At 34.5% G+C, this 57,781-nt stretch overlaps 2 protein-coding genes and 1 long non-coding RNA gene across 4 annotated transcripts in view; all 3 read left to right on the plus strand.

The window, feature by feature from the left end:
- The window catches only part of LOC113750876, an 11,504-nt gene extending 6,430 nt beyond the window's left edge, over window positions 1-5,074 (plus strand). For both annotated transcript variants that reach the window (XR_003464677.1, XR_003464676.1), the window contains exon 3: window positions 4,882-5,074. This is a non-coding gene — a long non-coding RNA (uncharacterized LOC113750876). The remainder of the gene's footprint in view (window positions 1-4,881) is intronic.
- A 12,041-nt stretch (window positions 5,075-17,115) lies between these two features.
- Window positions 17,116-19,144, plus strand: LOC113761739. Its single transcript, XM_027304853.1, has 2 exons — window positions 17,116-17,489; window positions 18,286-19,144. The coding sequence occupies exon 2, from the start codon at window positions 18,322-18,324 to the stop codon at window positions 18,727-18,729; it is 408 nt and encodes a 135-aa protein (XP_027160654.1). The 5' UTR covers window positions 17,116-17,489; window positions 18,286-18,321; the 3' UTR covers window positions 18,730-19,144.
- A 192-nt stretch (window positions 19,145-19,336) lies between these two features.
- LOC113767726 (beta-glucosidase 12-like) lies at window positions 19,337-47,982 on the plus strand. The gene is made up of 15 exons (XM_027311909.1): window positions 19,337-19,441; window positions 29,976-30,079; window positions 30,140-30,215; window positions 30,670-30,739; window positions 32,334-32,392; window positions 32,584-32,659; window positions 32,785-32,862; window positions 32,967-33,054; window positions 39,689-39,944; window positions 40,044-40,159; window positions 40,508-40,728; window positions 40,855-40,886; window positions 47,382-47,484; window positions 47,579-47,687; window positions 47,817-47,982. Exons 1-15 carry the CDS (start codon window positions 19,337-19,339, stop codon window positions 47,980-47,982), a joined length of 1,659 nt encoding a protein of 552 aa, XP_027167710.1.
- Window positions 47,983-57,781: the final 9,799 nt, after the last annotated feature.

Below are 57,781 nucleotides of genomic sequence, written 5' to 3' on the forward strand. Positions count from 1 at the left end.
TGGTTTTTTTTTTTTTTTTTTTTTTTTTTTTTTTCCGGCCTTGGCCGGATTTTCGGCCGGATTCTGTCCAGAATGCTCGAAAAAATTTTCTTTTCTCCCCTGACTATCCGGCCTTCAATCCGGCCAACATTTGGCCGGATTTATGGCCGGATTTGCTGCAGAAAAAGCTGTTTTCTGCAGTTTTTCCTCCAAATTTGCTTGGCCAACCTTCCACATTCAACCTACTTCATGTTCTTTGAATAAAATTCAAATTTAACATGATCATGCATGAATATAACTTAAACATGAAACACTTTAAATGCATGAAATGCAGCAATTGAACATGAAAACTCCCTTTTTGCCTTAATATAAACACCTTTGCAATTGAGATCATTTGCATGAACTCTTGCCATTGCCACCTACAAAACACACAAAAACATTAATCGAACAACTAAAACTTACTAAAAACAAGCCAACATGAAGAAAAGTGGAGTTGAAAAGTAATCCAAGCCTTCGTTTTTAAAAGGATCCGAGGTCGGATCATTGTGAGTGAGCTCGGATCAAGAAGTTCGAATTTTTTTCTGATTGCAGAAGTGGATCCGAGGCCTCGGATCCATTGAATCTGCACTTATTGCAGAATTTTTGCAATTTTCAGTTTGACCTCAATTCTTCAAAATACACCCTAGATCATTTCTATGTCAAAATAAACCATTCACGCACATGTAAAATGATCTAAACATGCATTCTAAACCTCTTTAATGCAACAAAAACCACAATTACTGAATTTGAGGTGTTGAGATCTTTGATCAAACTTCGCCTTTTTCACCTCATTTGGTCACTTTTGCATCTTTTTCCAAAACCTACAAATGAAAAATAACAAAATAACTCAAACTCATACTTTAAACATAAAATCACTCCAAAGTAACAGCAACTTAAACAAACATTGGGTTGCCTCCCAATAAGCGCTTCTTTAAAGTCAATAGCTTGACTTTTTCTCCTCCTTTTTTCAAGGAGGTTTAGTTAACGAATAATCCACCATTTTAGGTCGTGGTGGATCATTAAATGGTGACTTTATAGCCAAAGCCACATGATCTAATGATGTGAGAGATGGAAGTGACTTACATATTCCAAGTGTTCCATAGATATTACATTGAATATGCACCACTTGAGAACTTACCAAAGGACATGTCATAAGAGTATCTTGGGCAGGAATACCTTTAGAACCTATACTTTCACTGCACTCCTCAAGAGGGGTGAAAAATGAGTCATTAAAACTCACCTCTTGAGGCTCAAAGTTAGTTCCAAAGATATTATCATGTGAAATCGACATTTGCTCATTGAAACACAATTGAGATTCATCATTTTCATCAAAATGCAACCCATTTTCACATACAACATTCCCATCATTCATGCTAGGATCATTTTGCACATTATTAAAGGAAATAACTTCACACAATGCATTCAATTGCTCATGTATTCGACCAAAGTGAGAAGCTAATTCATCTATTCTTTCCTCAATCCTATCAAAACGATCGGAAGTTGCATTTACTAGCTTTTCTATTGCTAAATCAAATTGATTAGAAAAATTTTCTACAGCTAGCTCCCAAGATGCATTAGAATCATTAGCTAATGGTTCACTTTCTAACTCCCAAGGTAGAGGTGCATTAGCTAACTTCTCTATTGCCAACTCCCAAGATGGTTTTGATTCATATTGGACACTTTCAGGTTGGTAATCATAAAAATATGAATTATCACTATAAGTACATTGATTATTCCAACCATAAGCAGGAGAATTGCTCCAATTAGCACTATATTGATCAAAACAAGGATTGTAATGCTCTAATTCATCATAATAATCCACATTTTGTGCTTGCATACATGTATTAGTAGCATGATAATCTCCACACAAGTCACAAATCACATGATAAGAATTAAAAACATTAACATTCCTCCTCTGCTCAATTTCATGCATCATGGTGTCCATTTGAACTTGTAACTTAATTACATCAAATTTTGCCTTTAAGCACCTTAAACCATCTTCAAAAGACATACATTCAGTAAATTCTTGGTTACCTCTATTGAAGGAGCTTTGCACTTGGTAACCATCCATTGCCAATCTTCCACTTCTCAAGCATTGTCCTCCAAATTGACCTACCCTTCTCATTACCTAAAATTGCTTTTAAACAACCTCAAAAGCAAAATTAGTAAGAAAAATAGGTAATGAAACATACACACATAAAATACAAAAATAACAGAAAATAACATTCACATTATAACTAATATTATGTCTAAACTAATAAAGTTGCTCTTCACACCGATATTGCCAAATCTTCCCCGGCAACGGCGCCAAAAACTTGACGGGTATTTTACATACGTGCAAGCTAAAAAATACCGAATTACACCCGTTCACTGCAAGTATACAGATCAACTAGTAGTTTAGGGTATATATCGGGTCGATCCCACAAGGAAGAGTGAACAATTACCGGTATTACTAAAACTTCTCTATTATTTAGACTATCAATGAATTATAACAAATTTAACCTATTGAAATTATACAAAATGACAAATGAAAGCTCCTTAGGTTGTGGTATCCCTAACTACTCATGCAAGTGCTATATTTGGATCATTAATTACTACATCTAGGCTAGTTATGGTGTAATTTCCTTATGCATTTGAATCCTACTTTCGTAGTGAATCAATTATACTTATAACTAATCCATACCTATTCTCATGGTTATGAAATTAGCTACAAGTTCATTTCTTCAATGAAATTACATGAAATGAATCACTAAAAACCACATAGATGCACCTCTACTTTCGTGAGTGTACTCCCTATGTTTAGCACTTCTTGAACTAGTGTTAAATCTCAATTTCCATTGCAGAAACAACACCTTAGATAATCACAATTAATGGTACCAGATTAATCATGATTTAAAAAGCCAAAGTGCTAAATAACTTGCTCAAATCATAGCAATCAAATAACCAAACAATTAACACTAACAATCATAGAAAGTTCAACCAAACCCAAGGCTTAAACTTTAGAGACACATAATGAACACAAAATCCAGAACTTGTATATTAACTAAACTTGGAATCAAATACAAAAGATAAAGAGTTTGGAAGGAATACAACCCTTGTCACATGAGCTTTCTTCCTTGCCTTCTTCATCCTCCATCTTCATCCTAATCTAGATAATAAACAAGAATGGAAAGCTACACTACTCTATACTAAGCTAAACTAACACTAGAGAGATGAAAGAGCTACATTTCTGCAGCTTCAAGCTTTCTCCCGTAGCTCACTCTCTATTTTTCTGCTATGAACTCCAATCTCTTCTTCTTGCAATGAATTTGGCTCTTTAATGATGAAAGGTGGTCAAGAAATGAGGATTACATCTCCCTTTTACAGCTGGGAATGTTTCTCACATGTATAGCATCCAATGTGAGTTGGTGGGGGTGAAATTGAGTTTTACGCGTACAGAGCAGCCTTTTCTGACCACAATCCGGCCAGGAATCCGGCCACAAATCCGGCCAAATTCCGGCCGGATTGCTACAGTAAATCTGGGCTGCTACAGTGATCCGAGCTGCTACAGTACCTCGCATCCATACGGATCCGAGCTCGGTTCCACTTACCCAGAAACAACCGAGGGTTCGGATGAATAGTGGATCCGAGTGTGGATCACTTGCTCTGTTTTTTTGCCCAATTTCAACCGATCTTTTCTTGATGTTAGAGGCTGAACCAGCTCATGTCTAAAACACAAAAGTTGTAGCCTTTTGAGTTATCTTTCTAATGCATCAAGAATCACCTCATTTGGATCTGTGTAGGCTGAGATATGACTGAAATACCCTTGCCTGCTCCATGCCTTGTTCCAGTTTCGACCAATAGCAATTGACTCTGTACTTCGGCCTTTTGACCTGGAAAACCTTCAAACTGGATTTAGATGTTTTCACCAAAGTTGTAGATCTATCTCTTATCTTCAAATGGGTTCAAGAATCATCCCAATCCGATCATTGTAGCTCAAGTTATAGCCGAAATACGAAAATGTGTCAAAACTGTCAAAATACACAAAATCCAAGTAAAAAGTGATAAAAACCTCATTTAATCACTTAAAAACATTTATTCACCAATTATAGCCAAAATGATTCATTTTCTTCCAATAATATACCCAAAGTGACTAAAAATAATATAAAATATCATACAATTATTACGTAAATTAGTCACTTATCACTTAGCTTAACTGATTTTGACAAAATGGAGTCGAGTGTGTACTTGATCGCACTCGTTCTCATTTGAAACGAATGACTCATGCTTAACATGATTTGCTTGGTTTACATGACTTGAAATGTCTGCTTAAACCTATCAAATGCTTGAATACATGAAATGGTATGCTATGATTGCATACGTCGATGGAGTGAATCTCCTCGACATTTACATGACAAATGGGGGATGCCCAAACTCATAGGCCGACCTTGGAACTCGAGCCGGCATGGGCTTGGTCGGGAACCTCGGTGAGCCATGAGACTCAAATGATAAGCTTGATCTATTGAGAGATCTCGCTTGGCATACTCGTATAGTATCGCCTTATAAATGTAGTGCGGGCCCGAAGTGGTGTATGGTGGACGGATGAGAAGTAAGTGGTGAACTACGGATATGAAAATATCAACCCGGTTGACGGAGAGTCATCACGGGGAGATATACAAATGACATCGGCAAATGTGGAACTTAGCTCCTGAGAGCTTCCATATCCTTGAATTGTTTCTGGTTACATTTTGTTGGCCTTATTAATTACTTGCAAGTTATTACCTGAATTATTATTTGGGCTTGTTATCTGAACTATGTGTCTGCATGTGTGTTCTTGGCCTCACGAGCGTTTTGCTCACCCTGTAGATTTGTTTTCCTTAACAGGTTGAATTCGGAGGTAAAATGGAGCAGCCTCTTGATGTACTTTTGTTTTAGGGTTGCTAATACTTTTGTTTATGCCTTCGGCTTTGGATTGTACTTTTGGTATGGAAATGTAACCTTTGGACGAATTGTATTTTGTGTACTGACGTGTGGTTTGGAGAATGGTTGACTATTATTAAGTTTGAACGTTTCCTCATTTATTGTATCTAAGTTTCGGTTTGTATTGTGTGGTCCGGCTATAAGTTGAATGGAATTGCTTGAGTCCTGGCGAGAGCTAGGCAGGCGTTCCGCGGATACCCTTTGGTTCGCCTTAGGGAGAAGTGGGGGCGTTACATCATATATATGTCAACGATTGGGCATACGGCCACAATTGACCATCTATAATCGATTAAGCATTTTTCCTAATTTTTATTTGATCATCATAACATGATAGGATTATACCTCCTATCGTCTATTCCATAACCGTTCAGAAGTTTTTATAACTCAAATTGATTTCACACATCACGTGCATCTTTCTTTCATTTCATGATAACATACTACTCAATTCATATTTCATAGCATAGCAAAGTACTTCAAATAAGTATACACAATTCATTTTACATATAATAAAGTAAGATGTTCATGTGAGAAAATTCATATTTAGCATTTCGAAAAACATAGAAGGGTATGCATCAGCTACCTCAAATTGCTCGTTTGAAGAGGTTCTTAGCATGTCCTTTGACTTACTTTAAACCTATAACAAAAAACATATATACTTTAGAATAAATTTTATATACACTGTCAGTGTATACACTATTACGGTTGAATAGATAATACATGAACAAATTTTAAATTTTAAATTCAAATTTTGCACATTAAAATTCAAATTTTGCATATATGTTATATATCTAATGGTGATAGTCACTGACAGTGTATATAAGATTAATCCTATACTTTAATTAGTTCACTTATCCTTAAAGTCCCTAATCCTATCTTAAATAACCTTAAAAAAATATGTTTGGACATCCTTTTAAGTGTACTTGAATAGTTTTCCAAAATAGAAGATTTCATGTTTTGGAAAGTTTTCCCTTTTAGAAAGTGCCATAATTTGGTTACCCATGAAATAAGTATTATTTATTTATTCATTTGCTTTTGTAGAGATGGCCTATATTAATTTAGGTCAAATTTGAATTTGAGGTATGGATCTAGACTTAAGTCCATCATGAAATACAATTCTTTATATTCAAGTTTGGATTTAGAAACAATCTTGAACTTTTGATATTGTTATTAGGTTTATTTGTCAAAACATAGGTTATTATAATAAAATTTGGACTTTCAAACTTGCTCAAAGAATGTGTGTAAAAAATTGGGCCTAAGATCCCAGGATCGAGTGTGAGGCCCACATTAAAAATACTACACTTTTAATTTTTAAGGTCTGTGAAATAAGTCTACTACATTTATTTGGAAAAATTTAGTATGTACAATAAGTCATTCAGTTCAATTAAATTATCTAGCCCATTACTGGTTTTGTTCAAAGGAAGTGATAATAATTAAACCATAGCCCAAATTCCCTTCGGTCCACACGTTAAAATCAACTCTTAGCCCAATTAAATGACCGAACCTAAGACCACCTGGACCAACTCTTTTTACAACAATCTAACCCATTTAAGTTTGATCCACTTTCCCAAATTTGGCCCCTTTTTCACCTAATAACCCGACCCATTACCTAGGGAGTAAAAGATTATGCTGTTTCACAGCTAGTGTATTGAACATGCAATCACTTTTCATGAATGTTTGCCTGCTTCTGGCACAAGGAATTTCTTTGGTATTCAAGTATTTGTGTAGTTTTAGAAAATCTAAAATATGGTTGGAAATTAAAAGCTCATTTTGATTTATATTTTTTGAAGTTTTTGTAGAAAAATATACTGTAACAATTTGACATATATGAGATAAAAAGGTAATTGGAATATGTGTTCACGGAAAATGAATTTTTTTTTGAGAAAATGAAAAGTGACAATTCAAACAAGGTCTAAGATAATTGAAGGATAAGGAACTTTTATATATTTCCTTCGAAAAATTTCTAATGTTTTATCGAAAATTCCTTAAGTAAACTTTGTTTCTTTTTTTTTTTTCAATTTTTATTCCTTAAATGTAAAACTCAAACTAGTGATATACGCCAAATATTTGTGTAAGAATGGGTGTAAAGTATCATTCAGTAAATAATTAGACCAATTTGTATCAATACAGTATCATTGACATTTTCTTTGTTCAGTCGACAAAGTGTATATAAGATGCCAAAGTCAAATTGCAAGTCTACAGCTAAAGACTTTGTACCTTTTTCGATTCTCATACAAATTTGGGAAAATTAAGGTAGAAATATTTAGCACAAGAGAAGTTTATTAGTTCTAGTGAAATTTAAGGACTTTTAACTCGTATGAATTTGAGGAGTTACCCGGTTTATTGATAAAAAGAAAGAATAAATAAACCTAGGAAAAATAACATCGTCGACTCTATATTTTATGTTAATTACAAATCTTCCTATTATAATTGCTCCGCAGTATTATCATCCTCAAATGCATTCTCGCCCAAACTAGCAAAACAAAACCTGCTTGAAAAACCAATTCAGTTGAGTTTAATTAAATATCAAAGATGGCATTCTGATTTATTTTTTTTATATTTTGTCTCAAACCAACCTCTTTGAGACACTTGACTACTGTCTGTTTCAGGAAAAAAATTATAATCTATAAACTGTAAACATTAGACAAACTAGGTAGATAATACTTGGGAAAAAATGTTTGGCCTAGGAGTGACTAAGATGATCAGATTCTTTAATGTTCTAAACATGTCCATATAATTAATATAAGGTTTATTTTAAACTTTGGGATAGATCATAATTGGCCTTAGCTTTTAACCTAAGTGTATAGAATAGAAGAACCATTAATATAAAATGATGGATATGGTTGATCGACATATTTATTATTATACTTACTAAAGTTTGGATTACAAAATTTTATGCTGTCAAAGAAAAAAGGAAAAAAAAAAAAAAAAAAAAGCTGAAGTTTGGCATCATGATCTAATACAACGCGTACTAGGTAAAGTGGATTGTCAAGATACTACCATTATAGCCTACATCATGTAAGTTCCATGAAGAAAATGATTTTGATGTTTTACTCTGTACTCCAATTTGAAATTTAACTTGGCATCAAAATATAATTCCTCGAAAACATTCCTTTTACCTTAAATGTTAGATACTTGCATAGTCAGAATTTTTCCTTTAAAAAATTAAATACATCCATTCCCAGAAGTTAACATTTTTATTTTGCTGCAACTGCATCAATATTAAACTACTTTTGAAGAAAAACCCAACTGAGTTTTGGGTGAAGGGGTACAAGACAAATTATCTCCTAGTTTATATTTATTTATTTTTTGTGTTTAGATAGCAAAATAGATATTAAAATTTGACACTTACAAGTCGGAAGGTATGATTTGATCACTCTTAAATGATACCAATAAACTAATTCAGTACCACCTAAAAGTTTTCTATAATTGTGCTATGCTACAAAAACAGGTGTGTTAAAATTCCAACTTATGAGTCTATGTCACCATTTTTTTTTTCTGTGTGTTATTTTTGTTTTCCATTTTCCAAAGGGAAGATGCCACTCTTATTTCTTGTACTAGCTCCGTGAGATGAGACTCATTAAATAGTACAAAAGAGTCACACACACACACACATAGTCCTTATAAGCCACTCTTTTTTCTTTCCTTTTTTTTTTGTAATATGACATATGATTGATAAAAAGAGGATTGCAAATATAAAAAGGTGACTAGAAACGTATTTATGAAATTTGTAAACAATTTTTTCCCAAATAATAACATATGAAAACAAACAAGCACAAATTATAATGTTACAGCAATTTTTGGTAAAATGCCAACATTGTCCCTTGCAAACTTTTATATTGATGGTACTTTCTAGTTTGAGTAGGAGGGATGATATTGGCATTTTAATATATAACTTTTTAGCGTAAGGTGTGGTGTGTGGTTACATAATAGGGTTAATTTCACTTTCCGTCCCTTAACTATGTTTAGATTGTAGTTTGCATTATAAACTATTAATTTCAGCACTTAACTGCCTTTGACTTACTAATTTTTGCAATTTCCTACAATTGACCAAACTCCAGCAAATAAAAACAGAGTCGGCCGGCCATGGATTGATAGAAATACCCTTTTATTCCTTGCAATACTCTTTTCCTTCCACCAGAAACTCATCCAGCTCTTATACTTTCAAACTTTCTCAAACCAACAATAAGTACCAAATGCAAGTTATCTCTTTCCCATCACATTGACAATGGTTTCTAGTCATGGAACGATCACTTTGCCCTAACATCGCGCGTTAATTATTGCCATCACCACGGTCATATCCTCAATACCGACCACCCGAGCCACCACTTCTCCTGCGGTAGTAGTTGCATCATGCCATTAGATTATCAAAGAATCAATTACTCTCAACCCTAATCGAGCCAGATGCCTTGTACTCTATTAACCCTCCTCAGATATGGGGTTAAAAAGTCGCTATCACGTTCTTAATCCCCATTCAAATTATGAGTTTTTCTAGAATTAAGGATGGCAATTTCTAGGCCTTTTCTTGTTGCCAACCAGGTTGAACATAAAAAATTAGTGCCTAACGTTCCAATTGATTCCTTTTTTTTAAAAAAAAAAATTGTCTTTGACAGAAAATCTAACCTTTAAGAGAGATAGAGAAATAAGCTTTTGAGAGATGATGAGTTTTGCTAAAAAAACGAAAAGATTGGAAAAGTTGAGTTTTGTTGAGATACTGAATTACCGATAAAATAACGAAGAGACATGGTGGAGTGAAGAAGAATTATAGAGCGAGACTTACTTTTGCGGGGTATTTTAGGCAGTTAGCCAAGATTATTGAAGATATATGGATCGCATGATCATTCTTTTCCACTGGAGTTAGTTTCATTTAAAATTGTTTAATGAATTATACAAGTTAAAAATAGTTTTTTTTTGTTTAAAATATCATAATTCATTAAAATCTGCACTAATGGCAGAAATTACATCATCAAACATACATAGGTATCAAAGAATAGATTTGAAAAAATGATAGTCTAGATTTGAAGAATAATAAAAATTACATTATAAAGCTCCAAATTTGAAAAATGAGATAAAATAATTATAACTCCATGGACATCTATGCATGCTTCCAATTGGCAGATCTGCTAATTAACTACTTTAAGTCCAGATATTACAGTGAGATCTACCGAATAGATCCAAAAAATTCCAAACCTGATAATCAAAATCAGAAAAAACTCAGATCTAATAAAAGAAAAATGAAAAAAGTATCAAAAACTCTCGTTAGGAATTCCTAGAAGAGAATAAAACTCTCACTAAAAATTTAGTAAAGAAGAAAACTCTAAGGAGAAAAGAAACTCTCACTAGAAAATTTTAGGAAAGATTTTATTCACACAAATGAAAAAAAAAAAAAAACTATAGAGAAGGCTCCTCCCATGAGGAAAGATAATTTGATCTCTCTCCCATAGGAGAGTTGAAAGGAGTTTTAGTTAGAAAGTTTTTTCTAGAGAGAAGGAAGAGAGAAGGGGTTAATTCAAATGTTTCTCATGCGTCTAAAGATAGTTAAGTGCTGCAATTAACAGCTAAGGATGCAAAGTGCAATGTGAGAATTGTTCAAGAGTGCAAATGCAATTATCCCTTCATAATATTAATACGGTTTTTCTAACAAGTATTCCGGGACATTAATTAAAATGTTTACACCTAACTCATATACGGACTTGAATCCTCTCTAGTACACTTGCTCTAGAATTTCCCTGATGTATTTGGATAAGAGACGCGTATTAAATGATTATCAATGGTTGTGGTTGATATTTATGAACTATTCTTGTTTAACTTTAGTTGGGCAAGGTGTAGTTAAACATTAGCAACTAAAGTTAGAAACTTATAAAAACTTCCATACTTGTCTATCCCAATTTTGGTATTAATTGTCTTGATGATTGTTTGCCAAAAATTTGAGCATCTAGGGCATCCCTCTATTCTTTTTGTTGCTTCTATTTCAATAAGTAGATAAACACACTAACAAAGATAAAATAGTTTATGCTTATGCTTTCCCTATCTTATGTTAAATTAAGGGTTTTCCTAAAGGTGCTTATCAAGCACTCGTAAACGCACCTAAATTACATCTAACTTAGCAATATATATATACACACACACTAATAGCTATTACTCTTCCTTGCATTTATGCATTTTTTCTAATTAATTTTACATTTTCAAAAAATGAACGCCTAAAGTACATTTTAATGATTGCCCAATTGGTACTAGTTAAATAGAGTCAAAAATTAAAAATTTTCAGCAAAAGATTTTTTGTACTCCTAAAGTTGGTGATTTAATTAGACCAAAAAAAAAGGAATGTGTAATAAAACTTCCTACAAACAAGTCTTTTTATGCAATGTTTGGCTGAAATTGTGTCAGAATTAGTTTCATAATTAATTGTTGAATTTACAATTTTGGGTTTTTCATTTTCTTTTTGCTACAAATATCACTTTGTAATCCCAAATAGCATTAGCGACCATTGTTTAAACTGAAAAGGTTCTTTGCTAAAATAATTTTTCATTCAAATAACTTTATTTATTCATGTAAGTTGAAATAATTTTTTCATTGAAATAAGTTAATTTATTCATACTCATAAAAGTTTTAATTGATCTTAAAAACTCTTTCTGACTATTTTTATAAAGTAGTTGAATTTTCCTTAGTAAGAGGAAACATACTGTCAAGAAATTATTTTATATTATGAGATAGACAAGTTGCACTGCTATTTATATACCATAGTTAGTAAAATACGGGACATGTATAACACAAAATATAATAAGCACTTTTATTATGGATAAATCTTTTATACACTGATATTGTATACACTATCACCATTTGATAAATGACAACTCATCTACATTTAAATTTGAAATTCAAATTTTGCTCACGTGTCATGCAATCAATTGGATACTGTATATCCTATCAGTATATATAAGATTTACTCTTTCATTATACAGAATTTTTTTCAAAAGTACAAATTCGGTGCAACAATGTAAGTTTAGCAAAATTTCGCATTGAAATTCTTTGCAAATAGTATGAATTATTTTTGAAAGTTATATAACTAAAAATATAGATAAGATTACTATAATTTTTCAAGATTTTACTGCATTAATACCACTCTTAACCCTTTCTTCTTGCCGGAATAGTGGGTTCTTTTTGCAATTATAGAAAAAGAACTCAAAAAGAGCTGCAACCATCGAGAATCCGCTGTAAATCTATACCACAGTATAGGAGCCATCGTTGTTAGTCCCAGAGACAAGTGGTGCATGGTTTAGCGCAATCAATTCAAAGCTTCCAGGCATACTCTCGGTGTATTAACTATAATGAGCTGTAAGAACATATAGGTACAACCTAAGGCAGGATGAGGACATGCGCATGCCCACCTCATAGGGGTGCTGTCGAGTCGAGTCGAACTCGAGTAGTGCACTACTCGAGCTCGACTCGAGGCAAAATAACTAAGCTCGAGCTCAAGCTCGTCACGCTTTTAAAATTCGAGCTCGAGCTCGAACTCGACATCAATTTATGGAACTCGAGTTCGAGTTCGAGCTCGAGTTTAATTAAATGTAATTAATTCAAATCAAGTTCAATCGAGCTTATTCGAGCTCAATCAAGCCTAATCAAGCTCAAGTAATAAAAATTAATATTTTATATATATTTTTAAATAAAAGATATTATTGATATTTCATAATAATAAAAATTAAAATATATATTATAAAAAGCTCGATAGAGCTCGTCGAGCTCTCGAGTATCATATTTCCAAGATCGAGCTCGACTAACGAGCAGCTCGAGCTCGAGCTCGGTTGACCAAGTAGCTCGCGAGCTCGAGCCGAGCTATTTGGTTCAGCTCCAGCCCTGTAGGGGTGCTAGCAAGTCAAGCTGCTCGCTGCTCGCGAGCAGCTTGATCAAAAGCTTGACTCGAGCTTTGTAAAATCGAGCTCGAGCTACTCGTTAAATTTAACGAGTCGAGTTCGAGCTCAAGAAATAAGTACTTGAGTGCTCGCCGAGCTTTCATATTTTATTTATATTATATATTTATATTATATTATATTATATATTTTTTAAAAAAAATTATAGATTTATTTCAAAACTCGAGATATCAAGCCCGAGCTACTCGAGCTCGAGCTCGAGTAGCTCGGGCTTGATATTTACTCGAGCTTACTCGAGCTCAAACGAGTCGAGTTCGAGTTTAGTTTTATTTCATCGAGTCGAGCTCGAATTCAAATTGTTTTACTCGATCGAGCTCGAGTTCGAGATCGAGTAGCACAAATTTTGATCGAGCTCGAGCTCGAGTATGGTGCTACTCGAGCTCGACTCGGCTCGATAGCACCTCTACCCACCTGCCCAGACGAGTCCCGACCATGCGTATGCTATTCGTTAGAACTGTCCCATGCTAGCCCTCCGCAGCAAATAGTGCGCCCCAATGCACCAACATATAACAATGGCAATATTGTGCTATTTGGAAGTTTAAAATGACATCTTGATGATACATTTATTGAAAATCACTTCTCATTACTCATAAAATCACTTCTCAATAATACATTTTCTTTCACCAATGAAGATCTATTCATCTATTTGAATTATTTAAGAATAAATCTTATAAACACTGACAGTGCATACACTATCATCGTTGAATTTATAACACGTGTAAAAATTCAATTTCACATTAAAATTTTGCATAGTTGTCATTCATCAAATACTGACAGTGCATAAAGTGTCAGTGTAGGAAAGATTAATCCATTATCTAAAGTTGGATTGGTTTCAACTTTTTGATTAATTAAAATTGGTAAGTCGTTGGATAAAAACTCCTTTTCTCGGACTATAATACAATTTTGCTATTTCATAGTAGAAAATCACCTACGGACAGTAAATTTTCTTTTAGCAAGAAAAATTGGCATCAACTATACTAACTTTTTAATACAACTAGTTAGTGATTTTGAACCATGAAAAATTTTCTAATTTTAAACTAAAATTATTAAATCAATAATTTAGGTAATAAAAGTAATTTTTTGCAGTGTAGTATATTACACACACACATATATATTATGCATATACATATCAAAAAAATGGATGCCATGCATACAAATTTTAGTTTACATAAAATTAGTTAACCCTGAATGAGTTAAATGGTTTACTCAAATTCAGTTGAAACTTGAAAATATCATTATTACTACAGAGTTGTACATATAAACACAATAAAGTAATAAAGTTTTCATAAATTTAATTTCTGATATCCAAGAATAAGACTTAAAAGTAATATTAATGTAGTATAACCTTGAAAAATTATACAGAATTTATATTTAGTTCTGGAACTTTAAAATATATTCATCCTATTCATGTTGGGATTTATATATGTAATTTTGCCAAACTCATATTGTTGTATCGAAGTTTTAATTGGACTATTAAAAAAATCTGTATAATAAAAGTACTTACTATATTTCGTATTACACCTATCCTATATTTTATACAGCCATCCTGTATTTTACTAACTATGGTATTTAAACAATAGTGCAACTTGTCTATTTCATAATGTTAAGCAATTTCTTGATAGTATATTTTCTCTTACTAAGGTAAATTCAACTATTTTATAAAAATAATTGTTGAAAAGTTTTTCAGATTAGATAAAACTTTTACAAGTATGAATAAATAAACTCATTTCGATGAAAAAATTACTTCAACATACATGAATAAAAAAACTAATTTCAATGAAAATTATTTTAGCATAGAACCTTTTTAGTTTAGACTATACACTAATGCTATTAGGGAGTATAAAGTGGCAATTGTAATAAAAAAAGTGCAAAAATGAGTTCAACTAAAGCCAAAACTGTAAATTCAACAATTAATTATGAAACTAATTCTAACCAATTTAGCCAAATATTACATAAACAATATGATTTTGTAGGAAGTTCGTATTACACGTTCACTTTTTTTCTTTGAAGTCCAATTAAATCAACACTTTTAGGAGTACAAAAAAACTTTACTAAATATTTTTAATTTTTAGTGTAGATTATAAGATAGGGAAGCGTGAACTGTGTTTATCTACTTGTGAAATACAAGCAACGAAAAGAATAAAGGAGCGATGTTTAGGTGCTCATTTTTGACAAACAATCATCAAGATGATTCCTACAGAAATTGGAATAGATAAGCATGGAAGTTGAAATTTTTTAGTTTCCATTAATGTTTTGAAACTCAGACCGTTGATTGAACTGATAAGGTGTTTGGATCGCGATTTAACCGGTCGGATCAATTCAATCCTAGTTTAATGAATGTTTTAAAAAATAATTTATATAAATATATATGTACAAAATATGACATACAATGGACTAATTTAAGACTTTATATGATGAAAAGTTTAATATTTTCAAAGAATTTAGATTTTCACAAATAAAAATTTTAAATTATAAGTTGCAACAAATAAATTTTATCTCAGTCTCACTTGTATCTACCAAAAAATAATCTTAAATCCAACCCAAAAATACCACAATATTCTAAAATTATACAAAATTCACGTCCATGGGAGTTAGACATTGTGAGTTTAAATTTTTAATTTATGTTTTTAGAATATAGAGATTGCAACTTAAAAAAAAAAGTTTGGAATTTAGAGGAAGTCAGGAAAATAGAAAATAGGGATGCAAACTTGATAAGAGGCAAAAAATGAGAAAAAAGTGAGTGGATGTGACATTTAATAATTAGTCTTTAGGGTTAAGAAAAACCTATTCTATATATATATATATATATATATATATATTTCAATTTAATAGATAAAAAAAAAAAAAGCAACCGGTTCAACGATTCAATCTGGTTCACACGGTTTAAATGGTTTTTACAGATTTTTAAGTCCAGTCAACCCGAGATATGAACCGGATTGGACCGGACCTATGACCCGATCCATGGTCCGGTTCGGTTTGGTTTCAAAACAATGGTTTCCAACGTTAGTTAGTGATGTTTCACCGCACCTTCTCCAACTAAAGTTAAACAAGCATAGTTAGTAAAACCAATCCCAACCGGTGATAATCAGTTCATACATGTGTTCCTTGGCCAAATATACATCGCGAAAAGCCGGAGAATGAATGTATAAGAGAGGATCCAATCCCCTTATTTACTGTGTGAATACAGAAAATTTTAATACTTGAATGCCTTTTAATGAGTGCTCTCATTAACCAAACCCATATTAATATATGGATTAACTTTTTTATGTATTAACAATGTAGTAATTTTTTTACACTAATAGTTTTATTTATATGTCATGTCACATATATATAATTTTAATTTTAATTTTGAATTCATGTTATGTAATATGATCTAAACTTGTCAGTGTAAAAAAAAATTATACGCTAATAGTGCATAAAAAAGTTATCCTTAACATATTATAAATATTAATTTTTTTTATACTAACAACTTTGAATGTGTGTGATATGTGCATGATTTGAAAAATTTGAATTCATATTATATGTGGTATAACGTAAAAAGTAGTGTATACTTAATACATTACTAGTTGTTCAAAATCACTTGTAGCTAGTTTGGGAGTAAGAAAATGAAAAGAGCAAAAAGGTTTTGAAAGGATAATAAAATTTTCCATTATCTGGGAGCAAAAATGTGAAGGAAAAGAAAAGATTCGGAAGGATTTTATCTCTCTTCAAGTAAAGAAAAACTTTCCACCCAAAATTGGTCAAAAAGGGAAGGAAAGTGCGAAAGTCCTAGTGAATTCTCGAATATGACAAAACTACTTTCAAAATCTCAATACAAAAAATTTTAATTTTTAATGAGTGCCCCCGCTACAAAACCTTCACCAAAACACCTCCTTTCACTTTATAGAAAGAACATATTTGTAAAGTAATTTATTTGAATATCTTTTCTTTTAATTTGTATTCAACTTACAAACAAAAAAAAAACCTACTCACCTTCTTTTCTTTATTAAAACTTTCAAAGAATATTAATTCCATCATTTCTTTTCTTTTCTAACTTACCCTTTCTCTTCTCTTCTTTTCTATTCTAAACTCCCAAACTAGCTATTAATCATTGAATTGGTATTTGGAAACAAAATTAATTGTTTTTCCTGTTTTCCGAGCGTACCCCCTTCCACCTTCGCTTTTTATCCATTCTCAATCTCACACGCCACGTCGAAGAAATACGCACACATACACAAACACACAGTCACACATACACTGAATATCCAACACAGATTGCACAGTACACTACTTTTGAACTGCAACTGTCTCTAACTTTCTATACCAACCCTGCAGAAACCAATCTTCTCACACTTCTGAGCTGGTCTTCTTCCCATCAAATTTCAATATCTATTTCTTGTTCATACTTGTCGTAACTACTAATAGAGTTTCTTGATCTGGGCTTTTGCTATTTTTCATCCTAAACCCATATTTCAATCCATTTTGCTCAATTCCTAGCTGTTAACAGCTTGTCATAGAAAAAGTTCATCTGGGGTCTTGGTGGATTGGAGTTTTATCTCAAGATTTGGGAGATTCTCACCAATGGGTCTTCTAATCTTGCAACTGGTGAGCTCAATTTGTATTGGAGACTCTGGAAGCGAAATTAATTGTGTTGAATTGGATTCTGGGTTATATAGTTCCTTAGCTGCACTGAATTTATGGATCTGGGCTATTACAATTTGCTTCAAGTTATTAGCTTTTCTTTGATGAATTTGTAGATGATTTTGTACATATGCTTAATGATCTGATTAGACCTGTTACTGTTGAGTTCTGCTATCCGACCTGGGAAAAATTCTGTCTTTGACATGGTAACAGTTGTAATTTAAGGTTTGTGGTAGAATTTTGTACTCTTTTAAATGTGGATTTCGGCTTGGTCTATTCCAAATTGGTAGGATTTTTTTTCCTTTAATCTTTTGACAGTTTCATTGTACTCGCATTTTCAATATTAAATTAGCTTGAGATGCTTTTACTTAATCAGATGTTGATTAAAAGGATGTACCTGTGATATTCATTTCAGCAGCTTACCACCTGAATTGGCATTTCAGATAATCCTTTCTATTTCTGCAACTTGTCACATTGACTTTCTCCCTTAGTAACTCTTCATATTGGCAATATGATTTTATAGCCAGGTTGAAACTTGTTAAACAGAGGAAGATTCTCAATTGATAAGCATTTTTATATGAGTATACATAAAGTTTACATAGGAGTGGAATATGTATGAAGTTTCAAGATACGTTGTTAAATTATTTTCTTTAATTTCTTCTCCAGTGTTCACAAAATATGCATGCATTCTTGTGATTCTATGTTACTATAGAAACTAGAGGTTAGTGTTGATTTTTAAATGCTTCTCTTCATTTGGCAGATGTATGTATCATGTGTTTGATGTTCTTTGAGCGTAATGGGTAGAGGCCGAGGAAAGGGAAAGAAGCTAACAGTGACTAACAATGATGATGAAAGTGGGGAGGAAGAAAAAATTCCTGCTCAGAAGAGAAGGGGAAGACCACAGAAACTCCTTAAAGATGAGATGGATGAAGAAGGTTCTGAGAAAATAGAGTTGGAAAACAGTGACGACACAAAAACTGGATCATCTAACAAAGAGAGTAAAAGTTCTTCTGTAGACAATGTAAAAAAGAGGAGACGAAATTCTCTACCAAAGGAGAAGATTGATTCAGGGAAGGAGGAAAATGGCAACGGAACCTTGTCTGCTTCTGGTGAACCAGTCAAGTATAATGGTTTTCGGAGTAATGGGAACAGAAGGAAAAGCAAGCCTCGTCGAGCCGCTGAAGCAGTTGTTGAGTGTCAATAACTGTAGGAGTTGCTGCATTTAGTCAATTCCTTATTCACCAAAGCAGACAGATCTCCTGCCAGATCCTGGATTTTGTTATTTTCCTTGTACTTTCGTGATTTTGATAGTCCTTTGTTGGAAAATCCTTTGTGAATTTCAACTGAAAATCAGAACTGATCAAGGTTTCATCACCATCCTGACTGTCACCTTTATTCCCAGATATGAGTTGAATTGTCTGTTGTTATGCGCATGTGGTTTCTTTCTCTGTTCTAAGAGTTTCATATCAGTGCCTCTATGGTATACGCTGAATTCCCAGAAGGCAAATTTTGTTCTTGCAGATGCTCCTCTTTTGTCCTAGACTGTACAATTTATGACCTCAAGTTCCTAAATATTTTGCTTGTTTGATTTGAAAGACTAATAAGAAATATTGTTACAAGTTGAAAAGTTCTCTCAGTGTATTTTTGCTTTCATCAATCTCCAAGTTATGTTGATTCATTTCTATGGTCTGTGGACACAAAATATTGATCTCTTGTAATTGATAATGTCATCTACCAGGGAGTTGCTGCTGTCCTTTGCGTTCTTTTTCCTTTCATTTTGAGTCATAATGGATGTTCTGTTCTCTATAACTATGGGGAAATGCCACATCTCTGGTCTTTTCACTGCACATACAAGAGAACCATTCCCTTTTCCTCGGAAGTTAAAATTGTTGTGCCCTTGTTCTGGATATGATTACGTTTGTTCTGCACACCTACAATCTGTGGTTGCATGCTGAAATTGTTGTACTCCTGAATTTCAGAGCAGTTGTGCTCTTTGTAAACTGCCGTTGAAGTTGTGTTAAGTGGTTTCAGAATCATGAATTGAAAAGTTTGAGCATGGATGAACTTAATTGTGGAAGTTGCTTCTAATCATGATGGTCCTTCAGCTGGAATCTGAGTGGCATTACCCTTGCAGCAATCAATGTTTTTATACTTCGGATTTGAGTATTCTATTTTTTCAGTCAAAGGAAAATATTTTGTGTCTTTGTTTACAAGAAGACTTCATTCATTCCATAGATATATTTTAGGTGCAAGAGCCTTTGGAAGTATAACTTGTTTGGTTTGAAGTATTTGCATTAGCTTGAATTTGATTCGAGGCTTATGTTAACTGGCTTTCCTCTGTTGAGCTAGAATCTAGGGAATTACCTACTCTGAATCTGTGAATGAGCTTTTTTGTTCTGAAACGATGGTCATAGGCTACCTACTAGGTCATGAGTTTGAAAGCTTTGATTATGTGTAGTCTGGATGTTCAACCACTAAAATGGTAGAATGTACCATGTTTCCTTGATGGTCATGGGCTACCTACTGGTCTGGATGTTAAACTACTAAACTGGTAGAATGCGCTATGTTTCCTTGATGTAGTGTTGCCAAACCTTCATCTGTTACTGATTCGAGAAATCGTGGTGATTTAGGTTTTAAGATTTGAATACTATTGAGGATGTTCTCATTTTTTTCTTTTGGAAATTTTCCTGTAGATAAAATGTGAAAGTAGTCGACTGCAAACTAACGGATTGCAGAAACCATAAGAAAAAGAATCCTAAAAAAGTGAAGAATCCAAATAATACAGTGCAGCTGGAATTGCCATATTATAGCTGTATATACTATATATGACCTTCAAAATCACCCAAAGAAAAACAATTGAATTCTGCCTATACATGATTAACTACAATCAAGCACATAAACAACTAAAGAATTGATTTAACAAACTAATTAACCATCTATAATCATGGAAATGTTTAGACCTTAATCAGAACAAAGTGCAACCACAGCTGTACCATTTCTTCAGGCTTCAATCCTCTTCACAATATACTTCATAATTGTTCATATACTTCTTTTTGAACTTTATTCTAGATTGAGCAAGTGATGCATGACTCGATTAAAAGGGCGTTTATTATTTCTTCTAGTTTGTTATGGATGTTGAATTTGCCTCTCTCTTCTTCTGTCAGGAACCCATGTTGGAGAACATGCTACACTGGAATTGCTATCTTTGAAGCCCAGGATTGACATCTGAAAAAGGCAAATTCTTTTCAATCACCAAAAACAGGGTCCTCTGCCGCGCCCAAAATTGTTTTTGTAATTGTTCAACACCAGTGGAAGTTGTGGTTGTTTTTTTCCCTCTGGAGGAGGACTAGAGTCACCAGTTTGCTGCGTCGTCACTTGATCATGAATATTGATCACAAGAAGTTCTTCTTAAAAGTCTTCATCTTTCTTTGCCCACACAATTCCTTTGAGGCTGTTGATTTTTGCTCAAAGAATGGTTCTTGATAAAGAATGAGCAAACTGAACTCAGTACTTTTTGCCGACCAAACCATTCTTTTTCCCTTATCCTCCAAAGCATTCTTCAAAGGTACTGCCTATTCACTTGATGGACAAAGTCCAAACTCATCAGCAGAATTCTTCTGTCTTTGGCAATCTGGTTCTAGTACTTCTTTGCAAAAGAACCAATTTTTTACCCTTATTCACCAAAGATTTCTTGAAAGGCACCATTTTTTTTTAAATCAATGGACAAAATCAACTCATCTTGAATGGAAATGAACCTTGCTCTGCAAAGATTAATTCTCTTTCGAGGGCATAGGTGAAAACTTAAAACCACCATTCTTGATTTTCCATGTGATATGGTGATCAGAATTCTAGAAACAAAAATGCAAATTTTTAGCTAGAATTAAACAGTATATTTCAACAATGAAATCTACAATTCAAATTCTGATTAATTGATCTAATTGAAGTAACAGAGCTACAGAAAAAGTGGAACAGGAAAGAAGGGGAATTGAGAATGCTGGAAAACTTGGCGAATAAGGATGAGAGAGAAACCTCGATAGAGCAATCTTCTCCAAGTTGCATACGCAAAACAGGATCCAAAATCTGACGAAATACATCCAATCCTACTACGATACAGCCACTGCAAATAAGTAACTCCAAATCATCCTGCTTACATTGTGAAAAGTGAGCAAATGGAAAGTGATAGCTTGAGCCAAAGCTTCACGCATGCACTGCTTCCTGGCGAAGTAAAGCGTGATCCAAACTCGCGCCTTCGTCCCCAATCTTCCAGTAATCAAACCCGGTCTCTCTTCTCGGCTTCGCGCCTTCGGTACAAAATAGCAGAAATAACAGCATTTCAACCTACCCTTTCACCATTTGGGTTTTGTTAATTTCCTTAAGCTGTTTGTCTTTTTGGAAGAGCATTTACCAAGAGAAAATAGTTGCTTTAGCTCCTTATCTAAATGGATCTAGCTAGATTAGCATTTATCTGAGTAGTAATTTTAAGGTATACTACTAGTATCACTCCGTAGACAGCATGGCAGAAGAATTGTAGAAAGGGTAAAATACAAAAACCCCCTTGTGTTTTGGGGTTCGGTCACGATGCCTCATTATTTAAAAACCCTCACATAATCCCCTTGTACTTTGGATTTCTTTGAAACTTGGACAGAAATCATCCAAATTAGCGGAGTTTGAATGCACACGTGTGTCAAGCAAGTTTCAAGAACAAGAGTATATATGCGGCTTAGTCGACCATTCACAAGACAATAATATATGTTCAAATGAAGTTTATTGAAGATTAGAGTTTAGGAGCTTACAACGTCAAAACTTGCTTGATTGTTGATCGAAGCTTGCTCCCAAATTTAAAGTCTAAACTATATTTTAGAGAGAAGGAGGAGGATTTCTTCAACTTAGAGAGAAGTGTGTTGAAGGAATTGTGGCTCTGTTTGGATTCACCTATTTTTCAAAAACTAGCTTTTCAAATATAATGCTATAATAATATATGAATAAAAACAACTCCAAAACACCTTATCCATACAATATATAAAATACAACTCACAAATATACAAAAAAAATTTTAAAAATTAATTTTACAACATCTTCCACCTATCATCACCCACCAACCCCACCCACCATTGCCACCACCCCCTCCTTCTTCATTTCTCCTCCCTCTTCTTTCTCCCTCCCTCTCCTTCCTCCTCCTCTATTCCCCTCCCCTCTCTCTCTTTCTCGCCACCCCTGCCCCTCCCTTCCCCACTCTAATCTAGCTTCAACTAGATTGTGATAGGGAAAAGGGGAGGGGAGGGGAGGGGCCAAATCGGGAGAGGGGGAAAGGGAGGGGCAGGGGTGGCGAGGAAGAGAGAGGGGGACGAGAAAGAAGGAAAAAGGAGGTGGTGGCTATTGTGGATGGGGGTGGTGGTAGTTATGAGTGATAGTGTTAATTTTTAAAAAGGACTTTAAAAATTTTCTTAATTTTAAAAAATGCCCCAAAATATATTCCAAAATTCCCTGCAAAAACACCATATCAAATCTCCCGATCTGGCCCCTCCCCTCCCCTCCCCTCTTCCCTATCACAATCTAGTTGAAGCTAGATTAGAGTGGGGAAGGGAGGGGCGGCGGGTGGCGAGGAAGAGAGAGGGGGAGGAGAAAGAAGGAAAAAGGAGGTGGTGGCTATTGTGGATGGGGGTGGTGGTAGTTATGAGTGATAGTGTTAATTTTTAAAAAGGACTTTAAAAGTTTTTTTAATTTTAAAAAATACCCCAAAATATATTCCAAAATTCCTTGCAAAAACACCACATCAAATGGTGAGTTTGAGGGGTATTTATAGCAAAATTTTTGTTTTATAACAGTACTTGCTACAGTATATATTACCTATAGTGTTGCTACAGTGTGCGCTACAGTGTACAGTATAGTTTTTACTGTCATGTTTGCACAGTATCTTGCCGGATCTCTATTGTGATTTTCAACATAACAGTTTGCAATTGTTTATTGTTTGTACAACTTATTAAATTTGTGAGAAAATTCATAACAGTCAACCTCATGTTGTTATAGTCCATCAAAACTTTCTTCTCAGCTTGAGGACTCTGGTTCTTGTTTAGGTACTTGTGGTTTTCCTTCTGATTGTAATTGAAAAAAGATTTGTTGGAGTTGTTGGACATATTATTGTTTATCCGTAATTGAGGCTAGGTTTGCTACTGTTATAGACTTCTGCTGCAAAAACTGGCTTGTTTGTAGATCTCCTGATTTGATTGATTTTGGATTCTTTTCAAACCATGCTTGAATGTTTGTTGGTTGAATGAAGTCTTTTGTAAATGCTGGCCACAATTTCGTATACTCCTATCAGATAAGGATTGGAAGAAACTGGGTTTGTTTGAGAAATTCATACTTCTACTGATATACCCATGCTACAGAAAAGATTGAAGACTAGTGTAGGCTGGTGAGAATATAACTGCTTGGTGATTCAAATTAGTTGGTAACCTTCTTTCACATCTGGTGCGAGTATCTGCAGGTTTGGTCAGTGTGCATTCCACCAGATTACAAACCAGGCAAGGAAATTGTACTTCTTTGTCTTCATAAAATAGAGTAGGTGTGAATGCTGGTTTAGTTCATTTTGAAATGAAAAGGTATGAAACAAAGATGCCTTATAATCCCAATAGGTTTATCCAAGAGGATTAAAAGGAATTGTGAATGGTTTAGGTCAACTTAGGTTGATTCCCTATTCAAAGGGCCTAATAACTTTGGGAATTTGTGCCCAAGAATGGGTATTGACTATGGGATTACCATTGTTGTCTTTTTTCTATGGGATTACCATTCTTGTCTTTTAATTCTTTGTCATGAGGTTTGAAGGTTATAGACTAGGAATCTGTCAAGATAAGTTTATGTTATAGACTGGGAATCTGTCAAGATAACTTTGTAGTATTTTAGGGTTTCAGTTACTGTTTGAAGTACAAAATGATGGTTTGGAGGGATAATAGATTTGGCAAATTCGTTTGGGTCATTTTGTAGATCTAGCTCAGTTAGGATGAGGTTAATGAATGAATTTGTTTTAAAGTAGTTGCTAGGGATGGTTGGTTTAAATGATTTTTGTTCGGACAATTGTTTTCCTATATTTGGAGCAGGGGTTTTAATTATTGCTGACAACTTGGACTGAGAGTAACAAATTGCTTAAGGTTTAGATAAGCAAGTACTTTTGTTCCTTTTCTTCAACCATATCAACCCATGATTTTAATGGAAGAGAAAATAGGGGTTGTACCAGGCTATTGGTTCGTATAGGTTTTGGGTCAGTTGGAAATATTTCAATCATGGGTTGTTTCTCAACCTTTTTGGATGTTTGGGATGAATTTGAGGAGTTTGAATCGGGGTTTAGTGGGTTTATCAAGTGAAAAAGTGAAGTTTCTTGGGCCTCTAAGGCCGCTGCTATTGCTTTTCTTTCTGGGCATTATTTTCTCTACAAGACTTCACGAGTTAGATAATTAGCAAACGAGTTTGAGGACTCTTTAATATATTCAATCTCAAAATCAAAGATTGATAAAATTGTTTGCCAGCTAGCATAAATCTGTTTTGAGACAAGGTTTTTACCTTTTTTTTCTAAAATATGTTTTGCTAATTTACAATCTACTGTTAATAAAAACTTTTGGTTTAATAACTCTGCTTGAAATTTTGAAACACATAAAGCAATAGCTAAAACTTCTTTTTTAATAGTAGAATAGTTTTGTTGGGAATTATTCCAATGTTTAGAGGTAAAGGCAATAATTTGTTCTTTGCCATGTTTAGATTGTTTGGTATGCCACCATAACATGTATCTGAGGCATCAGTTTCAACTATTTTAAGGATTGCTTGATTAGGGAGAGAACGACAAGGAATGAATTTCATTTGGGCTTTAATTTGGCGGATTATGTGAGTATGTTTGTCTGTCCACAAGGGTGATAATTTTTTGAGTCTATCATACAAAGATTTGGCTAGGTTATTGAGATCGGGGATAAAGTCTGCAATGTAATTGAGACATCTCAAAAACCTTTGAAGTTGTTTTTAAAGGATTTTATCTGAGAATTTGCCAGCAAATTGCATGATCTTTTTATAGGATAATCGTTCCTAGGTAAAATTCGGCATATCGTTTGTAAAATATGACAAAATTAGCCAGTCTCTGATATCTTGATTCAGTTTTTCAACTTTTTGTAAATTCTCATTCTTGCACAAAAAAAAGCTACTTACTGTTTCTTGTGTAATTACTCTGAAAAGCTACTTACTGTTTCTTGTTGGAGTGTTCCCGAGATGATTTCGTGGGAAAACCAATCACAAGCGTCAGGTATTGCAGATTGCAGTAGATGAAGAATTTGGCTAATTGATTAGAATATTGTTAGATGACAAAAAGTCAGTCAAATGTGGTGGCTTGGCTGATTGGTATCAATATATGCTCGTCGTGCCATCAATTTTTTTTTTAAAAAGCTTCTGGTATAGGAGTGACGGCCAGAGAATGTAGATTTTTTTTTTTTTAAATCTTTCTGGCCGTTGCGCCATGTAGGAGCGACGGTCAGAGAATTCAGAAATTTTTTTAAAAAACAAATCCTTCGGTCGTCACGCCATTCAGAAATGTTTTTTTTAACCTTTCTACAATTCAGAAAAAATTTTTCTTTTAAAAATTATTTAAAATCAAAATTTTTAAAAACAATGCAGACAGTCCGACAAAATTTTAAGAACAAACAATGGCCTCGCGTAGCATTTTAGCATTTTAAAGGATGCTAGATTTTAAAAATTTGATCCATTTGTTAAAAGATTTAGGGGTTTCTTAAAGAATTAAGGTTTACCATTTTAGCAAGCTTAAGTTATATAACATGTTTAATTATTATGATTTGTTAAATTTAGAAAATGGTTTAATAATATGATTTAAGTTTAAGTGATTGCATAATGGATGGAAGTATTGCTTAATATTATTATGATTTGTTAATTTTAATTTTATTATCTATAATTCCCATAGAATGTTAAAGGAACCGTAATTGTGTTAAAAAATGAAAAATTACAACACGAATTGCAATTTATATATTTAAATTTTCATATAAAATGCAATCATATAAAAAGATTAATAACATATTTGTAGAAATGAAAAATTGTTTGTGTGTCATTATTTGGTATACGATAATTAGTTTAAATAATTTAATCAATTAAAATAGCCGTAAAATAACTAGTACTTATTTGTTTTGTAGGTATTATCCTATAGGGACCCTTCTATCCAATTATAGGGTTTAATAAAATAACTTGTACTTCTCTATTTTGAAAATATTTAATGTTATTCAAATTGAAAGTGATTGGATTAAACAGAAAAAGTAGACAACTAAATTAAATTAAATGTCAAGATTGTGTGGAATGCATTAAATGGATGAGATATAAAACATTGTCGAAGACAAAATAATATCAATGCCTCGTCGTTTTCTTGCCCTTACCCTTGGCCTTGTTAAAATGGTAAAAATTAATTCTTTAAGAAACCCCTAAATCCTTTAACAAATGGATCAAAATTTTAAAACCTAGCATCCTTTAAAATGCTACGCGAGACCAGTGTTTGTTTTTAAAATTTTGTCGGACTGTCTGAATTGTTTTTAAAAGTTTTGATTTTAAATAATTTTTAAAAGAAAATTTTTTTCTGAATTGTAGAAAGATTAAAAAAAAAAACATTTCTGAATGGCATGATGGCCGAAGAATTTTTTTTAAAAAAAAATTTCTGAATTCTCTGGCCGTTGATCCTATGTGGCGCGATGGCCGGAAAGATTAAAAAAAAAAAATTTCTACATTCTTTGGCCGTCGCTCCTATATGGCCCGACGGGCTAGAAAGCTTTTTTAAAAAAAATTGCCCGTCGTGCCAAGATGGTACGATGGGCATATATTGATACCAATCAGCCAAGCCACCATATTTGACCGACTTTTTTGTAATCTAACAATATTTTGATCAATTAGCCGAAGTGGATTAGCTTATAAAAGAAAAGTTCGGTCTACTTGTGAAGGAAGTAATAGTCACACATTGATAGTCAGTCGGTACGAATCACTGTATATAGCAAGTAGTTAACTTTGACTTTGGAATGAGGTGATCCCTCTTCCTCCTAAGCTTTTTTCTTTTTAAAAAATATAAAATGAAAAAAATGAGAAAGGATATCCTTTTCCCTTATATATAAATCTGAAGGGTAAAAATCATACACTTCCACCAAAAATAAGCAAAAAATAGCAAACAATACTTAGCGCATTATCGACCGAGAATTTACATGATAAGGGAAAAATGCACTTTTCATCCCTATTGTTTGGGGTGTTGGATAATTTCATCTCTAAAGATTCAAGTAAAACACATTTCATCCTCATAGTTTTATAATTTTTACCAATTTCATCCTTAAAGTTTGATGCAAACACATTTCATCCTTATAAGTTCATAAATTTGACTAATTAAGGACAATTGATGGATTGTCAAGCAATTCGAAGGGGAAAAATCCACTTTTCGCCCTTAAACTGTTAGTTAGAGACACATTTTGTCCCCAAACTTTTAGACGCACCATATTTAGTATATGAATTAATTATTTTGGACCACATTTAGTCTAAAAACGGTAAAATATTCAATTTGGATGGAGAAATTTGACGTGGCTGTTAATTTTGACTGAGAAATTGTTTTTACTTAACGGTCACGTGTCAAACGTGACTTTCTCCATCCAAATTAAGCAATTTACCGTTTTTGGACTAAATGTGGCAAAAAATAATTAATTCACGTACTAAATGTGGTGCGTCTAAAAGTTTGGGGATGAAATGTATCCCTGTCTCAAAGTTTAGAGACGAAAAGTGAATTTTTCCTCTAGCAGAACTATTCTTTCCAGTAGATTGCACCAAACAATATGTTATCACAAGCTGCACGTCATTTTTGGATTCTGTATAAGGGAAAAATCCACTTTTCGTTCCTAAATTTTGAGTTAGAGACACATTTCGTCCCCAAACATTTCGACAAAACACATTTAGTACACGAATTAACAATTTCTAGCCACATTTAGTCAAAAAAAGGTAAATTGCTCAATTTGAGAAATTTTAGGGCAAGTACCAATTGAAGATGAAGTTTTGCTGCTTGATATGGTGGATTACTCCATTAACTCTACTCCATTTCTTGGTAGATTGTAGATTTGGAAGCTAGGGTTTAAGGATGGAAATTGTAAATCGGTGTGAAAAGGGGAAATTTGGAGAAGGAAAGCGACGAAGGTAAGAGAGAATAAAATGGTGGGTTTTGTCTCATTGGTTTAGACTGATATTTTACTTTTTGTTGATGGCCACGTGATACACATATGGTCTTCTCCATCCAAATTAAGTAATTTACTGATTTTGGACTAAATGTGGCCAGAAATTGTTAATGCGTGTACTAAATGTATTTTGTCGAAAAGTTGGGTCTCTAGTTAAAAGTGTAGGGATGAAAAGTGGATTTATCCCCAATTCGACTGGAATGTCATCATTTGACCAAGGCATGTCAGTTAGTAAAATACAAAAAACATTGGACCAACAAAATCCTCAAAATTTGTTTTTTAATTCACTTTCTTGTTTAAAAAATAAAAAAATTTTAGCCACCATTATTCTCTTCTTCATCACAAATTGAACAAAAAGATCGAAAGGAAACGAAGTTGTGGAAAGAAATAACCCAATTGTAGCCAATTGGACAAATTTTTCAAACAATTCCATTGCAACCAATTGAAGAAAAATATTAAACTGAAAGAAATAATTGTTTAGATTGTCATTTATTTGCAAAGCTTTGTTTTATTGCATCATATACATGTTTTTCAAGTTGTCTATCTATCATCTAATCTATTTTTTATCTCACATATATCATATCACAAATTAAAAAAAATAGTTTCTTATTCGAACACACTCATTATTATTTATATAATTTAATCAATGACTGAATTAAGTATTAATAATACAATTATTAACAGGAAATGCTAGTCATGTGATGATATTCCGTTCAAATTGGTTAACAATCATTCAATTGTCCTTAATTGGTCAAATTTATGAAACTGTGAGGATGAAATGCATTTGTATGAAACTTTAGGGATGAAATTGATCACAATTATAAAAATAAGAGGATGAAATGCATTTTGATTAAAATTTTAGGGTTGAAATTGTCCAGCACCCCAAACATTGGGGATGAAAAATGCATTTTCCCTACTTGATAAGGACTTAGATATAAAGAATTATTAAAACAGTCACTACTTAACGTTCATTTGGCATAGAGTTCTTGAAAACTGAAATGGGCTTGTAGTAAAAGAAATTGGATTCTTGACAAGTAATTATTTACATTAGAAAAATTTGTGTTAACTTCTTGCACATAAGCTTCTCAATTGTCTTTTCCATTTGGACTTTCGTGCTTGTGCATCGGTTTTGCATGTGCCATTAAATGAAAGCTACGTAAAAACAAGCCCTGGAATTTCTTGGGATCTCCTTCCCTGTATAAACCTTATGCTCGAGTAGCTATTTGCAAACGTAAAACAAGCCATGGAATTCCTTGGGCATATCCTTCTTGTACTTCTAGTCATTTTCCATGTGCATGGAGCAAATGCCTTTGCCCATGGAGTGTCCGCAAGGGTTCGTGGCTTGCACAAAATTGACCGTGGTGTTGCCCCATTATCGCCAAGCTTTGGTGTAGATGTACTCAACCGGAGCAGTTTCCCCAAAGGGTTCGTCTTTGGGGTTGCAACTTCTGCTTATCAGGTTTGCAATCTATTTATTTAGCATTGTTTTCTTAATTTTTTTCATCAAGGATGGAATTTAAGAAACAGAAAAGTGGTAAGCGATTTAAATCCAAAATCACTAATTCTTTGGATTTCAAACTTCACCACTACATTAAGGCTTTCACAGATATTTAGTAGTTGATTTCATGATGCCAGCCATGTTTCTCATTTTTGGATATCCTAAAATATTTGTGATGCCTTGACCAATGCAGTTAAAATTTTTTATTTTATGTGTTCATTTAATGTATTTTATTTATTGCACCTTGATCCTTTTCTGTAGTTGGAATTCTGAATTTGGAAGTAAAAGAGTAGATGATTAGACGACTATGAGTATCCCTCCGTTGTCGCTAAGAAGTTTAGAACGGAACTACGGATTATTATCTTGTTGGAGCGCACACAGGAATGGAATGACTGACTTTCTTCATTTCATATAGGTTGAAGGTGCTTGGAACATTGACGGAAAAGGTCCTAGCAATTGGGATATTTTCACGCACAAATTTCCAGGTCTACATTTTCTCTAACCAGTAAACCTTTCTCTTCTATGTTTAAGGTTTGAGGCATTTGAATGTTCCCGGTCATTTTGTTGTTCATATATGTTTTCTACAAAATTATGGTCAACAATCCTTTTGATTGACACCAAATTTTTTCTGTTCATATGGACTCCTCTTCTCATAGTGTTTGGAGCTTTGCTTTCTACATGAGTTGGAATCGGATAGGATGTTAAATTAAATTACTATAGAAATTAAGTGCTATATGAGGCTAAGTGGTATTTTGCATTTTGTACATAATCGAAAATTTTTTTAAGTGACTTACATTCCAAGGTTAATCAACTTTTGTCTATATCTTCTTGCAAGTAAAACTGTACATTTCTCTGTTTTAAGTTGTAATTAGTACTTTTGTTTGTCGTATTAAATACTATTTAATAATAGTATTGGTCTATGCGGTGAGATTTCATATGCTTTTGTGAATATTTTTTTATACCATTTCCAATTTATTTAACATCATAATCAAGTGTTTTTCAATGCAATATGTCTAAACTGATAATCTAGTGTGACCAACATCACTCTGAAATAGAAGTGGCAAAATGGATTCATATCCACCAATCCATGCATATAAACCAACCTTAAATGGATTTGGATGATCCATATAAATTCAATGGTTTTAAATGGATAACCATTTAAATCCAATTATGTTGGTGGATTTAAATGGATTATCCATCTTATTCATATACATCCATTTAACTTAAAAAATAGAAAACACATTTATAAAAATGTGAGATAAAATCTTGTGGGACCATCTATTCTTTTTTTCATAACCTCCTCATATGTCAAATTAATTTTGTGGGACCACCTATTCTTTCCTTCATAACTTCCTCACATGCCAAGTTGCCAATAACATTAATTGCATTTTATTTGCTTCTAGTTCCTAGACTTCTTCCATCATTTTCAAAATTATATTTTAGTCTCTACTCTTTTTTTTTTTAATTAAACTCTCATGTAGTAATGATTGCAAACATTTATATTCTTAAGTAAAGAAAAAGCGAGAATGCATCATGCAGTGTCAAAATAATTTTTATTTTTTTAATTCTTTTATTTATAAAAAAAATTTTTCTAACGAGTGTCCCCGCATCATTGGTTAAGATATGTAACTGACACCTTTTTTTTTTCCAAATCCTCATACTTGCAATCCCTCTCCCCTTATCACCCAACCCAACTATCAAAAAAAAAAGACACCTAATTTACTAAGTAATATAAGGTAGCTTGTATATCAATGGTATAATAAGGAGTTTCATACATTTTTAGGTACTACGTGCACATGTGATGAAAATATTTTACTTGTCAAATAACATAAGATTTCTTAAATTTAGGGGATCTGTATTTTTTGGAAAAAAATATTTGGATCTTAAATTTAGGATTTGGGAGAGTAAATAGATAAATGGATGGATCATGGTTTACACTATTCATTTAAATGACATCCATTTAGATCCATTTATTAAATGGTTTTAATTGGATTGGATCAATTTGATCCACTATCCATTTAACTAAAACCATTTATTAACCATATATCCATTTTGCCACTTCTACTCTGAAAGTACCAGGTAAAATTGCAAATGGCAGTAATGGTGATGTGGCAACAGACTCCTACCATCGATATAAGGTAATGCAAGCCAAATCTTTTTTTGTTTTTGTTAAAGAAAAATTAAGCAATACAGATATGATACAGGCAGAATAATTAAGCTAAAAAACCAGCAAGAATAATCGATTATTACTCTTTATCATTACTGATTTTTTTTTTTTTTTTTGGGAAAAGTTCATTTCTACAATTTTATCTTTATGATCATATGACAGGATGATATCAAGCTCTTAAAGGAAATGAATGGAGATTCTTATCGCTTCTCAATTGCATGGAGTAGAGTAATTCCTGGTAAGGCATCAGTGAATAAATCTTAATCACGCTATAATTTTGGCCCACTAATTATCCAAGAAATGAAGCTCAAGTTGAATTTGATGACATATTATTACTAAACTTTACAATGATTTAATTTGCAGATGGCAATTTTAGCAAAGGAATAAATGAGAAAGGAATTCAGTATTACAATAAGCTCATAGACGAACTTCTGGCTAATGGTATATAACATTAAAAAACGCAAGGCTTTTCTTTCCATATGATCTTCTTAACGGTCTATGCATTCATCTTATCAAAGGATAACTTTGAAGTTCCATTTGTACAGGTTTAACACCAACTGTGACAATTTTCCACTGGGACGTTCCCCAGGCTTTAGAAGAAGAGTATGGCGGTTTTTTGAGTCCTAAGATTGTGTGAGTCTTGATCTCTCTTCATATAATATTGCTATATTAATCCGTTTGGATTTCCCCCTTGTTAAAAGACAAGCTTTTCAAATACAATACTATAGTAATACACAAACAAAAATAATTCAAAAAAATCTCAAAAAAAGGTTACGTTTGGATTAGCTGTTTTTGGAGCTATTTTTGGAATATTTTACTGTAGTAATGTAAGTAAAAAAATTTTATTGTAGATGAGATTGTTTTTTGAGGCTATTTTTGGTGTTTTTGAGGTTTTTTTTTTTGTTTTTGAAATTATTTTTTTGTATTTTATATACTTATTTTTATTTGTGTATTACTGTACCATTGTACATGAAAAACTTGTTTTCATAGATATGTTACAGTAAAGTTTTTCAAAAATACACCCAAAAACAACTAATCCAAACTGAATTAAGAAGCAATAACAAATCAACACATATAACACATCAACAAAACACAGTTTAGCAGAAAAGCAAGAAATAAATGATTCAACAAACAAATACAATGTATGTTGATTTCGTAGTACCATAGTAAACATAATTACCGCTCCTCACATTTCAATAATTACACTTACACCCTAAAGAAGGGTTTGTATAATTTCAGGGGAGAATTGCAATTTTGTTACTCAAATTCTGAGCACTGCACCAAATTGTTTCCCAAAATTTTATCATATTTTTTTATGCAAAAAAATTTCTGCAAAAAAAAAAAAAAAGAGCATGAATTTTCTTTCCTAACTTCTTACTGTATACAAGATTAGCTGTGAATTTTCCTAAATTTACTACAGTAGTCTCACATGGTAATTAAAAAAAAAAAAATTCCTTTATATCTTCCGCTTGATTTCTTATTCGTCCAAGAACTAGGAGACAAGAGATAATAACATACCTGAAATGGAGCTTTCAGTACTTTTAATGACTTTTTTTTTTTATTTGAGCAAAAGAGATCAAACTTATTGATAGAGCATTTAAGTTTGTGCAACTCAAGCAAAGAAGCCTGAATAGATGCAAGAGTATCCTTCCCTAGCTAACAACAAGAGGCTACACTATACAGAACATGAGCTAAACACTATCGAAACATTCATGGGAGACCCTCCCCCTTCCATCACCAAGTCCCAATTAGTCTTGGTTCTAGCCACACTTCTCCAAGTCCCAACCACTCCTTGAACCTCAGTAATGATATTAGATACAATTTGTACAGCAGACAAAGAGCGACGCCGAAAGATAGCAGAATTTCTTGCCCTCCATACATGATACACTCTGCATGCAGGAGCTTACCTTTTGAGTTGATCACCGAAGGATATAGACTTCCAGTGTTGACATATCCATTCAAGCTCAACAACCCTGAGGTAAGTACCCCTATATACCGGGCATAAGGCCTGTATCTTGTGCCAAATTGCAACAACTACGGTACACTCAGAGAATAGATGATCAATGGTTTCATCTATACATCTACATAGCACACATTCTGGACTATCTGAACAATACCCCCATTTCCTCACTCTTTCTTTAGTATTTAGCCTTCTTCTGCAAGCTAACCATAGAACAAATGCAAATACGTAACCCTTGCTCCATACCACCTTGTACTAGTTTACCTTTTGTCTAATAGGTCTGAGTATTTTCAATGCTAACATGACAGTGAAAATACCAGATGAGCTGGCTAACCTGGCAGTTTGATCCTCATCAGCAATAAAGAGGACGAAAAAAAATCAGGAGTCTGATTCTTCAATATACTTGCTTGATTTGAGAATTTCCTGCCAGCAGGCAATCCCCAAGTATCATTTATCCACTGTGTCCTTGTCGTTCCATCCAAAGCATACCAAAAGATGTTTACTAAACTTCATATATAAAGGACCTATAGGATGCAATTGGTCATACCAAAAGTTAGTAATTTTTCCATTTTTTGAATAATCTTTTGATTAGTGGTTGAGCAAGAGGTCTGAGCATTAATACTTTCTCCATACACAAGAGCAATCAGTATAAGCTTTATAACCCCCAAATGAACTGCCTTTTAGAAAAACTGTATGAACCCATTTGATCCATAGTGATGCCTTCCTATCACATATATTCCAGATCAACTGTAGAACTAAACACTTGCTCCATAAGGTCAAGTCATTTATTCCAAGACCCCGTTCTTTCACACTTTCACACTATAATTCCTCTTGAGCTCTCCAGACCATAGGAATGAAGACATCATAATTTCCATTTTTCTAATGGCAGCTTTAGGTAAAATGAAAATTCTTGACAAGTACAGAAAGATACCATACATATAATACAGACACAGTAAGTTGTAATGTACCTCCACAGCTAAGTTTCTTATTAGCCCAGCTCAATAGTTTCTGCTGCATCTATTCAAAAATTGGCTTGCAATCTTTTAGAGTCAATCTTGCAGAGATTAAAGGTAGTCCCAAGTACCTAACAGGTAGAATACCTTTCTCCATTTGCACAATATCATATAGTTTGTTTGCTTGTTTTTCAGAGACTCTAGCAAGAAATATCTGACATTTACCGAAATTCTGTTTCAATCTAGATAGGGCATAAAACTCATCAACTGTTTGCTTAATAACCTGAAAAGATTGCATATTGCTTGCTGCTGAAAGAAACAAATCATCAGCAAAATACAGTGACTAAGATTCAATTCTTTGCATCCATGGTTCGCCATCGCGGGTCGCAGTCGCGTCGCGGTTTCGATTGTTCCACATCCGTCGCAACATATCGGTTGAATATCGGGTGATATGCACATTATAACACATGAAAGTTTGATAAAATTACTAAAATTAGAAAATACCAAAAAAGACACAATTTAAAAAAATATCCGAGTCGACTCCTAGTTAACTCGGATATATCGGCCGATATCATGCATCACGGATTCGAATCGGCCAATATTGGCTGAGTCAGAGCGAATCGTCACGGATATGGTAATATCTACGATTCGGGGATCGGTATCGTACTAGTCCCCTCCGTTCCAGTTATGACTCAGTCGATACGTATCGGTATCGGACGATATGGCGGACCATGTTTGCATCTAGGCTGGTACTCATAATTAGACTTGGAGATATTAGCAGTGAAAAGCATAGAAAATACCTCCATAACAAGAAGAAAAAGATAGGGAGAAATAGGATCTCCTTGTCTTAATCCTCTTTCACTATGAAAATATCCCGTTAAAGCACCATTTAAGCTGATAAAAAATTAAGCCATGGCTACACATTTCTTTACCCATAGAATAAATGTTTCAAGGAACTGCATTAGCTTCATAGTGTAAAAAAGAAACTCATCATATGTCTTCATTATGTCAATTTTCAAGATTGCTCTAGGCTTTGCTACTTTTCTACTGTAACCCCTTACTAGTTCATGCATCACCAATATATTGTCCACAATCTGCCTCCCTTCAACAAAAGCACCCTGGTATTCAACAGTTAACAATTTTATGCCGACATTTTGCATCCTTTTTATACCAATCTTTATCAATTTTTCACCCTGGTATTCTTTTGATACCATCATCATTTTTGCATATTCAGCACTTAACAATTTTATTTTACTGATAAGATCGGTATCAAAAGGTTGCTCTTACCTCAATAGTTGTATTTGTGAAAAAATGATCCTTTGTCTGCATCACTCTAGAAGATATTTGACTATAGCTGCTTTATTTCTCCTCTATACCATAGTCAACATGAACTGAGTATTCCTATGTACAACAGAACAAGAGATGGTCTGCTCACGTTTGGCTATCATAGTACAATTGACATTATGTTTCCAACAAAATAGAACTTTGCTAACACTAGTTTTAGTACCATTATGAATATACTGCCAACTAGGAAAACAAAAAGAGGCAATATGATTGATGTTCCAAAGCCTCACTTTACTCTCTACAATACCAATGATGTCATAGTTTGTACTATTTACAATTTTTCTAAGTTCCAATTGCTTAATAGGGTCATTCAATCCTGCAATATTCCAGAATAGTATTTGCATATTAAAGGGTAAATAGTTTGGTACCTCCCTTCTTCCGGGCTCCTTTTCTGAATTTCTCAACCTTTAATTCTGCATTTTGTTTGGTAGACTCCATCTCTACCCCTCAGCTAGGGGATTGTAGGTGTTCCTTGTCTGTAAAGGAGCATCAATATTCTGCCTGGCTTTTTGACCTTCTATTGCCTTTCTTCTGCAACTAGCCACTGCACTATGCTTCTGCATCATCCAATGTTTCTGGTCAAAATTCTCTCTAGTAAGCAACATCCTTTCCTGGTCTGGAGAGCTCTCCACAATATCAGCCACTTCATGATCTAATACATCATTGACAACTCCAACAACTACCTCATTTCCAGTATAACCCTGATCCCCAGCATTTTCCCGAGCCTTAGATTCAGAGATAGTACTCGTACAACCAGCATTCAATATTGCATTCTGCTTTCCTTCCTCAAACACAGGCGATTTTGTTTCCTTGCCATCCACATTCCATTTTGTTGGCTTCATTTTAGGCATCCATTTTGCGGTAAGTTTAAGATTCAGGGGTAATGAAGTATGATGGTGCCCAAATTTCTTACACTTATCACAGTTCACTGGAACCCATTCATAAACAAACTCCTGATAATCCATTCGTCCAAATTCATTTATATAAGGTATCCTAGATGGTCTTCCAGTATCAACTCTGAATTCAATACAAATTCTAGCATATGAAACTCTACTTTGAGTGGCAGTTTGTTTATCAGTGTATAACAGCTTCCAAGGTAACTGGCAAATTTACAAAGCCCAGCTTCAGTATAGTAATGACGTTTCAAATGTGGGAGACGAACCCAGACTGGAATTACCTCCAAATCCTCGCTTTTTTATATCCAAGTTTAGAGTCCATGGACGCAGGTATAGCATTTTGCTTGCCAATGAAAAAGGTGAGTTTTCCAGATCACGTAATTTGCTCTCCTCATTCTCAAATTTGAAGATAAAGACTCCATTGCGCAATGAGATAATCTCTACCAGCCCTAACTCCTTCCATCGATAGTCCACAAATCTCTTCATGACAGAATAGGGAGGAGAGTACCCTAGGGTAAAACCCACTGCATGCTTCCCATTCTCTCATGGTTCAAAACTCAGTTGAGCTCGAGACGATTTAAACGAGTCATCACTGGAACGGAGCTCTACGTTCCGATATTGGAACGAAATGACTCCGATATATATGGACTGCTGAGAACTCGATTGAGAAATTTTTTACACAGATAGAAACGATCGAGTTGTCTTGAGTCATCCCTAGTTAACTTGTCGAGATTTTCTTTTACTAATTTTACAGATTTTCTTTTGTCAATTTTTTTATTATTTTTGTTTACCATATTTTCTTTATATTATTCATAATTTTCAAACTATTAAATATTCAAAATTTGCGTCTCATCAAAATTACGATTAATATGCCTGACCGATATAGAACAATTCAGGTCGCGACCGCAATCGCGATCTCCTTTGAACTATATTTCTCAGTAGCTACGTGAACAGGGCAATTAGGATTTGGCGGACGAAATTGCCAAGGCATTCCCCTGTGGACTTGCCCAGCAACTTGAGCCCAAGATCTGGGTTGCACACGAGGATCCTTATTAACAAAAATCATTGTCACTAAATTGACCAAGTACGACAGCAAGCTGTCCACTTCGACCCAAGTCTGCCCAACGAACTTGGGCCGCCATCCTCTGGTCGCTACTAGCAGACGCCGAAGCCATAGAAATTTTCAGGCGTTGAGAGCTACAGTGGCGGTTACAACAGGAACAAGAAAACCACAACAAAAATAAGAAACAAGAGAAAAACAATCAAAGAAAAAGAAAAGGAGAAGAACGCACAAAAACAGAACAGATTTGATCCAGTAACGGTGAAGAGAGCTTCGGCGCCCAACTCTAAGGGCCCAATTAGGATTGCAATAGCTTATTTAAAAGTACCTCCTTAATAAAGTTTTCAATAAAAGTACTTATTAAAAGTTTAAGTACTTTTAAATATATTATTTAGAGACATAGTTCAATAAGTACTTATTATATTAGATAATATGTAATTTAAAAATTTTTAAAAGTATTTATCTCTTTATTTGGTTCATAATATAGGATAAAATAATTAAATTTGATGTTTTATTTTTTAAATCATAAAAGCTATTCTAAAAGCACCAAATTTGAACTTTTACTAAGAGTGTTTTTAACACCAAAAACTTTGCTCTTAACTTTATAGAATAATATTTAGAGTAAATTTTATATACATAATTAGCGTATATACTATTATGGTTGGATGGATGACAGATAAGTAAATTTTAAATTTTAAATTCAAAATTTGCACGTGTCATATATCTAATGGTTGCATTGCATACACTAATAATGTATATAAGATTAATCCTAATATTCACCAAACATTTTAAAAGTACTTTTAGCACCTAAAAATATTTTTTAATTAAAAGTATCGCGACTCCAAACGAGACCTAAGTCATAAGAAAGATAAGTCCTAATGCATAGTGCACAAGCTAAAGCCTTAATTTGGAATGACTTTTGTTTAACCATTATTCTTTATAAAATACGGCCACCAAATGAACTTTCCACAGGTAATAAATCAAATGGGAGTAATTCGTAATGTAAAACTTGATATGCATCCGGTTCTACATTTGATGGTGCTATACTTTGCAGAAAAGATTATCACGACTTTGCCAACTTATGCTTTGAGAGGTTTGGTGATCGAGTGAAACATTGGATCACATTTAATGAACCTTGGACCTTTAGTACAATTGGTTATGATAGTGGTACCTTTGCCCCTGGTCGATGTTCTGCTTGGAAGAACATTAATTGCACAAGTGGAAATTCAGGGACTGAACCCTACTTGGTGGCACACCACCAACTTTTGGCCCATGCTGATGTAGTTAAATTATACAAGACAAACTATCAGGTTACTCATTATATATTTGATTTAAACTCATAAATAACTTAATAATCAATTTTGAGTTTTGAATTCCCTATTACTGATTAAAGTGTGAATTTGTTTTAGGCTCACCAAAAAGGAAAAATTGGGATTACACTGGTTAGTGACTGGTTTGTGCCATTTTCCAATTCAGCTCTTGATCAACGAGCAGCCATTCGCGCCCTTGATTTCATGTTTGGATGGTAAGTACGCCAAACTATTCTGCAAGAAGGTGATCATCAAATAATGTACAAAGCAGCCCCCGTAAGAATATTTTTGGGCTAGCACCTATTCAACAAAACATAATGTTTGTAAAGGATTTCATTCTGCCTCTTACGGATACATGAAAAAAGTTAGGACTAATATTACTTCCTCCAAAGAACATTAATATTTTTATGCTATTCTGTATGCAATGTAGGTAGTGAGTTATAATGATAAAAATTTTCTAACGGGCTCACATCATTTTTTGGTGTGCTTATGATCGATGTGGCTTTAGAATACAAAATAAACACAACATATTGACACCTATTCAAAATTGGCATGTGTTTTAGGTTCATGAATCCTTTGGTCTATGGTGATTATCCCCCTTCAATGAGAATTCTTGTTGGCAATCGGCTTCCAAAATTCAGACCTCAGCAATCTAAGAAATTGATAGGATCATATGATTTTCTTGGCTTAAACTACTACACAGCTAATTATGCTGTCCATCTTGCATCTCCTCCAAATAAGGTGAACGTAAGCTACAGTACAGACGGGCAAGTTAATGTAACAGGTAAGTTGAGTTCAACTTCCAAAAAAGTACTATTACATTTAATCTACATATTATGCCTATTCTATTGGGTACTCTACTATTATCAATGGATTTTGAATAATATTATAGTGTATATTATAATTTTAGCGTCGCGCAATGGGCAGCTTATCGGTGTACAGGTAACTATTTTTGGACCTTATAACTATGTTTTCAGACCTTGGATAGTGGAAAAATTGAATTAGGCCTCTAATTCTCTTCCTTCTCTCTAAAAACCTTCTCTCTAAAAAGCCTAGTTTCTTCATCACTTAGTTGGCATGGCTGCCCTTCAGCCATCGGCTGAGGGGCAAAGGTCTCCTACGGAAAAAAAGTCCTTTTCTCAACTTTTCTCACAGCCTGCTACATCACCTATCAAAATTCAGCATATGTCTGTTTACAAGGGTGAAGCTGCGGTTATTTTTTCCAGAGAAGATGTGGACAAACTTGCGGCACCGTTTAGATGGACTTTGGTTGGAAAATTTTCTCATGGAAGACCTTCATTGGAGGATACTCGCAAATTCTTTTCTTCACTAAATCTCAAAGACCAAGTTTCCATTGGTTTGATGGATTATAGACATGTTTTGATTAAGTGCACCGCTGAAGTAGATTTCAACAGGATTTGGATGAGAGGGATTTGGCAATTGGGTAAATACCCGATGCGTGTATTCCGATGGACCAGGGAGTTTCATGTTCATAAAGAGTCATCTCTGGCTCCAGTTTGGGTAGATCTTCCTAACTTACCTATTCATTATTTTGATAAACATTCTTTGTTCTCCATACTTTCTCCAGTAGGAAGACCTTTGTTCTTGGATTCGGCAACGGCTGCTGGGACACGACCTAGTGTGGCCAGGGTCTGTGTGGAAATTGATGTATCGAAGCAAGTTGTACCAAGGGTCTGGATAGCTGTTGAAGGAGAATCAGGTTTTTGGCAAAAGATAGTACCAGAGAATCTGCCGTCATACTGTTCTTATTGCTGGAGATTAGGTCATTTATCTGTCGACTGCAAGAAAAATTTGACTGAGCCTCGATCCAAGCGGCTGCAACATGGTTTAAGTTCACAAATCCACAAGGACTCAATGCTAGTAACTAAACAAATGCATTTTACTAATGGGAAAGATACTGATGAAGTGCCAGTTCCTGGTATGATTGAGGATGAAGGGACATCAGCAGATGCAAGGGGGAATAATGTACGATCTGTCCAGCTCGAAAATAAAAGCAAATTAATGGATACTGATGTCGGTTTACAAACACAAAATGGCGTGGATGACATTGAAGGAAACACAACAGCCGATACAATGAAGCCTCCTTTATCTGTTCAACAAGCCATTGATGCAGAAATACTAGTGACACAACATGGAGATACTGATGTGGGATTACAAGAACAAACATTGGATGCTGTGGGGCAAGCACAACCTATTTCGGATGATGGTTTGAAAAACATTACCCAAAATCATGATTGTGAAGGGTCCCAGCTGGTCTTGGACACTTCTTTGACAGATTTACAGCAGCAAAGGGCCGAAACAAATGGCATGGCCGACAATCAAATACCTTACAATTTCAACAACAATGATTGTGAAGGGTCCCAGCTGGTATTGGATACTTCTTTGACAGATTTACAGCAGCAAAGGGCCGAAACAAATGGAATGGCCGACAATCAAATAACTTACAATTTCAACAGCAATGATCGTGAGGAGTCCAAATCAATTGCAAAGCAATACTATGAAGCTGCTGCTGCTCAACATCACAAGGCCGAAACCAATGCAATTAGCAATCTTTATGTTGATTTGGGTGGGGACCAGCCGGACAACTTCACTTCCAATATGCCGAATGTAGTCATATTGCCAACTGGTGTTGGCGCTTTATCTCCACGCCTGGTTGAAGCTCGTGACAAGTCCTTGGATCCATCATTAAATCCGTTAAATATTGACCAATCTGTTGTTGACGTCAATAATGGCCGACAAACAAGAGGCAAAGGTGTGCGGATTATTGTGCCATCTGATAGACAATTACGGTCCACAACATCTTTCCAAAACTCATTCCAGGTTCTTTCTAATGATTAGTGGTATTTTTTGGAATATTAGAGGGGTAGCTAAATCCCCTAATTTAAGAAGAATGATTAAATTGGTAAGATTTCATCGTGTTCAATTTGCTGTGATTTGTGAACCAAAATTAGATGTGTCTAAAGTTGAGTCCATCCGTCTAAGGTTATCATTTGATCATGCCTTTGTTAATCTTTCTGGTGATATTTGGGTTTTTTATAGAAGCCCTTTTGCATGTTCCATTGTGGGTAATTCGGATCAACACATTTCAATACATGTTCAGTCTTCATTCTTATCTAGTCCAATTATCATGTCGTTTGTCCATGCTAAGTGTTCAGTCGAGGAGCGTCGAGATTTATGGTGCAATTTATTAAATGATAAACCAATCTCTCTTCCTTGGTGTATTGGGGGTGACTTTAATGTCATCTTAGCTGCTCATGAAAAAAGTGGTGGTCGTCCATTCACAATATCGGAGGGGGTGGATTTCATGTCTTTCATGGAGGAGGCTGGGGTTTTTGATATAGGCTTTTCTGGAGCTAGTTTCACCTGGTCTAATAATCGGAGAGGTAGAGCCAGAGTTTCAAAGAGGTTGGATAGGTTTCTAATTAATGGGTCGTGCTTGGAAATTTCAGATGTAATTTCTGTGATTCACTTGGCAAGACATCCTTCAGATCATGCACCGTTGAAGATTTCTTTTGCGGATCAATCAGACAATAAGCCGCGGCCTTTCCGTTTCTTGAATATATGGACTACCAAACCCGAACTCTTGGAGGTTATTCGACAAGCTTGGAATCAAGATGTGGTTGGTTCTCCATTACGTGTACTATGCTCCAAATTATTGGCAACGAGGAGGGCTATTCAAGTATGGAATAAACAACATTTTGGAAATATATTTGATGCTGTGCGATCTGCGGAATTGGCAGTCCAACGGGCAGAACAAGTTGTGGATCAAAATGCCTCCGAGGAATTTCATGTTCAGCTTAGCAAGGCTCAGGCGGAATTACGTCATGCACTATCAATTGAAGAACAATTCTGGAGCCAAAAGGCCAGAATAAAATGGCTTGCAAAGGGAGATCGTAATTCAAGGTATTTTCATGCGGTTGTTAAGCAGAGACGAGCTCAAGGAAGGATACACCGTATCAAAAATTCCAATGGTATTTGGGTGGAGACGAATGCTGAAATAGTATCTGAAGCAATAACATACTTCTCAGATATTTTCACAACGCCCACTTTACAGTCTTCTACTGATTTGCTGCATTTAATTCCGCCTATGATCTCGGAAAACGACAATGACAAATTGGAGAAATTACCCTCGATTGAGGAGGTCTATCGAGTTGTGAGATCAATGGATGGAGATAGTGCTGCGGGCCCAGATGGATTCTCTGGCAAATTCTTTACATTTGCATGGGAAGTTGTCGCCCAAGATGTTCATAATGCTATAATCAGCTTTTTCTGTGGGGCAGAGTTACCTCGCTTCATCACTTCTACCTCTATTGTGTTAATTCCCAAGACGGCAAATCCTCAGGATTTCTCTCAATTTAGGCCAATCAGTCTTTGTAATTTCTTCAACAAGCTAATATCCCGGATTTTAGCAGATAGAGTGGCTTCTATATTGCCAAAAATTATTTCTCCCCAGCAAACAGGATTTGTGAAGGGACGTAATATAACAGACAATTTTCTTTTAGCTCAAGAGATAGTATCGGGCATTGGAAAAAAGAATAGAGCTGGAAATGTGGCAATGAAGCTAGACATGTCTAAGGCATATGACCGGGTGGCATGGGATCATATTATTGGTGTTCTACGAAGATTTGGTTTTGGGGAAATATTCATTGATCTTGTATGGCGATTGATTTCTAATGTTTGGTTTTCGGTCATTATAAATGGGTCATCCCATGGTTTCTTTAAATCTTCAAAAGGACTACGTCAGGGTGACCCTTTATCGCCTGCATTATTCATTATAGGAGCTGAGGTTTTGTCTAGAGGTTTGAATAATCTTGCCTTGCACTCGGGATTTGTGGGCTTCAGACTTCCACATGCATGCCCTTCTATAACACATTTGGCATTTGCGGACGATGTCCTCATATTTGCAAATGGATCTTCACATTCTTTAAAGGCCATCATGCAGGTGCTACAGATGTATCAAAGGTGTTCGGGACAGTTGATAAATGTACAAAAAAGTTGTTACTTGGTTCATCCATCCTTGTCACTTGCTAGAAGAAGGGTGATTGAACGTATCACAAGTTTTACCTGCCATTCATTTCCGATACGTTATTTAGGATTCCCTCTCTACTACGGAAGGTGTAAAACATCATATTTTGGGGAAGTATGTCAGTCTATCCTGGGGAGGATTATGACATGGAAATCAAGGTTGCTTTCATTTGGAGGTAAGATAGTTCTAATCAAACATGTATTAGCATCAATGCCATTGCATCTGCTCTCAGCATCGATTATCCCAGCTAAAGTTTTTAGAACTATAGAAAATGCTTTGTCGACCTTCCTTTGGAGGTCATCATCCGACTTGTCAAAATATCACTGGATACGGTGGTCTCGGATGTGTTATCCAGTTGAGGAGGGAGGAGTCGGCTTTAGAAGACTTCAGGACGTCTACAGAGCATTTTCATTCAAGCTTTGGTGGAATTTCAGAAAGGGGATGTCGTTATGGTCTCAATTTATGAAAGCAAAGTACTGTAGACGAAAACATCCCTGTCAGGTAGAAATCAAAGCAACGGACTCGGCACTCTGGAAAAGGATGGTGAATGTGAGTCGACAAGTGGAACTTTCTATGCTATGGGTGGTCAAAGATGGAGCTTGTCATTTTTGGTACGACAATTGGTTGGGTAATGGTGCATTATTCCTCCAAGCGACGGTTATCCCAAACTTATCATTTAGTAACTTTATCAGTAATGGACATTGGGATACGAGTCGGTTATGTCAGTCACTACCAAGTCAAATGGTGACCTCCATTTTAAACCACCCAGTCCCCGAAGAGGGGGGTGAAGCGGAAGTCATATGGATGCCTACTTCTTCCGGAAATTTCTCTCTAGCTTCAGCCTTTCGGGATATTAGGCAAGCCCGTAACACGTCAATGGTGTTTGATAGAATTTGGCATCCTTGTCTTCCTTTGAAAGTTTCTTTCTTCATGTTAAGACTTTTGCTGGGGAGACTGCCAATACCCGACAGTTTACGTAACATTGGTTTCCATCTTCCATCAAAGTGTTTTTGTTGTCCATTGCCATCTGAGGAATCAATTGAACATTTATTTTCAAATGGCAATATAGCATCAACAATTTGGAATTATTTTGGAGCTGCATGTGGATTCGATTTGTCAGCGTCATCTTTGAGACTCCGCATAGTGGGTTGGTGGTTGAAATCATACGATTCTGAGATACGTCGGTTTATTGGACGGGTTCTTCCCTGTCTTGTGTGTTGGCATATCTGGAAGGCAAGAAATAAAGCAATGTTTGACGATGTTCAGATGAGGTCGATTGCCATTTGTCATGCCATTTTCTCCGAAATCCAATCCATGGTGGGAATTTATTTAAAAAAACCTCTCCGAGTACCATCTTTTTATCATTTGTATGACTGGCCTAATTCATCGGAGGTTGGGTTTACATATAAACTTGTACGATGGGAAACAAAGGAATCTGGTCGGCTCACACTTAATACGGATGGATGTTCTAAAGGTAATCCAGGAGTGGGTGCAGGCGGTGGAGTTCTTCGGGAGTCAAATGGTCTACCTTTGATTGGTTTCTCGGCATATTTTGGGGAAACGACATGTCTCCTTGCAGAAGCTCGTGCCCTCCTTATTGGTCTCCAAATCAGTGCACATAGGGGTTTTTTGAATCTCAATGTGCAATCTGATTCGCTGTTATTAATTGGAATTCTCCAGCATCGCATTCATTGTCCTTGGTACATTAGACGGGTTATTAGGCAGATTTGGCAGATCATGGAAGATCCAGATCGATTTTCCCACTGTTACAGAGAAGCAAACACAGTGGCTGATGTGCTGTCCAACGAGGGCGTATCTCATCCACAGCAGCAACTCAGGATATATGAGACATTTAATACATTTCCACCTATGGCTCGTGGAGCAATTCGTCTGGATAAGCTAGGAATGCCTTCAATTAGGAAAATTAGGCTTGTGTAATAGTTTGATTTCTTATCTAATTAATAAAAGAACTACTTTTAAAAATAAAAATAAAAAAATAAAAAAAAAACATTATTCAGACCTTGGGTTTATAAATTTCGAGCTTCATCGTACAAAACTTAGTTTTCATTCTCGCAAACTGTACTCAACCTGCAACTTGGATAGTTGCAGGTGTCATGCTCATAATTTACTTTTCCATGTTGGTGCCTTGATACCTTCTAGCTAGTTTGCCTCAAGCATAGGGAGTCAATTGTAATGCATGTGTTTCACATGTTAGTGGATGATGATAAGAAATAACTTGTGAATTCATTTCTAAAAAAAAAAAAAAAAAAAAAAAAAAAAAAAAAAACTATGTTTTGTCCAAATTTTGACAGTCTAATTTTTAACCATAAGAAGATATTTGTGCAATCGATTCAAATAATTCTATACAAATTTCAAAATTGATTATACAGGCTGGTTCAGATTGGCTTCATGTTTATCCAAAAGGGCTTTGGGATCTTCTTATCTATATAAAAAGAAAATATAAGAACCCAATCATTTATATTACAGAAAATGGTATTCTTCTACTCTTTTCCACTTCTTATTTTTCTTTTTCTATATATATATATATAAACTCACTATTAATCTCAATTTTTATCTCATTCTTGAGGGGTTGATGAGAAAGACAATCAAACATTGACACTTAAGCAAGCTCTTAAAGACAACTTTAGAATTCAATATTATTATCGTCACCTTCAATTTCTTCGAAAAGCAATCAGGTAAGTATCTTGAAATACGTCAATGAAGATCATAAACAAATTACTTGCTCCTGTAATTATATCTGCTATTTTAATTAACCCTTTTTAACTCGGTTTTCGTTTCCCCATTGTTTCTTTTTTAATTTGCAGCAATGGCGTTAGAGTGAAGGGATACTATGGCTGGTCACTTATTGACAATTTTGAATGGTCTGATGCATATTCCGTCCGTTTTGGGATCAATTATGTAGACTACAAAACCTTGCAAAGATTTCGTAAACTTTCTTCTTATTGGTTTGAGAGGTTCCTCCGCAAGTAAAATGTCTACGCATGAATTTATCACATAAGGCCGTGCCTAGCTCTATATCCGAGTGGGAAGAAGTGTAAAACAACGTCAGCTGGAATTTGTTAGAATTTTCTCATTTTGATTCATTTACAGAATAAATGAAAATGGGCATGAATAGTAAGCAATCCCATTTTTTCTTTTTTCCTTTTCGATTCTATCAATCCTATTGAAAATGCAAATCATCATGCATATCCAATTTCGGTTTCTCGTTTCTGATTATATTCTTGAAAATGAATATTTTTGAGTCCTTTTTTTGGGCAAATTACACTTTATTCCCTGTGATTTAGTATTTTTGTACATAACCTTCCATGGTTTCACAAGCTATACATAACCTCCTTATAGTTTGGATTGAAGTATCAAAGTAACGGAATTTGCAATCCATAATAGAGTCACCTAAAATATCAAAAATACCCCTATGTAAAGTTGAAAATTATTTATTAACCACAGGGGGTAATGTATATATTTTGAAAATCATAAGGGGGTTTTATGGTAAAACATAAAATCATATGAAGTTAGTGCGTCATGTATATTATATTTATATATTTTGGTCACTTCAACCATTTTAATTTTTAAACAAGGGTAATTTCAATATTTTTAAAGGTTCCGTTATGAATGATTATTTTCGTCATTTTGACACTTTAATCCAAATTATGAGGGAGTTATGTATAGTTTTTTGAAGCCATAAGGGAGTTATGTACAAAAATATTAAATTATAGGGGGTAAAATATAATTTGCCCTTGTTTTTTCATTAGAAATACATTTCTTGTGGCTTATGTTGTTGATGCTCCAATATGGGAACGTGATCTTACAAATCAAATATATTACCATGATTGACTATAAAAAAAGCTTCCGTACAAAATTCTCGAGATTTAAAGACATCAAATCCTGGATTAGGTTCGTTTCCTGTACTCCATCTTACACCAAATATATAGGTAATACTTATCCTTTTATTCAAGGGTATCCATTGTGGTTTGCTGCTTTATCGCATAATTCTCCTATAGTTTAAAAACCTACATATAACTACATCATGGTTTAGGTTAAAGTTATCGTTAGTTTTTTCATTAAAACTGACAGTCAATAGTAAAAAGTCAAATTCAAGTTAATAAATTGACAAATTCACCTTTTCACTATTTTTTTTCCTTTTTTCCTTTTCTTTCTCTCTCTCTCTCTGTTTTTTTTTTTTTTTGGAAAGAGAAGAGATGATTTTGAAAACCTATACTTTGACCTACAAAATCTTAATTTTCTCCAAATATAAAAGGAATAGAAGGGAAATAAAAAATAAATAAATAAGAAATAAAAAAGATGAAAGGGAAATACAAAACAAATAAATAAGAATAAAAATTCCAAATCCATTTTTATTACAAATATCATTATAGGCTTTGAAACCAAATCATTACTGGTATTTTCCTATTCTTATGTATCAATTTTTATTTCAATTTCTTCTTTTTTATATTTGGAGGGAAAAAGAAGTACTGAAAGCGTAAATTTGTCAATTTGTTAGTTTAACTTTGACTTTTTACCATTAGCCATTAGTTTTGATGTAAAAACTAACAATGACACTTTAATCTAAATCATGAGAGAGTTATATTCAGGTTTTTAAACCTTAAGGGCGTTATGTGGCAAAACACTATACTACAGGGGGTAAGAGGTAATTTAACCTTTATTTAAGTTCAATGGGTCTAAAGGTGATTCAAGCACTAATCAATCACAAGCAGATACAGCTGCAGAGTAGAACAAAAAAACCAGCGATCTAAAATCTACATCCTAACAAGTGACAAACAGAAGAAGAACCAGAACAATACCAATAACAAAGCCAAATGGAGAGAAAATTTCAGCTGAAATTGGAAAAGAAATTAACAACTGACAAAAAGATGACCCGAATTATAGAAGAAACTCAATTATAATTGACTTTCTTTAGTTATAACAAAAAAAAAGTGACCTCATGCAGCAGTAAATATGAAAAAGGTGATCGAACTGATTGCATCATCACTTGACCATGCCATCGCTCCACGCAGAAATTAATTTAGGCAAATTTATTCTTTGATCAAATGTCCTTTTTTTTATGAATTGATCTATATTTTCTGGTCAGGATTGGGAGCGATGACCAAGTCGAAGCAAACCTAATACTTCAAGCAGTTGATAATACTAACGTTTCAAGAAGCTGAAGTAATCTTGTAAGATCTAAAGAAATAAAGCTTGATTGGAATTTGAACTTAATTTAGCTTTTGTTTTCCTTTTATTAAAGGCACTGATATCCTCCTTCACTTGAAAATTAATACCGTCTCCAGAATAGAAAAAAAAGTAGTCTTTTGGGAGTTTCAACAAATGGCTTTACTTATATATTAGAGATAGTTTAATAAACCTCCCCTAAAATTCTGACAATTTCATTGAGATTCTTTGAGATTTCAAACATGACATTTACCTCCTTTGATTTGACCATTTTAGTAACCAAACAATTGTATATACAAGGAATAAATTTCAAGTTTTTCATACCCATATTTATTTTTTAGTAATCAATTATGGCAATCAATTTACCATTATGATAAGTTATTTTTTATGGTACTTTACTGTGATGGGTATGTAGATTGTTTCTAAGATGGAGAAGAAAGTGTCCCTATAATTTTTTAAAGTTACTGAATTTTTTTGAGATGTGGAAGTACCAAAGTTTCATAGTGGTTTAAAGCCAGTTTGTGAAATTTTTTAGCTGTGGCAGTGTGCCATAGTTTGGTAGTGTTTTAAAGCTGTTTTCCTTTTGAGTTATTGTGGATTTTGACTCAAAAAAAATTCATGAAAAAATTGTATCATATTCAAAATTATCAGAAAATATTTCCAATTTGCCATTTGGTCATAATAGAAGTTAGGGATAAAATTGATAGTTCTATGGTTTTGCTGACAAAATATAAAAGAAAGGATTAAGAAGGAAAAAAATAATTAGAAAACCCATTCTCTATAAAAGCATACCAATTAAAAGAATTTTATTACAATGTTAAGGCTCGCATCATCCATTTAAATAGACAAGAAAGGTAAGTGTAAAATTTTAAGAGTGTTCAATGAAATTGTGAGATACCTCAAAGGAGATTTCTGAAATTATCCCTTTAATTTAACACAAAAAAGTAGTTATAGTTGACCTGGAACAAAACTTAAGTGAAAAATTAAGATACAAGAATGATGAGCTATAGTTGATAGAAATAAAAATGGCACTTGCTTATCCGATCCTGGCAATTGAAAGTGCAATATTTATTGTGACGCTTCCTTTGAATCTGTGCACTGATCTGATTTCAATTCTGGAAATTTGCTACAATCAAGATATAAATCTCATTTTTAGCTTGAAACCATCACTACCACGTCTTATACCAACATATATACATCATACACCATCCATACAACAAGTATGAGGAGGGTATCATTCAAACCCAAACTCAATTGTATCATTCCAATCACCCAAAATCAGTTGATATAAGCATTATTATAACCACAAATACAAGCTACTAAGCAACTCCAACATGATTAAAGGACAAAGAAAAGTGTGGGCAGCCATATTACCTCAAAACAAAGCTTGCTAAAGTTATCATCCACTTCCCCTTGAAATTTTTGGTTCCTTAAGCTTCCCAAACTCCCAAACTAGTGATTAATCGGTTTAGTTTTTTGGATTTTCAATCAAATTAAGCTAAAATCAAGATGGAAATTGAATGGTTTCTTCCCTCTTTTCTCTCTCACTCTCACGGCTGGAATGTGCAGAAATGGTGGCTGATTTGAAGCTTCAAGAAGGTTAAAATGATAGGAATTCATTTGGGTCAAAATTGGACAAGTGTCACCTTTTGATTGGAAGTCAATTTTGTTTCTTTTTCCTTGATTTTCTGGTCAAGAATTTCGGCCCTTTGAAGAAGATATTTAGGGCCAATTTTGCTGAAATAAAAGTGAGAAGATTAAGGTAATAAAGTAGTGTTCAAGTGGTGCGCTCATCCGGTAACAAACGGTACCCGTCGGTTCAACCCGTTTTTCCTTAAATCACGTATACCAGGGTTTTAACTTATAATTCACTAACTTATTATTTTCACCTCTAATCATACTCTTAATATCATCTAGAACTCACTCTTAATCACCAAATTTGATCCACACTTCGTACCGAATAATCATACTATGAAAAGACGCGAAAATCCTAATTTATCGTAACGATGAAAGTAAAAAGGAAACCCTTGTTTTTATGATTAGTTGTAGCTATTAGGGAAGTGAATGTATACTAAAGTTATTGTAAAGTAATAAATTCTAAATTAAAGGAAATTTTAAGAAAATATGCGGGGTTTTACAATTGCATAGATTACAATTAGGGTTTCGGTTGAAATATGAGAAATTTAAGAAAACCGGTTAGTCACAAGTAAAAACTAGGGTTTTGATTAGACTTTAGGGTTTATAGACTTTAGGGTTTCTAGTCTTTAAAACAAAACAATATCTTAAACTAAAAATAAACTAAAGAAATCGTAATATCCTTTTTGAGACTAAACAAAAATAGTATCCTAAAAGTTGGGGTATCATAATCTCTCTTTCACAGAATTTCGTCCTCGAAATTCCAATGGGTACTGATCCAGTCAAAATAGTCCTCCAAAGTCAGTCAAGGACTACAAATCACTCCAATCCCTTATATATGATCTTATCACTTAGTAAAGAGCCAACAGATAGCTAAACAAGTAACCAATTAGAACATGCAAAAGGGTTTGGTTCAAACAACTGGCCCTGAGTTGAAAATAAAGTCTCAGATATTCGAAAAATTCAGAACATGGCTTAGCCTCAAGTCAAAAATTTCTCAGGTCGGAAATTTTACCCCTGGCGGTGCTGGACAACACAACAAGCTAGCACAACGGCTATACTTCACCAGTGAGTCTCAGTTCAAGAAGTTCATCCCTGGTGGTACTTGAAAACACAACAGGCAATGTCTCACCAGAGAGGTTCAGTTCAACCGCTACAGAGGAGTAGTAGTCAGTCTACAACCACACGAGTACGAATAAGTTCAAAAGCAAGGTCAAAGCAGGGTTCAAACATATAAGTTCAAAAGCAGAGTCAATTACTTCAAGTTCAAGGAGCACGGGTACGAAGAAGAACTCACTCGGCTAGCCTATACCCAGCAATTAACATTCTCAAACAGTCACCGAATTCAAGTCCACATATAAGTCATATTACTCATGCGTAAAGTCAAATCAGGTCCATTACATGTACGTAAGAGCACACTCGCCAAAACAAGTTCAAGTCTCAAATGGGCGCAGCCTAGTCGTTCTCAGGCAACTCAAGTATTTCCAATCCCTTTGATCAGTCCAATGACTAGGTTAAATGTTAGAATCATCTGCCTTAACCTTTGCCATCAAAACTCACCTCAAGTGCAATCAAGATACAGACCCTTATTCTAGCGCTCTCCACTATTTGGCACACAAGTACAAGAATCCACAATAAGACAATTCACCACTCGAGCCGGTTGGTCCCAAGAGTAAATCACCTATATTAGAGATTTCTACCTGACATACCTAACTATTGTCCCCAAAGTACCATGATAAAGGTTTAAACCTAGAACGTTTCATGATTCGTAACTTATACTCAAAAGAATCCTTAATCCTTTACACCTATACACGAAATTAGGACCATAACACCACTTGGTCCAAGCTCACTCTGTGCAGAGACTACGCGAAGTGGCTCTGATACCACCTGTGACGGCCCCACCTCCCCCTAAGGCGTACCAAAGGGTTCGGCGGGTCACCTGCCCAACTCTCGCCAGGACTCACTCCCTCAAAACTCAAGAAAATAACTTACATCCATAGAAACTAAGTAACACCACAAGTTCAAACTTAATATATATATTTATGCTCAGATCCAGCTACAAGGCTTATACACGCCCAAATACATTAACGTGTTTACAATCTAAGTCCAATCAACCCTAGTCGGGTGCTAGCGCGAGTACAAGTGAAAATTTCAAAACAACTAGACTACGCTAATCTGAACATGTCTCAAACCTCGCTTGTACCCCCTGCTAAGGAAAACAAATGGAATGGGGTAAGCTATATGCTTAGTGAATAATCAGGGATAAAAATCTAAAATCACATCCAATAAACAAGTAAATCAGGATATTTCACATCAATAACAGAAAGGTAACATCACAATGGTAGGATACAGGTGGCTCCAAAACCAGTTCAATTCCCCGAGTTTGAACGCCTGTTGACACTCCGTCAACCAAAGTATTCATAGACTGTAGACTCCACTTAACTTTTCCCGTTCACCTTATCAACCCCCGCTGGCCAGTCAACAGCACACAGTAGCTCGAGCGAAACAAAATAACTTAGCTTTCGTCAAAGCTTTAACAAAGAACTAAATCCCAAGGTTAGCATGGAACTATCTTCGACTAAGCCCCGGCTGGCTCGAATAGTTCGTCTACCCTTGGAATCGGGCTGGAACCAAGCCCTGAGATATCCAATCTCTCAATAGATGGTATCCCTCGACAAAGTACACAACAAAGTACTTATCCCAATAGCACACAGCAAAAGGGGTTTAATTCAAGTCATGTAATCATCCCTATCAGCACACAGCAAAAGGGTGACACTCAACTCATGTAACCACCCCCATCAACACACAGCAAAAGGGTGATACTCAACATAAGACAGGTATTCTCACATATGAAATCAAAACAAAGGATGGGCTTAGGTCGAGTGAGATAAAGTACACCCTCGTCTAAGTACCCATTTAACATATACAAAGCACTTTAACAATTTCACATCAATAAACAACCCAATTACTCACTTGATAAAAACTTGGCACGAAAAATGATACAAATCATTGAGCTTGACCATTACCGTAAAAAGCCTCACAGTCTGTATAGACAGATTATATACACACATAAGTGAAACGACCATACAATAGCGGTTTATAACTTAAATGATCGAGAACGGTCAAAAATAATGAAAAATGGTAAAAAACGACGTTAAGGCTAAAAGAATGGCGAAATTGGCCGAAACGGCTGAAATGGTAACAAAATAATAAAAGTAGACCTAAACGGTCCAAAACGGCAAAAACGGTTGAGAAATGCACGTGCGCGTGCATGATAATGAAAATGGTACAAAACGGGTTACAACTTCCATGAAGACACCTCAACCCTATTTTCAGTGCATCCAAGTCAAATTTGCAAAATACAGAACTAGAACTCCAAAAGCTAGTTTATATCTCTAATGACAATTTGACGGCATGTCCCTTGTGTTTACCTATTTTTCAACCATTTATGGTTTCAATATTTCCCTCAAACAGCCCCAAAGTCACTCACAAAGTAATCTTATTTCAATAGCCATTCAATAGGCTCAAAGTCATACAAGTACAAAATTAAACTAAGTACATGTCCGGAAATGAAATCTAAGGCATAAATCAAAAGACAGATTTACCGTCACTTAGCGTAACGAGCACAACCTAAGCTACGTTTATCAGATTGGGGTGAAATTTATACCGTTTCGAATCTAAGACAAAGGCCTACAACTTTGATGAAGACCACTTAGTCCATTTTGTAGTGTATCTAAGTCAAAATCTCCAATGACCGAACCAGAATCTCCCATTTGGGCTCGTTAACCACCTTATACGTAAACGACAATAACTCAGGCTACCGAAGTCCAATCGAGGAGATTCTAGTGGTGTTGGAAAGCTAAGACATAATAATACAACTTTTGTGTTTTGGAAAAACACTAATTTAGTATGCATCAGGGTGAACAGATGCGGTCAGATTGGTGAACTGTCAAAACTGTCCATTGGACTAAACCTATGAGAGTCATGGGTATTTTTGTCTTTTTACAGGCTACGTTGCTCCGATTGATCTGAAATTTTGCAAGAAATTATAAAACACCATTATATACAATTTTCATGTTTTATGCTAAGCCTAATTCGGCCTCTAACATGGTGAAATGAAACCAGACAGAACAGGGTACATACTAACTTCAATTCTGGAAATTTGCTACAATCAAGATATAAATCTCATTTTTAGCTTGAAACCATCACTACCACCTCTTATACCAACATATATACATCATACACCATTCATACAACAAGTATGAGGAGGGTATCATTCAAACCCTAATTCAATTGCATCATTCCAATCATCCAAAATCAGTTGATATAAGCATTATTATAACCACAAATACAAGCTACTAAGCAACTCCAACATGATTAAAGGACAAAGAAAAGTGTGGGCAGCCATATTACTTCAAAACAAAGCTTGCTAGAGTTATCCTCCACTTCCCCTTGAAATTTTTGGTTCCTTAAACTTCCCAAGCTCCCAAACTAGTGATTAATCGGTTTAGTTTTTTGGATTTTCACTTAAATTAAGCTAAAATCAAGATGGAAATTGAATGGTTTCTTCCCTCTTTTCTCTCTCACTCTCACGGCTGGAATGTGCAGAAATGGTGGCTGATTTGAAGCTTCAAGAAGGTTAAAATGACAGGAATTCATTTGGATCAAAATTGGACAAGTGTCACCTTTTGATTGGAAGTCAATTTTGTTTCTTTTTCCTTGATTTTCTGGTCAAGAATTTCGGCCCTTTGAAGAAGATATTTAGGGCCAATTTTGCTGAAATAAAAGTGAGAAGATTAAGGTAATAAAGTAGTGTTCAAGTGGTGCGCTCATCCGGTAACAAACGGTACCCGTCGGTTCAACCCGTTTTTCCTTAAATCGCGTATACCAGGGTTTTAACTTATAATTCACTAACTTATTATTTTCTCTTCTAATCATACTCTTAATATCATCTAGAACTCACTCTTAATCACAAAATTTGATCCACACTTCGTACCGAATAATCATACTATGAAAAGACGCGAAAATCCTAATTTATCGTAACGATGAAAGTAAAAAGGAAACCCTTGTTTTTATGATTAGTTGTAGTTATTAGGGAAGTGAATGTATACTAAAGTTATTGTAAAGTAATAAATTCCAAATTAAAGGAAATTTTAAGAAAATATGCGGGGTTTTACAATTGCATAGATTACAATTAGGGTTTCGGTTGAAATATGAGAAATTTAAGAAAACCGGCTAGTCACAAGTGAAAACTAGGGTTTTGATTAGACTTTAGGGTTTATAGACTTTAGGGTTTCTAGTCTTTAAAACAAAACAATGTCTTAAACTAAAAATAAACTAAAGAAATCGTAATATCCTTTTTGAGACTAAACAAAAATAGTATCCTAAAAGTTGATGTGCTGCCAAATATAGTTCGGTGCTTGAATCTCCACCTGTACAATTATTTTGCGTCCAGCCTGAACATCGACCAGGGACAAAAGCTCCAATAATGTTGTGCCAATACAAATTAATAATATTGATGAACAACAAGAAGTCTTACAATTCACGCCTCTTTATTTTTCAATTATTGAATCAAAGCATAGAAACTGAATTAGTAAAAAAAAAAAAGCATAGAAACTGAATAAAGTTCTGCAAATGTTATCTTCCACTTTGTTGCATCTTCGTAGTGGAATAGAGCTAAGCATGGCGACTTCATGTTGCTGCTGAATGATAGAAAAATGCTTTAGCTTAGCTCAAAATTTGTATTAAATAATTGCCATGTGGATATTTTTCTTGAATTTGGGTTTGTTGGCAGGGAGTTTCGTCCATTTATAAGGGGAAACTCTGCCAAAATTTTTATAAAAAATAAAAAAGATATTTTATTAAAAAAAAAAAGTAGAAAACCTGATGGTGTTTCTTGTATAACCCTAGTACTTCAGCAGGAGCTAAAGGCTGGTGATGTGCTGCCAAATATGGTTCGGTGCTTGAA

Source organism: Coffea eugenioides, chromosome 1, assembly GCF_003713205.1.
Source record: "Coffea eugenioides isolate CCC68of chromosome 1, Ceug_1.0, whole genome shotgun sequence".
Classification (NCBI taxonomy): domain Eukaryota; kingdom Viridiplantae; phylum Streptophyta; class Magnoliopsida; order Gentianales; family Rubiaceae; genus Coffea; species Coffea eugenioides.

Bases quoted from the DNA above. Each gene is read 5' to 3' on its own strand.
- LOC113767726 (XM_027311909.1), top strand. From the start codon at position 19,337: ATGGGGAAATGCCACATCTCTGGTCTTTTCACTGCACATACAAGAGAA. The intron at 19,442-29,975 runs GTTTGTTCTGCA...ATGCTCGAGTAG, and splicing joins CTTGTTCTGGATATGATTAC to CTATTTGCAAACGTAAAACA. The intron at 30,740-32,333 runs GTCTACATTTTC...TGAAAGTACCAG, and splicing joins TTTCACGCACAAATTTCCAG to GTAAAATTGCAAATGGCAGT.
- LOC113761739 (XM_027304853.1), top strand. From the start codon at position 18,322: ATGGGTAGAGGCCGAGGAAAGGGAAAGAAGCTAACAGTGACTAACAAT.